This window comes from Mytilus galloprovincialis, chromosome 10 (genome assembly GCF_965363235.1).
Source record: "Mytilus galloprovincialis chromosome 10, xbMytGall1.hap1.1, whole genome shotgun sequence".
NCBI lineage: Eukaryota > Metazoa > Mollusca > Bivalvia > Mytilida > Mytilidae > Mytilus > Mytilus galloprovincialis.
The window spans coordinates 10,968,925-11,041,013 of NC_134847.1; the positions used below are offsets into that span (position 1 = coordinate 10,968,925).

Genomic DNA, 72,089 nt, shown 5'->3' on the forward strand with positions numbered 1-72,089 from the left:
TCTTTCCATGGTAACCTGGTCGACAGACACACGTGTAACCATTCACTTCATTCATACATGATGCTCCGTGTTTACAAGGGTTTGGTTTACATTCGTTAATATCTGAAATGAAAACAGAATATTTGTCTTAGTAAACGTATTGATAAGTAATTAATTTTATAAGGAAAAACAGTAACATTCAGTATGGGACGAGTATCTTAATGGGACGAGTTGACATGATGTTTTATCACAACTATTTATTGGTTTCTCTCCCCAGACTACAAAATGCCCCTGTCATCAATAGCAGACGCTATCAGAATTGATTGCTTTGGCAGTCTTTTACTATCTAAGTACTATCTTTGTGTTAATGTAGATTATCTATTAACATAAGCTTGTAGAAATTTACCCCAAGGAACTTACTTTAAATAAATCAAATTTATTCGGTAATAACTGTCCTTTCCTGGATTTAGAAATTTAGGTTTTAAACGGGAAACTCCACACTAAAATTTACGACAAAAGAGACGACTTCTCGTTCCCTATTGTTAATTTCCATTTTTAGATGGTGACGTTCCTTTGGCACCATATTACGGTGTTTATATTTCACAACTTGTTCGCTATGCCCGTGTCTGTTGTGACGTTTTTGATTTTAACGAACGCAACCTATGTATTACTGGTAAATTATTAAACCAGGGATATCGTTACCATAAATTACTTAAAGATTTGGTTTTGAAGTTTGGTTGTACCTGTAGAAAACTTATTTCAAACGGGATAGCGCATCCTCATTTTTACGGAAATGTTGTTAACCGTGCCCGGAAATTTAGAAATGATCCTTGTAAACTTGTCGCTCCTTTAAATAAACTTGTTCTAAAAGGTTACCTATTCAACACTGTAATAAGATCATTGAATATTGTTTTTTATTGGTATAAATATTGATTTTGTTATCAGTAAATTAAAAGCTAACTAAATATTACTAGTATGTTATATGCATATACATATTCATGCATCTACAATCTGTCGATACCTGTAACTTGGCATTGCACAAGGTCATGTTTTTCTCTGGCTGTTTATGACGTCTTTACACTAAATCCATTGGATATTGGATGTGTACGGATTGATACTTTAGTCTTAGTTACATGATTTTTTTATTAGTTGTTAGTGGCTTTGAACTAGCTGTCAGATAACTGCGAGTACTCTCAGATCTGTTCATTGTGTCTTTTTGTGTCGGGATGTATAAGTACCGGGCCACGTCCACTTGTATTTTTGTCCTTCTGATGAGTTAAGCCTTTTTCAACTGATTTTTATAGTTCGTTCTTTGTTGTACTGTTATACCACTGTCCCAGGTTAGGGGGACGGTTGGGATCCCGCTAACATGTTTAACCCCGCCACATTATTTATGTAGGTGCCTGTCCCAAGTCAGGAGCCTGTATTTCAGTGGTTGTCGTTTGTTTATGTGTTACATATTTGTTTTTCGTTCATTTTTTACATAAATAAGGCCGTTAGTTTTCTCGTTTGAATAGTTTTACATTGTCCTATCGGGGCCTTTTATAGCTGACTATGCGGTATGGGCTTTGCTCATTGTTGAAGGCCGTACGGTGACCTATAGTTGTTAATTTCTGTGTCATTTTGATCTTTTGTGGATAGTTGTCTCATTGGCAATCATACCACATCTTCTTTTTTATATAGTACTAGGATTGATGTTTAGATCATATCTTCTAGATTATAGCCTTTTATATAGAAAAAACCCACAAACAGTAAGTACAAACTCTGCATCAATGACTTAGCAATAAAACTATATTACTTCATTATTTAATTCATATGTTCAAATCGAATTTCTTAAAACTTCCAAGATTTTTTTGCTATAATGATGCAACAGGGTCCTTTAGTCAGTAAAGTTGCTCCAGAACTCATCAGACTCAGTTCATTGGTGTTTTTTTAAGCATTTCATGTATGAATGGAAATTTTCTACCTTTTTATCCACATTATTAAAAAAAAGTTCGTTAGTTTAATGTTTGGTGGTGTCAAGCATGAACAGCTTACTAGATCTGTCTGCATCATTCTCACAGCTAAATGTAAACAACATAAATGCTTGATCATTGTTTAATTTACTGCTATGTTAAAACGCACTAATAACTTTCAATACATTTGTAAGAGTTGTCTCCCATATACCAAATCTACCCCCTTAAGGATGTCTGCTGGTCATGGTTTGAAACTTTTGTCAGATTTACGGAATCCTCTGGTTTTATCCATTTGAATGTCTTAAAAAAATCCCCATGAACCCCCATTTTTCTTTTTATAATTCTTTTACAAGTATAATTATAAGTAATTTGTGAAAGTCTAATAAAATTTTATTTATTTTTAATAGTATTTGAGAACTTTAATTGGTCAATGATCAAGCTATGAAAAGTTAAGAGAGAAAATTTTCCCGCAAAAATTACAATGGCTAATATTTAGAAAACAAGCACATTGACCCCTATATTTTTTTTTGCTTTTTTTATACCTCAATTTATTCCCTATCAATATATACTAGTTTTAAGAAAAGTTATTTATTTTGAAACTGAGCAGCGAACATCCTTAATATGTCCTTACACATAACACTATCAAAACAATAACTCCTTAAACACGTTTAACACATAGTTGGCAATTAGGATGATCAATATCATAAAATTCATAATTCAATTTTCTACAAATAAATCAAATAAAAAGACATGGCACAAATTTCTGGATCTTTTATTATTGTTCATTAAAAAAACTTTTTTTTTCTCTGATGAACCGATTATGTACCAGTGAATGTTTGTGTAACAGGAAAATACTATTAATTGCAATATTGATGCTTATCTAAAGCATATGATATACTGATTGTTACAAAACACAATGTTTATAATAATATTACCTATTTCGCAGTTCTTGCCGTTGTAACCTGGTTTGCAGACACACGTGTAACCATTCACTTCATTCTTACATGATGCTCCGTGTTTACAAGGGTTTGGTTTACATTCGTTGATATCTTATAAAAAGAGAATATTTGCCTTAGTAAATGTAATAATGATTATTTTTAAATACATAATTATAGATACCAGCTTAAAGAACTGTTAGTCAGACGATAGTTAAGCCTACAAAAGACTCATAAGTTACGATCGAGTATCACAAATTAAAAAGTCAAATATGGTTTAAAAGCATTGAAGAACCTCAATTCCAAATAATAATTCTATATGCAACTAAAGTAATATATTCTTAAGATGCATATTCATTATTTTTTTTCAAAAAATTACAAAGTTTTGTAAACAGTTGATTAAAAAATCATATAAATGATAACTCATGTCAACACCTAATTAGTGACTACTGGGCATTCCTCAAACCAATAGCAAGGTTTTCAAAAAGAAGCCATTTTATATATAGAATGGAAATTACAGACCCGTCTGTTCCCTACATGTATCAATTCAAAACAGCTGACTGAATTTATTTCATTGTGTGATAGACTGTCAAGATAACAGAAAAAATAGAATCATGCATAGTTTGCAATTAGGAAGATCAATATCATAAAAGTTGTAATCCAATTTTCTACAAATATATCAAATAGAAAAAAAAACCAATAATATGACATATTATTTTAGATCTTTTATTTTTCTCTCTATATTTTGGATTATGTGTTTCTCTCTAAATAACGGATTATGTACCAGTGATTTTGGTGTATTAGAAAATTCTATAAATTGGAAGATTGATAGATTATCGTTGACAATCACGAAGAGATTGCATTTTAAGCCTGAGTCGGTACAGCAAAAACAAGAAAAGCAATCAAGTTGAGATAACCAATGATAATATGTTTATCACTATTTTACCTATGACGACATTGGTAATTTCATAACAGCAAGCTTATGCGTCTTTAGTTTCTATAGATAATTTTCATATCATTCGCCTCCGCTCAGAAAGAAAATCACCAGTCAGCAAGATAAAAGGAAAATTTCGTATAATAGCGATATTGATGCTTATCTAATCCACATGATATACTGATTGTTAGAAAAGCCAATCTTGATAATGATATTACCTATTTCACAGTTCTTTCCTATGTAACCTGGTCGGCAGACACACGTGTAACTATTCACTTCATTGATACATGATGCTCCGTGTTTACAAGGATTTGGTTTACATTCGTTGATATCTGTTATCAAAAGAGAATATTTGTCTTAGTAAATGTTATAATGATTATTTAGATAATAGATAATCATAGTTACTAGCTTAACATATTGTAAGTCAGACGATAGTTCCGCCTACAAAAGACTCATGAGTGACGATCGAGTAACACAAATTAAAAGGTCAAATGTTGTTTAAAATAAAATTCAGAATGGAAATGGGGAATGTGCCAAAGAGACAACAACCCGACCATAGAGCAGACAACAGCAGAAGGTCACCAACAGGTCTTCAATGCAACGTGAAATTCCCGCACCTGGAGGCGTCCTTCAGCTAGCCCCTAAACAAATATATACGAGTTGAGTGATAATGAACGCCATACTAACCTCCAAATTGTACACAAGAAACTAAAAGTTAAAATAGTACAAGACTAACAAAGGCCAGAGGCTCCTGACTTGGGACATGCGCAAAAATGCGGCGGGGATAAACATGTTTGTGAAATCTCAACCCTCCCCCTATACAAGACAGAAAAGTAAACGCATAAAAATACGCACATTAAAATTCAGTTCAAGATAAGTCCGAGTCTGATGTCAGAAGATTTGACCAAACAAAATAAACAAAATGACAAATTCAATAATACATAAATAACATCAGACTGCTAGCAGTTGACTTACTTGCAAGCTCCAGACTTCAATTAAAATGATTGAAAAATATATGTCTTCATCATATGAATATCAGGCACAATCCTCCCCGTGAGGGATTTGGTATCATACCATCATAATATATATAAGTATACATAACCCGTGTCATGCCGACAACTGGTTTTTAAATAAATGTGTTTAGTTCCGATGCAAAGACCCTATAGATGAATCAATAGTAACGCCGAAATATGCAATCTTGAATGACCTGACAACAGTATCGTAACTATATCCCTTCTTAATAAGTCTATTTAAAGTTTTGTATTATTATGGATTATGTGTTTTTCTCTATATATAACGGATTGTGTACCAGTTTCATAACAACAGGCTTGTGCGTCCTTAGCTTCTAGAGACAATTTTCAAATCATTCGCCTCCGCTCAGAAAGAAAATTACCATTCAGCAAGATAAAAGGAAAATTTTATATAATAGCGACAATGTTGCTTATCTAATGCACATGATATTCAGATTGTTAGAAAAGCCAATCTTGATAATGACATTACCTATTTCACAGTTCTTTCCTGTGTAACCTGGTTGGCAGACACACGTGTGACCATTCAATTTATCTATACACAATGCTCCATTTTGACAAGGGTTTAGTTTACATTCGTTGATATCTGTAATGAAACGAGAATATTTGTCTTATTAAAAGTAAAAATTATTATTTTGATAATAGATAATTATATATACCGGCTTAAAATATTGTAAGTCAGACGATCATTTCGCCTACAAAAGACTCATTAGTGACGATCGAGTAAAACAAATTAAAAGGTCAATTTTATTTTAACGCATTGAGAACATACAATACCAAACAGTTTTGCTAAATGCAACAAATATAATCTATTCCTGAGATAAAAATTCATTGGTATTTTTTTTAAATGTCAAAGTTTTATAAACAATTGATTTATTATGAAGACCATATAAATTATTAATGTAATTAAGCCATTTTTGTGTTATAGAAAATATTATTAATTGCCTGACTCTTGCTTATCTGAATCACATAATATACCGATTGTTGGAAAATCTAATCTTGATAATAATATTACCTATTTCACAGTTCTTTCCTTGGTAACCTAGTTGGCAGACACACGTGTAACTATTCACTTCATTTATACACAATGCTCCATGTTGACAAGGATTTGGTTTACATTCGTTGATATCTGTAATGGAAAGAGAATATATGTCTTAGTAAATGTATTAAAGGGGCACTAGCTACAAGATATATAAAAAAATCTAATATATTATTTGTTTTACTCAATCATTAAGGAAATGCAAATAGCAAAATAATAATTAGCTTTTTGCAGTCAGTATGGTTCAATTTTGTCAAAATAAGCTAAAACAAACAATGATTATGAATTATCCACTTGCAATGAATAATTCGACCTCATTGAATCCGTATTCATGTGAACTTTAATTTAACCCCTTACCATGAGATGGATAACACTTTAATTGCATGTGTTAAGTTATTTGACGTAAAAGAATGCAACATTGAAAGTGAAACAAAGAAAAGTCATTTGGTTGACGGATTCGATCCACAAACAACCCTTTTTATACAGGTAAAAACATTTATTTTTCATCTATAATATAAAATTGAATGGACCTAGAAGAATCTAACAGCACGAGTTTGCATAATCTAATTATATCTATATTCATGTTTACATCGCTATATGTATATGGTCATTGGTGACTTTAGAGGTCAACTCGCTAATTAGTTAGATGGCGTCTAGACTAAAATACACATGAAACGAAGCTACGTATGTCATGCCCGTGACCTGCTAAATCTTTATTTTAGACTTTTAATAGTTTGGATAAATGTTTAACATTGTTATCAATCAAATATGAAAAGGAGTAGGTCTGGTAAGGACCGATTTTGGCCTCCAATTTCAAGTTCATCTGACGAAAGATTTAAGACTTTTTTTAAACATTTAAGTGTCTATTACAGTTGATTCAATTAGTTTATGTGAAAGATTCTAACTGATTTACTGATAAAAAAAAAGCTCCAAATCTAGCTTAAATTTGAAAAATCTATCAAATATGCCAACAAATGTCACTTTTCAGATGGTTTTTGTCAAAAATAAAAGTAGCCGTATCCATGTTCATCCTCGCCCTTTATATATGTCATGTTTTATCATCAAATACAACTTATAATTCAATATTAAAAATGAACACAAATGCGGCCACTTTCATTTAAGACGGAAACCGTATAAAAGTTAACTAAAATGCTGAAATTGTTAAATTTCAGTAATTTAGCACGAGTTAATGATGCTAGTACCCGATATATGGGCATTGTATTCTAAAAAACAGCTCATATTTATGTAGCAGAATCATTCTACTTTTCAAAAATAACTCAAAATTTACATTTTAATAATGGGGCCAAAAAGGGTCTCACTGAACCTACTCCTTTGATTTAAATCGTTAAACATGAATTTGGACAAATAGTGCCCCTTTAATGTTTTTGAAAATAAATAATTATAGATACAAGCGACGATCGTTTCGCCTAAAAGAAAGACGACCGAATTTTTTAATCATTATGGTTCGTTAAAAAACTAGTTTTTTTTCTCTGAATAACGGATTATGTGCCAGTCATTTTTCTGTTATAGAAAATACTATTAATTCCAAGATTGTTGCTTATCTTAGGTACATGATATACCAATTGTTAGAAAAGCCAATCTTGATATTAATATTACCTATTTCACAGTTCTTCCCTTCGTAACCCGGTTTGCAGACACACGTGTAACCATTCACTTCATTCATACATGATGCTCCGTGTTTACAAGGGTTTGGTTTACATTCGTTGATATCTGTAATGAAAAGAGAATATTTGTCTTAGTAAATGTCTGATGTTTTTCATGATAAATAATAATAGATATCAGCTTAAAAAATTGTAAGTCAGACGTTTGTTTCGTCTAAAAAAAAGACTGATAATTGACAACCGAATTTTTAATTCATTATGGTTCGTTAAAAAACTTATTTTTTCTCTGAATGACGGATTATGTGCCAGTCAATTTTCTGTCATAGATTCATACTATTAATTGCAAGATTATTGCTTATCAAAGACACATGATATACCAATTGTTAGAAAAGTCAATCTTGATAATGATATTACCTATTTCACAGTTCTTTCCTTCGTAACCCGGTTTGCAGACACACGTGTAACGATTCACTTTATTCATACATAATGCTCCGTGTTTACAAGGGTTTGGTTTACATTCGTTGATATCTGTAATGAATTATCAATGATTTTGCTAATAAATAATTATATATAACAGCTTATAAAATTGTAAGCCAAACGATCGTTTCGCTTAAATAAAGACTGATGATTGACGACCGAATTTTTTATTCATTATGGTTCGTTAAAAAACTTTTTTTTTTTCTCTGAATAACAGATTATCTACCAGTGATTTTTCTGTTATAGAAACATACTATTAATTGCAAGATTGTTGATTATCAAATGCACATGATATACCGATTGTTGGAAAAGTCAATCTTGATAATGATATTACCTATTTCACAGTTCTTTCCTTCGTAACCCGGTTTGCAGACACACTTGTAACTATTCACTTCATTCATACATGATGCTCCGTGTTTACAAGGGTTTGGTTTACATTCGTTGATATCTGTAATGAAAAGAGAATATTTGTCTAAGTAAATGTATGATATCAGCTTAAAAAATTGTAAGTCAAACGTTTGTTTCGTCAAAAAAAAAGACTGATAATTGACAACCGAACTTTTTATTCATTATGCTTCGTTAAAAAACTTTTTTCTCTGAATGACGGATTATGTGCCAGTCATTTTTCTGTCATAGATTCATACTATCAATTGCAAGATTATTGCTTATCTAAGACACATGATATACCAATTGTTAGAAAAGTCAATCTTGATAATGATATTACCTATTTCACAGTTCTTTCCTTCGTAACCCGGTTTGCAGACACACTTGTAACCATTTACTTCATTCATACATAATGCTCCGTGTTTACAAGGGTTTGGTTTACATTCGTTGATATCTTTAATGAATTATTAATGATTTTCATAATAAATAATTATAGATACCAGCTTATAAAATTGTAAGCCAAACGATCGTTTCGCCTAAATAAAGACTGCTCTTGAATTTTTACTAGATAACATTTTTGTTCGCTTTGGAGATTCCGTATATCGTCAGGTTATCGGAATTCCAATGGGGACTAACTGTGCACCACTTATTGCAGACCTGTTTTTGTATTGCTATGAGTAACAATTTATGACAAAAATCAGCAAAAACCCATCGAAACAACATCTGATACACAAATTTAATAATACTTTTAGATATTTGGATGATATTTTAGCTCTCAATTATGACAACTTCAGTATGTATACTAAAGAAATTAACCCTGTTGAACTTACTTTAAATAAAGCTAATACTAACAATGACCACTGCCCTTTCCTCGATCTTGATATATAAATCATTAACGGAAAGCTTAATACTAAAATTGATGATAAAAGAGATGATTTCTCATTTCCTATCGTTAATTATCCATTTTTAGATGGTGAGGTTCCCATGTCACCATCTTACTGTGCCATCTCAACTTGTACGATTCGCTGGCGTATGTAACGATGTTTTAGATTTTAACGAGAGAAATTTATGAATTACTGAAAAATTATTACACCAGGGTTTTCGATATCACAAACTAGTCAAAACTTTTACTAAATTTTATCATTGGTATAAGGACATCATTCGTCAATATAGCTCAACATGCAGACTTCTTATACGTTCAGGTATTTCACATCCAATATTTTATAGAAATATTCTTTATAAAGCACAAAAATGTCAGTATTCACCACAGAAGCTAACAAAACCTTTAAATAGACTTATTAAGAAGGGATATAGTTACGATACTGTTGTCAGGTCATTAAAGATTGGATATTTTGGCGTTAATATTGATTAACTTATAGGGTCTTTGCATCGGAACTAAACACATTTATTATTAATAAACCAGTTGTTGGCATGAAACGGGTTATGTTCTTCTCATATTTGTTATGATGGTATGATACTAAACCCATCAGGTGGAGGATTGTGCTGATATTTATATGATGAAGACATAATTTTTCAATCAGTTTAATTGAAGTCCGGATCTGGCATGTCAGTTAACTGCTAGTAGTCTGATGTTATTTATGTATTATTGTCATTTTGTTTATTTTCTTTGGTTGCATCTTCTGACATCAGACTCGGACTTGAACTCAATTTTAATGTGCTTATTGTTATGCATTTACTTTTCTGCATCGGCTAGAGGTATAGGGGGAGGGTTGAGATCTCACAAAAATGTTTAACCCCACCGCATTTTTGCGCCTCTCCCAAATCAGGAGCCTCTGGCCTTTGTTAGTCTTGTATTAATTTAACTTTTAGTTTCTTGTGTACAATTTGGAGTTTAGTATGGGGTTCATTATCACTGAACCAGTAGTTCTTTCTTAAGGGGCCAGCTGAAGGACGCCTCCGGGTGCGAGAATTTCTCGTTGCATTGAAGACCTGTTGGTCACCTTCTGCTGTTGTCTGCTCTATGGTTGGGATGTTGTCTCTTCGGCACATTCCTCATTTCCATTCTCAATTTTACTGATGAGTGACGACCGAATTTTTTATTCATTATGGTTCGTTAAAAAACTTTATTTTTTCTCTAAATAACGGATTATGTACCAGTGATTTTTCTGTTATAGATTCATACTATTAATTGCAAGATTATTGCTTATCTAAGACACATGATATACCAATTGTTAGAAAAGTCAATCTTGATAATGATATTACCTATTTCACAGTTCTTTCCTTCGTAACCCGGTTTGCAGACACACGTGTAACGATTCACTTTATTCATACATAATGCTCCGTGTTTACAAGGGTTTGGTTTACATTCGTTGATATCTGTAATGAAAAGAGAATATTTGTCTAAGTTAATGTATTAATGTTTTTCATGATAAATAATTATAGATAACAGCTTAAAAAATTGTAAGGCAGACGTTTGTTTTGTCAAAAAAAAAAGACTGATAATTGACAACCGAATTTGTTATTCATTAAGCTTCGTTAAAAAACTTATTTTTTCTCTGAATGACGGATTATGTGCCAGTCAATTTTCTGTCATAGATTCATACTATTAATTGCAAGATTATTGCTTATCTAAGACACATGATATGCCAATTGTTAGAAAAGTCAATTTTGATAATGATATTACCTATTTCACAGTTCTTTCCTTCGTAACCCGGTTTGCAGACACACGTGTAACGATTCACTTTATTCATACATAATGCTCCGTGTTTACAAGGTTCATACTATTAATTGCAAGATTATTGCTTATCTAAGACACATGATATACCAATTGTTAGAAAAGTCAATCTTGATAATGATATTACCTATTTCACAGTTCTTTCCTTCGTAACCCGGTTTGCAGACACACGTGTAACGATTCACTTTATTCATACATAATGCTCCGTGTTTACAAGGGTTTGGTTTACATTCGTTGATATCTGTAATGAATTATCAATGATTTTCATAATAAATAATTATAGATACCAGCTTATAAAATTGTAAGCCAAACGATCGTTTCGCCTAAATAAAGACTGATGAGTGACGACCGAATTTTTTATTCATTATGGTTCGTTAAAAAAAGTTTTTTTTCTGAATAAAGGATCATGTTCCAGTCATTTTTCTGTTATAGAAACATACTATTAATTGAAAGATTGTTGCTTATGTAATGCACATGATAAACCGATTGTTGGAAAGGCGATAGTGATAATGATATTACCTATTTCACAATTCTTCCCTTCGTAACCTGGTTTGCAGACACACTTGTAACTATTCACTTCATTTATACATGATGCTCCGTGTTTACAAGGGTTTGGTTTACATTCGTTGATATCTGTAATGAAAAGAGAATATTTGTCTAAGTAAATGTATTGATGTTTTTCATGATAAATAATTATATGTAACAGCTTAAAAAAGTTGTAAGTCAGACGTTTGTTTCGTCAAAAAAAAAACGACTGATAATTGACAACCGAATTTTTTATTCATTATGGTTCGTTAAAAAACGTTTTTTTTCTTTGAATGACGGATTATGTGCCAGTCAATTTTCTGTCATAGATTCATACTACTAATTGCAAGATTATTGCTTATCTAAGACACATGATATACCAATTGTTAGAAAAGTCAATCTTGATAATGATATTACCTATTTCACAGTTCTTTCCTTCGTAACCTGGTTTGCAGACACAGGTGTAACTATTCACTTTATTCATACATAATGCTCCGTGTTTACAAGGTTCATACTATTAATTGCAAGATTATTGCTTATCTAAGACACATGATATACCAATTGTTAGAAAAGTCAATTTTGATAATGATATTACCTATTTCACAGTTCTTTCCTTCGTAACCCGGTTTGCAGACACACGTGTAACGATTCACTTTATTCATACATAATGCTCCGTGTTTACAAGGGTTTGGTTCACATTCGTTGATATCTGTAATGAATTATCAATGATTTTCATAATAAATAATTATATATACCAGCTTATGAAATTGTAAGCCAAACGATCGTTTCGCCTAAATAAAGACTGATGAGTGACGACCGAATTTTTTATTCATTATGGTTTGTTAAAAAACTTTATTTTCTGAATAACGGATTATGTGCCAGTCAATTTTCTGTTATAGAAATATACTATTAATTGAAAGATTGTTGCTTATCTAATGCACATGATAAACCGATTGTTGGAAAGGCAATAGTGATAATGATATTACCCTTTTCACAGTTCTTCCCTTCGTAACCTGGTTTGCAGACACACTTGTAATTATTCACTTCATTTATACATGATGCTCCGTGTTTACAAGGGTTTGGTTTACATTCGTTGATATCTGTAATGAAAAGAGAATATTTGTCTTAGTAAATGTATAGATGTTTTTCATGACAAATAATAATAGATATCAGCTTAAAAAATTGTACGTCAGACGTTTGTTTCGTCAAAAAAAGGACTGATAATTGACAACCGAATTTTTTATTCATTATGGTTCGTTAAAAAACTTTTTTTCTCTGAATGACGGATTATGTGCCAGTCATTTTTCTGTTATAGATTCATACTATCAATTGCAAGATTATTGCTCATCTAAGACACATGATACACCAATTGTTAGAAAAGTCAATCTTGATAATGATATTACCTATTTCACAGTTCTTCCCTTCGTAACCTGGTTTGCAGACACACTTGTAATTATTCACTTCATTTATACATGATGCTTCGTGTTTACAAGGGTTTGGTTTACATTCGTTGATATCTGTAATGAAAAGAGAATATTTGTCTTAGTAAATGTCTTGATGGTTTTCATGATAAATAATAATAGATATCAGCTTAAAAAATTGTAAGTCAGACGTACGTTTCGTCTAAAAAAAAAAGACTGATAATTGACAACCGAATTTTTTATTCATTATGGTTCGATAAAAAAAGTTTTTTTCTCTGAATGACGGATTATGTGCCAGTCGATTTTCTGTCATAGATTCATACTATCAATTGCAAGATTATTGCTCATCTAAGACACATGATACACCAATTGTTAGAAAAGTCAATCTTGATAATGATATTACCTATTTCACAGTTCTTCTCTTCGTAACTTGTTTTTTTTTCTCTGAATAACGGATTATGTACCAGTATTTTTTCTGTTATAGAAAATACTATTGATTGCCAGATTGTTGATTATCAAATGCACATGATATACCGATTGTTGGAAAAGCCAATCTTGATAATGATATTACCTATTTCACAGTTCTTTCCTTCGTAACCCGGTTTGCAGACACACTTGTAACTATTCACTTCATTCATACATGATGCTCCGTGTTTACAAGGATTTGGTTTACATTCGTTGATATCTGTAATGAAAAGAGAATATTTGTCTAAGTAAATGTATTGATGTTTTTCATGATAAATAATTATAGATATCAGCTTAAAAAAAATGTAAGTAAGACGTACGTTTCGTAAAAAAAAAAGACTGATAATTGACAACCGAATTTTTTATTCATTATGGTTCGTTAAAAAACTTTTTTTTCTGAATAACGGATTATGTGCCAGTCAATTTTCTGTCATAGATTCATATTATTAATTGCAAGATTATTGCTTATCTAAGACACATGATATACCAATTGTTAGAAAAGTCAATTTTGATAATGATATTACCTATTTCACAGTTCTTTCCTTCGTAACCCGGTTTGCAGACACACGTGTAACGATTCACTTGATTCATACATAATGCTCCGTGTTTACAAGGGTTTGGTTCACATTCGTTGATATCTGTAATGAATTATCAATGATTTTCATAATAAATAATTATATATACCAGCTTATGAAATTGTAAGCCAAACGATTGTTTCGCCTAAATAAAGACTGATGAGTGACGACCGAATTTTTTATTCATCATGGTTCGTTAAAAAACTTTATTTTCTGAATAACGGATTATGTGCCAGTCAATTTTCTGTTATAGAAATATACTATTAATTGAAAGATTGTTGCTTATCTAATGCACATGATCAACCGATTGTTGGAAAGGCAATAGTGATAATGATATTACCTTTTTCACAGTTCTTTCCTTCGTAACCTGGTTTGCAGACACACTTGTAATTATTCACTTCATTTATACATGATGCTCCGTGTTTACAAGGGTTTGGTTTACATTCGTTGATATCTGTAATGAAAAGAGAATATTTGTCTTAGTAAATGTATAGATGTTTTTTATGACAAATAATAATAGATATCAGCTTAAAAAATTGTACGTCAGACGTTTGTTTCGTCAAAAAAAGGACTGATAATTGACAACCGAATTTTTTATTCATTATGGTTTGTTAAAAAACTTTTTTTCTCTGAATGACGGATTATGTGCCAGTCATTTTTCTGTTATAGAAACATACTATTAATTGAAAGATTGTTGCTTATCTAATGCACATGATAAACCGATTGTTGGAAAGGCGATAGTGATAATGATATTACCTATTTCACAGTTCTTCCCTTCGTAACCTGGTTTGCAGACACACTTGTAATTATTCACTTCATTTATACATGATGCTCCGTGTTTACAAGGGTTTGGTTTACATTCGTTGATATCTGTAATGAAAAGAGAATTTTTGTCTTAGTAAATGTCTTGATGGTTTTCATGATAAATAATAATAGATATCAGCTTAAAAAATTGTAAGTCAGACGTTTGTTTCGTCAAAAAAAAAAGACTGATAATTGACAACCGAATTTTTAATTCATTATGGTTCGTTAAAAAACTTTTTTTCTCTGAATGACGGATTATGTGCCAGTCAATTTTCTGTTATAGAAAATACTATTAATTGCAAGATTATTGCTTATCTAAGACACATGATCTACCAATTGTTAGAAAAGTCAATCTTGATAATGATATTACCTATTTCACAGTTCTTTCCTTCGTAACCCGGTTTGCAGACACACGTGTAACGATTCACTTTATTCATACATAATGCTCCGTGTTTACAAGGGTTTGGTTTACATTCGTTGATATCTGTAATGAATTATCAATGGTTTTCATAATAAATAATTATATATACCAGCTTATAAAATTGTAAGCCAAACGATCGTTTCGCCTAAATAAAGACTGATGAGTGACGACCGAATTTTTTATTCATTGTGGTTCGTTAAAAAACTTTATTGTTTGCTCCTAATAACGGATTATGTGCCAGTCATTTTTTTGTTATAGAAACATACTTTTTATTGGCAATCTTGATATTGACATTACCTATTTCACAGTTTTTTCCTTCGTAACCTGGTATGCAGACACACGTATAACCATTCACTTCATTCATACATGATGCTCCGTATTTACAAGGGTTTGGTTTACATTCGTTGATATCTGTAATGAATTATTAATGATTTTCATAATACATAATTATAGACATTAGATTATAAAAATTGTAAGCCAGACGATCGTTTCGCATAAAAAAACTAGAGGTTATAAAGAGCCTGTGTCGCTCACCTTGGTCTACGTGAATATTAAACAAAGGAAGCAGATGCATTCATGACAAAATTGTGTTTTGGTGATGGTGATGGTGATGTGTTTGTACATCTTACTTTACTGAACATTCTTGCTGCTTACAATTATCTCTATCTATAATGAACTTGGCCCAGTAGTCTCAGTGGAAAATGTTAGTTAAAATTTACAATTTTTATGAAAATTGTTAAAAAATTACTATTAAGGACAATAACTCCTTAGGGGTCAATTGACCATTTCTGTCATGTTGACTTATTTGTAAATCTTACTTTGCTTAACATTATTGATGTTTACAGTTCATCTCTATTTATAATAATATTCAAGATAATAACCAAAAACAACAAAATTTCCTTAAAATTACCAATTCAGGGGCAGCAACCGAACAACCGGTTGTCAGATATATCTGAAAATTTCATGGCAGATAGATCTTGACCTGATAAACAATTTTACCCCCGTCAGAATTGCTGTTAAGGCTGCGGTTTCAGAGTTATAAGCCAAAATTTACATTTCACCATATGTTCTATTTTAGCCATGGCATCATCTTGGTTGGTTGGTCGGGTCACCGGACACAATTTTTAAACTAAATACCCCAATGATAATTGTGGCCATGTTTGGTTTAATTTGGTCTAGTAGTTTCCGAGGATAAGACTTTTGTAAAAGGTGACTAAGATTTACGAAAAATGGTTAAAAATTGACTATAAAGGGCAATAACTCCTAAAGGGGTCAACAGACCATTTTGGTCCTGTTGACTTATTTGTAGATCTGACTTTACTGAACATTTATGCTGTGTACAGTTTATCTCTATCTATGATAATATTCAAGATAATAACCAAAAACAGCAAAATTTCCTTAAAATTACCAATTGAGGGGCAGCAACCTATCAACAAGTTGTCCGATTCATCTCAAAATTTAAAGGCAGTGACCTGATTAACAATTTTACGCTGTAAGATTTGCTCTCTGGTTTTTGAGTTATAAGCCAAAAACTGCATTTTACCCCTATGTTCTATTTTTAGCCATGGCGGCCATCTTGGTTGGTTGGCAGGGTCACCGGACACAATTTTTAAATTAAATACCCTAACAATGATTTCGGCCATGTTTGGTTAAAATTGGCGCAGCAGTTTCAGAGAAGAAGATTTTTGTAAAAATTAACGACGACGGACGACGACGGACGACGAACGACGGACGACGACGGACGACGACGGACGACGAACGACGGACGACAGACGATCACGGACGCCGGACGCCAAGTGATGAGAAAAGCTCACTGCGAAGGGCCAGGTGAGCTAAAATGACTGATGAGTGACGATCGAATTTGTAAATCATTATGGTTCGTTAAAAAACTTGTTTTTTTTCTCTGAATAACGGATTATGTGCCAGCGATTTTTCTGTTTTAGAAAATACTATTAATTGCAAGATTGTTGATTATCAAATGCACATGATAAACCGATTGTTGGAAAAGCCAATCTTGATAATAATATTACCTATTTCACAGTTCTTTCCTTCGTAACCCGGTTTACAGACACACTTGTAACTATTCACTTCATTCATACATGATGCCCCGTGTTTACAAGGGTTTGGTTTACATTCGTTGATATCTGTAATTAAAAGAGAAGATTTGTCTTAGTAAATGTATTGATGTTTTTCATAATAAATAATTATAAATATCAGCTTAAAAAAATTGTAAGTCAGACGTTTGTTTCGTCTAAAAAAAAAGACTGAGAATTGAAAACCGAATTTTTTATTCATTATGGTTCGTTAAAAAACTTTTTTTTCTCTGAATAACGGATTATGTGCCAGTCAATTTTCTGTCATAGATTCATACTATTAAGTGCAAGATTATTGCTTATCTAAGACACATGATCTACCAATTGTTAGAAAGTCAATCTTGATAATAATATTACCTATTTCACAGTTCTTTCCTTCGTAACCCGGTTTGCAGACACACTTGTAACCATTTACTTCATTCATACATGATGCTCCGTGTTTACAAGGGTTTGGTTTACATTCGTTGATATCTGTAATGAATTATTAATGATTTTCATGATAAATAATTATAGATACCAGCTTATAAAATTGTTAGTCAAACGATCGTTTCGCCTAAATAAAGACTGCTTTTTACTAGATAACATTTTTGTTCGCTCTGGAGATTCCGTATATCGTCAGGTTATCGGAATTCAAATGGGAACTAACTGTGCACCACTTATTGCAGACCTGTTTTTGTATTGATATGAGTTACAATTGATGACAAAAATCAGCAAAGACCCATCAAAACAACATCTGATACACAAATTTAATAATACTTTTAGATATTTGGATGATATTTTAGCTCTCCATTATGACGACTTCAGTATGTATACTAAAGAAATTAATCCTGTTGAACTTACTTCAAATAAAGCTAATACTAACAATGACCATTGCCCTTTCCTCGATCTTGATATATATATCATTAACATAAAGCTTAATACTAAAATTGATGATAAAAGAGATGATTTCTCATTTCCTATCGTTAATTATCCATTTTTAGATGGTGACGTTCCCTTGTCACCATCTTACGGTGTTTATATATCTCAACTTGTACGATTCGCTCGTGTATGTAACAATGTTTTAGATTTTAACGAGAGAAATTTATGAACTACTGAAAAAATATTACACCAGTGTTTTCGATATCACAAACTAGTCAAAACTTTTACTAAATTTTATCATTGGTATAAGGACATCGTTCGTAAATATAGCTCAACATGCAGACTTCTTATACGTTCAGGTATTTCACATCCAATATTTTATGGAAATATTCTTTATAAAGCACAAAAATGTCAGTATTCACCACAGAAGCTAACAAAACCTTTAAATAGACTTATTAAGAAGGAAAATAGTTACGATACTGTTGTCAGGTCATTAAAGATTGCATATTTTGGCGTAAATATTGATTCACTTATAGGGTTTTTGCATCGGAACTAAACACATTTATTATTAATAAACCAGTTGTTGGCATGACACGCGTTATGTTCTTCTCATAACTGTTATGATGGTATGATACTAAACCAATCAGGGAAAGATTGTGCCTGATATTCATATGATGAAGACATAATTTTTCAATCAGTTTAATTGAAGTCCGGAGCTAGCATGTCAGTTAACTGCTAGTAGTCTGATGTTATTTATGTATTATTGTCATTTTGTTTATTTTCTTTGGTTACATATTCTGACATCTGACTCGGACTTCTCTCGAACTTAATTTTAATGTGCTTATTGTTATGCGTTTACTTTTCTGCATTGGCTAGAGGTATAGGGGGAGGGTTGAGATCTCACAAACATGTTTAACCCCGCCGCATTTTTGCACCTGTCCCAAGTCATGAGCCTCTGGCCTTTGTTAGTATTATTTTAACTTTCAGTTTCTTGTGTACAATTTGGAGTTTAGTATGGGGTTCATTATCACTGAACCAGTATTTATTTGTTTAGGGCCAGCTGAAGGACGCCTCCGGGTGTGAGAATTTCTCGTTGCATTGAAGACCTGTTGGCGACCTTCTGCTGTTGTCTGCTCTATGGTCGGGTTGTTGTCTCTTTGGCACATTCCTCCTTTCCATTCTCATTTTTACTGATGAGTGACGACCGAATTTTTTATTCATTATGGTTCGTTAAAAAACTTTATTTTTTTCTCTAAATAACGGATGATGTACCAGTGATTTTTCTGTTATAGAAAATACTATTAATTGCAAGATTGTTGATTATCAAATGCACATGATATACCAATTGTTGGAAAAGCCAATCTTGATAATAATATTACCTATTTCACAGTTCTTTCCTTCGTAACCCGGTTTACAGACACACTTGTAACTATTCACTTCATTCATACATGATGCTCCGTGTTTACAAGGGTTTGGTTTACATTCGTTGATATCTGTAATGAAAAGAGAATATTTGTCTAAGTAAATGTATTGATGTTTTTAATGATAAATAATTATATGTAACAGCTTAAAAAATTGTAAGTCAGACGTACGTTTCGTCAAAAAAAAAAGACTGATAATTGACAACCGAATTTTTTATTCATTATGGTTCGTTAAAAAACTTTTTTTTCTGAATAACGGATTATGTGCCAGTCAATTTTCTGTCATAGATTCATACTATTAATTGCAAGATTATTGCTTATCTAAGACACATGATATACCAATTGTTAGAAAAGTCAATTTTGATAATGATATTACCTATTTCACAGTTCTTTCCTTCGTAACCCGGTTTGCAGACACACGTGTAACGATTCACTTTATTCATACATAATGCTCCGTGTTTACAAGGGTTTGGTTTACATTCGTTGATATCTGTAATGAATTATCAATGAATTTCATAATAAATAATTATATATACCAACTTATAAAATTGTAAGCCAAACGATCGTTTCGCCTAAATATAGACTGATGAGTGACGACCGAATTTTTTATTCATCATGGTTCGTTAAAAAACTTTATTTTCTGAATAACGGATTATGTGCCAGTCAATTTTCTGTTATAGAAATATACTATTAATTGAAAGATTGTTGCTTATCTAATGCACATGATCAACCGATTGTTGGAAAGGCAATAGTGATAATGATATTACCCTTTTCACAGTTCTTCCCTTCGTAACCTGGTTTGCAGACACACTTGTAATTATTCACTTCATTTATACATGATGCTCCGTGTTTACAAGGGTTTGGTTTACATTCGTTGATATCTGTAATGAAAAGAGAATATTTGTCTTAGTAAATGTATAGATGTTTTTCATGACAAATAATAATAGATATCAGCTTAAAAAATTGTACGTCAGACGTTTGTTTCGTCAAAAAAGGACTGATAATTGACAACCGAATTTTTTATTCATTATGGTTCGTTAAAAAACTTTTTTTCTCTGATTGACGGATTGTGTGCCAGTCATTTTCTGTTATAGAAACATACTATTAATTGAAAGATTGTTGCTTATCTAATGCACATGATAAACCGATTGTTGGAAAGGCGATAGTGATAATGATATTACCTATTTCACAGTTCTTCCCTTCGTAACCTGGTTTGCAGACACACTTGTAATTATTCACTTCATTTATACATGATGCTCCGTGTTTACAAGGGTTTGGTTTACATTCGTTGATATCTGTAATGAAAAGAGAATATTTGTCTTAGTAAATGTCTTGATGGTTTTCATGATAAATAATAATAGATATCAGCTTAAAAAATTGTAAGTCAGACGTTTGTTTCGTCTAAAAAAAAAGACTGATAATTGACAACCGAATTTTTAATTCATTATGGTTCGTTAAAAAACTTTTTTTCTCTGAATGACGGATTATGTGCCAGTCAATTTTCTGTCATAGATTCATACTATTAATTGCAAGATTGTTGCTTATCTAAGACACATGATATACCAATTGTTAGAAAAGTCAATCTTAGTAATGATATTACCTATTTCACAGTTCTTTCCTTCGTAACCCGGTTTGCAGACACACTTGTAACCATTTACTTCATTCATACATGATGCTCCGTGTTTACAAGGGTTTGGATTACATTCGTTGATATCTGTAATGAATTATTAATGATTTTCATAATAATTATTATAGATACCAGCTTATAAAATTGTTAGTCAAACGATCGTTTCGCCTAAATAAAGACAGCTTTTTACTATATAACATTTTTGTTCGCTTTGGAGATTCCGTATATCGTCAGGTTATCGGAATTCAAATGGGAACTAACTGTGCACCACTTATTGCGGACCTGTTTTTGTATTGATATGAGTTACAATTGATGACAAAAATCAGCAAAGACCCATCAAAACAACATCTGATACACAAATTTAATAATACTTTTAGATATTTGGATGATATTTTAGCTCTCCATTATGACGACTTCAGTATGTATACTAAAGAAATTAATCCTGTTGAACTTACTTCAAATCAAGCTAATACTAACAATGACCATTGCCCTTTCCTCGATCTTGATATATATATCATTAACGGAAAGCTTAATACTAAAATTGATGATAAAAGAGATGATTTCTCATTTCCTATCGTTAATTATCCATTTTTAGATGGTGACGTTCCCTTGTCACCATCTTACGGTGTTTATATATCTCAACTTGTACGATTCGCTCGTGTATGTAAAAATGTGTTAGATTTTAACGAGAGAAATTGATGAACTACTGAAAAAATATTACACCAGGGTTTTCGATATCACAAACTAGTCAAAACTTTTACTAAATTTTATAATTGGTATAAGGACATCGTTCGTAAATATAGCCCAATATGCAGACTTCTTATACGTTCAGGAATTTCACATCCAATATTTTATGGAAATATTCTTTATAATGCACAAAAATGTCAGTATTCACCACAGAAGCTAACAAAACCTTTTAATAGACTTATCAAGAAGGGAAATAGTTACGATACTGTTGTCAGGTCATTAAAGATTGCATATTTTGGCGTAAATATTGATTCACTTATAGGGTTTTTGCATCGGAACTAAACACATTTATTATTAATAAACCAGTTGTTGGCATGACACGCGTTATGTTCTTCTCATAACTGTTATGATGGTATGATACTAAACCAATCAGGGAAGGATTGTGCCTGATATTCATATGATGAAGACATAATTTTCCAATCAGTTTAATTGAAGTCCGGAGCTAGCATGTCAGTTAACTGCTAGTAGTCTGATGTTATTTATGTATTATTGTGATTTTGTTTATTTTCTTTGGTTACATATTCTGACATCTGACTCGGACTTCTCTCGAACTTAATTTTAATGTGCTTATTGTTATGCGTTTACTTTTCTGCATTGGCTAGAGGTATAGGGGGAGGGTTGAGATCTCAAAAACATGTTTATCCCCGCCGCATTTTTGCACCTTCCCAAGTCATGAGTCTCTGGCCTTTGTTAGTATTATTTTAACTTTCAGTTTCTTGTGTACAATTTGGAGTTTAGTATGGGGTTCATTATCACTGAACCAGTATTTATTTGTTTAGGGCCAGCTGAATGACGCCTCCGGGTGCGAGAATTTCTCGTTGCATTGAAGACCTGTTGGCGACCTTCTGCTGTTGTCTGCTCTATGGTCGGGTTGTTGTCTCTTTGGCACATTCCTCCTTTCCATTCTCATTTTTACTGATGAGTGACGACCGAATTTTTTATTCATTATGGTTCGTTAAAAAACTTTATTTTTTTCTATAAATAACGGATGATGTACCAGTGATTTTTCTGTTATAGAAAATACTATTAATTGCAAGATTATTGCTTATCAAAGACACATGATATACCAATTGTTAGAAAAGTCAATCTTGATAATGATATTACCTATTTCACAGTTCTTTCCTTCGTAACCCGGTTTGCAGACACAATTGTAACTATTTACTTCATTCATACATGATGCTCCGTGTTTACAAGGGTTTGGTTTACATTCGTTGATATCTGTCATGAAAAGAGAATATTTGTCTAAGTAAATGTATTGATGTTTTTCATGATAAATAATTATATGTAACAGCTTAAAAAAGTTGTAAGTCAGACGTTTGTTTCGTCAAAAAAAAAACGACTGATCATTGACAACCGAATTTTTTATTCATTATGGTTCGTTAAAAAACGTTTTTTTTCTCTGAATGACGGATTATGTGCCAGTCAATTTTCTGTCATAGATTCATACTATTAATTGCAAGATTATTGCTCATCTAAGACACATGATATACCAATTGTTAGAAAAGTCAATCTTGATAATGATATTACCTATTTCACAGTTTTTTCCTTCGTAACCCGGTTTGCAGACACACGTGTAACGATTCACTTTATTCATACATAATGCTCCGTGTTTACAAGGGTTTGGTTTACATTCGTTGATATCTGTAATGAATTATCAATCATTTTCATAATAAATAATTATATATACCAGCTTATAAAATTGTAAGCCAAACGATCGTTTCGCCAAATAAAGACTGATGAGTTACGACCGAATTTTTTATCCATTTTGGTTCGTAAAAAAACTTTATTTTTTTCTCTGAATAACGGAATATGTGCCAGTCATTTTTCTGTCATAGATTCATACTTTTTATTGCCAATCTTGATAATGATATTACCTATTTCACAGTTCTTTCCTTCGTAACCCGGTTTGCAGACACACGTGTAACCATTCACTTCATTCATACATGATGCTCCGTGTTTACAAGGGTTTGGTTCACATTCGTTGATATCTGTAATGAATTATCAATGATTTTCATAATAAATAATTATATATACCAGCTTATGAAATTGTAAGCCAAACGATCGTTTCGCCTAAATAAAGACTGATGAGTGACACCGAATTTTTTATTCATTATGGTTCGTTAAAAAACTTTATTTTTTTTTCTTCTGAATAACGGATTACGTGCCAGTCATTTTTCTGTTATAGAAACATACTATTAATTGAAAGATTGTTGCTTATCTAATGCACATGATAAACCGCTTGTTGGAAAGGCAATAGTGATAATGATATTACCTATTTCACAGTTCTTTCCTTCGTAACCTGGTTTGCAGACACACGTGTAACCATTCACTTCATTCATACATGATGCTCCGTATTTACAGGGGTTTGGTTTACATTCGTTGATATCTGTAATGAACAGAGAATATTTGTCTTAGTTAATGTAATAATAATTATTTTCAAAGAAAACAGTTTTCCAAGACTAAAAGTAAAATATTGACATTAAAACATTTTGAACTTGATCTGACATCATACCTATTCCACAGTTATTTCCCTTGTAACCTGGGGACACGAGCAGCTGTAATCGCTCACTTTATCCTTACATGTAGCGCCGTGCTTGAATTCTCGAATACTTAAAAGCGACCTGTACGTCATTGAAAAAAAAACTTTTTCACCGAGCAATCATCTGAGAGGCATAATCTTGCACAATACTAGTATATCAAGGGAGTTTGAAGTTTCAATAGTAGTCAATTGATATACAATTTTAAAGTTCGTTAAAACTTTTGCGCAAGGTATTCCACATTCAGATTTTATTGTCCCCTTAGTCTATTTTCTTTTGTAGTTCATTATTTTTAGAAGAAAACATATTTCAAAGTCTGAAAGTAAAGTATTGACCTTTAAGACATTTTGAGTTTAATCTGAAATCATACCTATTTCACAGTTCTTTCCTTTGTAACCTGGGGCACACGTGCATCTGTAATCGTTCACTTTATCATTACATGTAGCGCCGTGCTTGCATGGATTTGGCAGACATTCATTTATATCTGAAATATATATACCACATGAACAAACTATCAGAAATTACAGTTTATATATCCAACAAATCCCACAAAACTTATTTTGAAATCAACTTTTTTTAAAACACAGCTTGTCTTGAATTGTCGAATACTTTAAATCCACCTGTACGTCATTTAAAAGAAACTTTTCACCAAACAATCATCTGAGAGGCATAATTTGCACAATACTAGTATATTAAGGGAGTTCAAAGTTTCAATAGTAATTAATTGATATACAATTTAAAAAATTCGTTTAAACTTTTGCACATCGTAAAGAAAATGTATTCCAAATACAGGTTTTATTGTTCCCAAGTCTATTTTCTTTTGTATTTCATTCTTTTTCGAAGAAAACAGATTTCAAAGAATAAGCGTAAAATATTGACATTAGGACAGTTTCAGTTTAATCTGACATCATACCTATTTCACAGTTCTTTCCCTTGTAACCTGGTGCACACGTGCATCTGTAATCATTCACGTTATCCTTACATGTAGCGCCGTGCTTGCATGGATTTGGCAGACATTCATTTATATCTGAAATTGGTATTCCACGTGAACAAACTATCAGAAATCACAGTTTATAATAATTCAACAAAGCCAAATACTTATTGTTTTAAACTTTTCTTTAAAACAAGGCACGTTTTCAATTCTCGAATACTTAAAATCGACCTGTACGTCATTTAAAAAAACTTTTCACCGAGCAATCATCTGAGAGGCATTATCTTGCACAATACTAGTATATAAAGGGAGTTTGAATTTTCAATAGTAGTCAATTGATATTCAATTTTAAAATTCGTTTAAACTTTTGCAAGAGGTATTCGAAATACGAATTTTATTGTCCCCTTAGTCTATTATCTTTCATTTTTCATTCTTTATCGAAGAAAACAGATTTCAAAGAATAAAAGTATAATATTGACATTTAAATAGATATTTTGAGTTTAATCTGACATCATACCTATTTCACAGTTCTTTCCTTTGTAACCTGGGGCACACGTGCATCTGTAATCGTTCACTTTATCATTACATGTAGCCCCGTGCTTGCATGGATTTGGCAGACATTCATTTATATCTGAAATATGTATACCACATGACCAAACCATCAGAAATTACAGTTTACATATCCAACAAAGCCAAATAATTATTTTGAAATCAACTTTTTTTAAAACACAGCTTGTCTTGAATTGTCAAATACTTCAAATCCACCTGTAGGTCATTTAAAAGAAACTTTTCACCGAACAATCATCTGAGAGGCATAATCTTGCACAATACTAGTATATTAAGGCAGTTTGAAGTTTCAATAATAGTCAATTGATATACAATTTAAAAAATTGTTTAAACCTTTTCACATGGTAAAAAAAAGAATTCCAAATACAGTTTTTTTGGGCCCCTAAGTCTATTTTCTTTTGTTTTTCATTCTTTTTCGAAGAAAACCGGTTTCAAAGACTAAGCGTAAAATATTGACATTAAGACATTGTGAGTTTAATCTGACATCATACCTATTTCACAGTTCTTTCCTTTGTAACCTTGGGCACACATGCAGCTGTAATCGTTCACTTTATCAATACATGTAGCGCCGTGCTTGCATGGATTTGGCAGACATTCATTTATATCTGAAATATGTATACCACATGAACAAACTATCAGAAATCACAGTTTATATTAATTCCACAAAGCCAAATACTTATTTTGAAATCAACTTTTTTTTAAACATGTTCAACAAGGCACGTCTTAAATTCTCAAATACTTAAAATCGGCTTGTATTATTAATTTACGTTTTTTGATTGAGTAAAACCTGCCAATTAATATTTTATTTTATGTTTTTCTATGTTGTGATGTTATGCTATTGTTTCAGAAAAAGGGAGAAGGTTTGGTACCATTAAAACGTTTTATCCCGCTGCAAATGTTTGCACCTGTCCTAAGTCAGGAATCTGATGTACAGTAGTTGTCGTTTGTTTATTTAATTCATACGTGTTTCTCGTTTCTCGTTTTTTTTATATTGATTAGACCTTTGGTTTTCCCGTTTGAATGGTTTTACACTAGTAATTTTGGGGCCCTTTATACCTTGTTGTTCGGTGTGAGCCAAGGCTCCGAGTTGAGGGCCGTACATTGACCTATAATGGTTCACTTATTTTAAATTGTTATTTGGATGGAGAGTTGTCTCATTGGCACTCACACCACATCTTCCTATATCTATGTACGTCATTTACAAGAAACGAACGTTTGTAGTGAACGACCACCGGCTTTTAACGACCACTTTCCAAGCCCCCCTTCCCCAAATTGATTTTCATATATATTTCAACTGTAAAAAGTGACCACCTGCTACACGCAAAACACTCGGCGATCCTCGAGTGAATCCGCTAGAACGGACTCGACCACGTTTAGATGATTGATTACCACACGGTTCAACAATCGGGACGTCTATTATCAAGCTAAAGATCACTTATCAATAAATATTTTAAAATTCAAGTCCTGGTTGGAGTAAAAATGGTTATTCAAACGGAGCTATTAGCAGTTACATGATAGTGACAAAAATGACGATAGAGAGAAAAACAAACTTTGTTGATAGTTATAAGGAACAAACGATAAAACTATATTTTTAGTCAAACAAAAAAACGCATCCTAAATCTGTGATGGAGTCCTTTCTCAAGCTGAGAAGCAAAACTGTTGCCCGAGTAACATAGTAATGAATTTATAAATAATATACGAAATTGCATAATCATGATAACATGGATAATGAGACAATTTATGTAAATCTTAAAGATCATGTGAGGGCTCTAGCTGCACCCTGTGGTATTTTCATATGACTCAAGTTGAACATAATGTAACAAGAATCCTGTATTGTGATGTATAAAGTCAGAACATTTTAAAAGAAAATACAAAGAGGCAAGGAATAAATTTAATTACATAATGAAAGTTCTCATAATTAGTCATAGCGGATATACATACAATACCAATACATTATTGTTTACTTGCACTAGTACGTTCAAACGTTATAATACTAATAAATGTGTTAAATTGGGGAACCTTTTTTCAAAGACCACATGTATTAAGAGACCACTTTTGCCTTCTCCCTTGAGTGGTCTCTTAATACAGGTTTGACTGAATATTTTAAAATTATAGTTTTAAACATATAAAGCTGAGTGCTGGTTCATAGTCTATTTTTCAGAACAACTAATGTTCGAAATTCTTAAATAATTAGAATCGACCTGAAGTTCATATATTGTGATTCCTGATAAAAAGGTCATCAGGAATAAAAATGTCTCACAAGATACTGAAACTTTTGGAGGTTCAATAATATACCATGTACTGTCCACTAAACACAAACAAAAGTATTTAAACTTTTATAACATAGTTTCAAAGAGGTCTATTTATTTCATGGTAATAATGTTTACATTTACATTATTCTTAGGAAGGTAACATATCTCCGTCTTGAACGACCCGACTCATCGTTAAAATTTGGTTATATTGGACGTCATTTTGGTTTTGATACACTCTAATACCATTAATTATTTTAAAGATTTTTCGAATATGTCGATCTCGAATAAAAAGTATTTGTCAAAATTGGAAAAATATTAACGTCCCAAATGTTTAGATTATGTAGCAATTATAGCAAAACAAACACCATACATATACCTGTATCGCAGTGCTGTCCTGTGTAACCAATTTGACAGATACACACGTAGTCATTAACTTTATCTTTACATGTGGCTCCGTTCTTGCATTGATGTAGAAGACAATTATCTATATCTGAAACGAAAAAGATCACAAATCAATATCGCTTGCCTGAAGCAATAACTCTTTTTGAAAGTATAAAAGTCAAAAGCGTTTACCTTCATCTTTAGAATATTCCGTTTGCATCCCTTAAGTATCTTCACATTTAAATTCATTATGGTTGTTTAGTAAAATAAATTTACTACAGTTGGATAATATATTTTCATTAAGACATTATCGTTTTTATCTGACATCATACCTATTTCACAATTCTTTCCTTTGTAACCTGGGGGACACGTGCAGCTGTAATCGTTCACTTTATCCTTACATGTAGCGCCATGCTTGCATGGATTTGGCAGACATTCATTTATATCTGAAATTTGTATTCCACATGAACAAACTATCAGAAATCACAGTTTATAATAATTCAACAAAGTCAAATACTTATTGTTTTAAACTTTTCTTTAAAACAAGGCACGTTTTCAATTCTCGAATACTTAAAATCGACCTGTACGTCATTCAAAAAATCTTTTCACCGAGCAATCATCTGAGAGGCATTATCTTGCACAATACTAGTATATAAAGGGAGTTTGAAGTTTCAATAGTAGTCAATTGATATTCAATTTTAAAATTCGTTTAAACTTTTGCAAGAGGTATTCGAAATACGAATTTTATTGTCCCCTTAGTCTATTATCTTTCATTTTCATTCTTTATCGAAGAAAATAGATTTCAAAGAATAAAAGTATAATATTGACATTTAAATAGATATTTTGAGTTTAATCTGACATCATACCTATTTCACAGTTCTTTCCTTTGTAACCTGGTGCACATGTGCATCTGTAATCGTTCACTTTATCATTACATGTAGCCTCGTGCTTGCATGGATTTGGCAGACATTCATTTATATCTGAAATATGTATACCACATGACCAAACCATCAGAAATTACAGTTTACATATCCAACAAAGCCAAATAATTATTTTGAAATCAACTTTTTTTAAAACACAGCTTGTCTTGAATTTCAAATACTTCAAATCCACCTGTAGGTCATTTAAAAGAAACTTTTCACCGAACAATCATCTGAGAGGCATAATCTTGCACAATACTAGTATATTAAGGCAGTTTGAAGTTTCAATAATAGTCAATTGATATACAATTTAAAAAATTGTTTAAACCTTTTCACATGGTAAAAAAAAGAATTCCAAATACAGTTTTTTTGGGCCCCTAAGTCTATTTTCTTTTGTTTTTCATTCTTTTTCGAAGAAAACCGGTTTCAAAGACTAAAAATAAAATATTGACATTAAGACATTTTGAGTTTAATCTGACACAATACCTATTTCACAGTTCTTTCCTTTGTAACCTTGGGCACACATGCAGCTGTAATCGTTCACTTTATCAATACATGTAGCGCCGTGCTTGCATGGATTTGGCAGACATTCATTTATATCTGAAATATGTATATAACATGAACAAACTATCAGAAATCACAGTTGATATTAATTCCACAAAGCCAAATACTTATTTTGAAATCAACTTTTTCTTTAAACATGTTCAACAAGGCACGTCTTAAATTCTCAAATACTTAAAATCGGCTTGTATTATTAATTTACGTTTTTTGATTGAGTAAAACCTGCCAATTAATATTTTATTTTATGTTTTTCTATGTTGTGATGTTATGCTATTGTTTCAGAAAAAGGGAGAAGGTTTGGTACCATTAAAACGTTTAATCCCGCTGCAAATGTTTGCACCTGTCCTAAGTCAGGAATCTGATGTACAGTAGTTGTCGTTTGTTTATTTAATTCATACGTGTTTCTCGTTTCTCGTTTTTTTATATTGATTAGACCTTTGGTTTTCCCGTTTGAATGGTTTTACACTAGTAATTTTGGGGCCCTTTATACCTTGTTGTTCGGTGTGAGCCAAGGCTCCGAGTTGAGGGCCGTACATTGACCTATAATGGTTCACTTATTTTAAATTGTTATTTGGATGGAGAGTTGTCTCATTGGCACTCACACCACATCTTCCTATATCTATGTACGTCATTTACAAGAAACGAACGTTTGTAGTGAACGACCACCGGCTTTTAACGACCACTTTCCAAGCCCCCCTTCCCCAAATTGATTTTCATATATATTTCAACTGTAAAAAGTGACCACCTGCTACACGCAAAACACTCGGCGATCCTCGAGTGAATCCGCTAGAACGGACTCGACCACGTTTAGATGATTGATTACCACACGGTTCAACAATCGGGACGTCTATTATCAAGCTAAAGATCACTTATCAATAAATATTTTAAAATTCAAGTCCTGGTTGGAGTAAAAATGGTTATTCAAACGGAGCTATTAGCAGTTACATGATAGTGACAAAAATGACGATAGAGAGAAAAACAAACTTTGTTGATAGTTATAAGGAACAAACGATAAAACTATATTTTTAGTCAAACAAAAAAACGCATCCTAAATCTGTGATGGAGTCCTTTCTCAAGCTGAGAAGCAAAACTGTTGCCCGAGTAACATAGTAATGAATTTATAAATAATATACGAAATTGCATAATCATGATAACATGGATAATGAGACAATTTATGTAAATCTTAAAGATCATGTGAGGGCTCTAGCTGCACCCTGTGGTATTTTCATATGACTCAAGTTGAACATAATGTAACAAGAATCCTGTATTGTGATGTATAAAGTCAGAACATTTTAAAAGAAAATACAAAGAGGCAAGGAATAAATTTAATTACATAATGAAAGTTCTCATAATTAGTCATAGCGGATATACATACAATACCAATACATTATTGTTTACTTGCACTAGTACGTTCAAACGTTATAATACTAATAAATGTGTTAAATTGGGGAACCTTTTTTCAAAGACCACATGTATTAAGAGACCACTTTTGCCTTCTCCCTTGAGTGGTCTCTTAATACAGGTTTGACTGAATATTTTAAAATTATAGTTTTAAACATATAAAGCTGAGTGCTGGTTCATAGTCTATTTTTCAGAACAACTAATGTTCGAAATTCTTAAATAATTAGAATCGACCTGAAGTTCATATATTGTGATTCCTGATAAAAAGGTCATCAGGAATAAAAATGTCTCACAAGATACTGAAACTTTTGGAGGTTCAATAATATACCATGTACTGTCCACTAAACACAAACAAAAGTATTTAAACTTTTATAACATAGTTTCAAAGAGGTCTATTTATTTCATGGTAATAATGTTTACATTTACATTATTCTTAGGAAGGTAACATATCTCCGTCTTGAACGACCCGACTCATCGTTAAAATTTGGTTATATTGGACGTCATTTTGGTTTTGATACACTCTAATACCATTAATTATTTTAAAGATTTTTCGAATATGTCGATCTCGAATAAAAAGTATTTGTCAAAATTGGAAAAATATTAACGTCCCAAATGTTTAGATTATGTAGCAATTATAGCAAAACAAACACCATACATATACCTGTATCGCAGTGCTGTCCTGTGTAACCAATTTGACAGATACACACGTAGTCATTAACTTTATCTTTACATGTGGCTCCGTTCTTGCATTGATGTAGAAGACAATTATCTATATCTGAAACGAAAAAGATAACAAATCAATATCGCTTGCCTGAAGCAATAACTCTTTTTGAAAGTATAAAAGTCAAAAGCGTTTACCTTCATCTTTAGAATATTCCGTTTGCATCCCTTAAGTATCTTCACATTTAAATTCATTATGGTTGTTTAGTAAAATAAATTTACTACAGTTGGATAATATATTTTCATTAAGACATTATCGTTTTTATCTGACATCATACCTATTTCACAATTCTTTCCTTTGTAACCTGGGGGACACGTGCAGCTGTAATCGTTCACTTTATCCTTACATGTAGCGCCATGCTTGCATGGATTTGGCAGACATTCATTTATATCTGAAATTTGTATTCCACATGAACAAACTATCAGAAATCACAGTTTATAATAATTCAACAAAGTCAAATACTTATTGTTTTAAACTTTTCTTTAAAACAAGGCACGTTTTCAATTCTCGAATACTTAAAATCGACCTGTACGTCATTCAAAAAATCTTTTCACCGAGCAATCATCTGAGAGGCATTATCTTGCACAATACTAGTATATAAAGGGAGTTTGAAGTTTCAATAGTAGTCAATTGATATTCAATTTTAAAATTCGTTTAAACTTTTGCAAGAGGTATTCGAAATACGAATTTTATTGTCCCCTTAGTCTATTATCTTTCATTTTCATTCTTTATCGAAGAAAATAGATTTCAAAGAATAAAAGTATAATATTGACATTTAAATAGATATTTTGAGTTTAATCTGACATCATACCTATTTCACAGTTCTTTCCTTTGTAACCTGGTGCACATGTGCATCTGTAATCGTTCACTTTATCATTACATGTAGCCTCGTGCTTGCATGGATTTGGCAGACATTCATTTATATCTGAAATATGTATACCACATGACCAAACCATCAGAAATTACAGTTTACATATCCAACAAAGCCAAATAATTATTTTGAAATCAACTTTTTTTAAAACACAGCTTGTCTTGAATTTCAAATACTTCAAATCCACCTGTAGGTCATTTAAAAGAAACTTTTCACCGAACAATCATCTGAGAGGCATAATCTTGCACAATACTAGTATATTAAGGCAGTTTGAAGTTTCAATAATAGTCAATTGATATACAATTTAAAAAATTGTTTAAACCTTTTCACATGGTAAAAAAAAGAATTCCAAATACAGTTTTTTTGGGCCCCTAAGTCTATTTTCTTTTGTTTTTCATTCTTTTTCGAAGAAAACCGGTTTCAAAGACTAAAAATAAAATATTGACATTAAGACATTTTGAGTTTAATCTGACACAATACCTATTTCACAGTTCTTTCCTTTGTAACCTTGGGCACACATGCAGCTGTAATCGTTCACTTTATCAATACATGTAGCGCCGTGCTTGCATGGATTTGGCAGACATTCATTTATATCTGAAATATGTATATAACATGAACAAACTATCAGAAATCACAGTTGATATTAATTCCACAAAGCCAAATACTTATTTTGAAATCAACTTTTTCTTTAAACATGTTCAACAAGGCACGTCTTAAATTCTCAAATACTTAAAATCGGCTTGTATTATTAATTTACGTTTTTTGATTGAGTAAAACCTGCCAATTAATATTTTATTTTATGTTTTTCTATGTTGTGATGTTATGCTATTGTTTCAGAAAAAGGGAGAAGGTTTGGTACCATTAAAACGTTTAATCCCGCTGCAAATGTTTGCACCTGTCCTAAGTCAGGAATCTGATGTACAGTAGTTGTCGTTTGTTTATTTAATTCATACGTGTTTCTCGTTTCTCGTTTTTTTATATTGATTAGACCTTTGGTTTTCCCGTTTGAATGGTTTTACACTAGTAATTTTGGGGCCCTTTATACCTTGTTGTTCGGTGTGAGCCAAGGCTCCGAGTTGAGGGCCGTACATTGACCTATAATGGTTCACTTTTTTTAAATTGTTATTTGGATGGAGAGTTGTCTCATTGGCACTCACACCACATCTTCTGATATCTATGTACGTCATTTACAAGAAACGAACGTTTGTAGTGAACGACCACCGGCTTTTAACGACCACTTTCCAAGCCCCCTTCCCCAAATTGATTTTCATATATATTTCAACTGTAAAAAGTGACCACCTGCTACACGCAAAACACTCGGCGATCCTCGAGTGAATCCGCTAGAACGGACTCGACCACGTTTACATGATTGATTACCACACGGTTCAACAATCGGGACGTCTATTATCAAGCTAAAGATCACTTATCAATAAATATTTTAAAATTCAAGTCCTGTTTGGAGTAAAAATGGTTATTCAAACGGAGCTATTAGCAGTTACATGATAGTGACAAAAATGACGATAGAGAGAAAAACAAACTTTGTTGATAGTTATAAGGAACAAACGATAAAACTATATTTTTAGTCAAACAAAAAAACGCATCATAAATCTGTGATGGAGTCCTTTCTCAAGCTGAGAAGCAAAACTGTTGCCCGGGTAACATAGTCATGAATTTATAAATAATATACGAAATTGCATAATCATGATAATGAGACAATTTATGTAAATCTTAAAGATCATGTGAGGGCTCTAGCTGCACCCTGTGGTATTTTCATATGACTCAAGTTGAACATAATGTAACAAGAATCCTGTATTGTGATGTATAAAGTCAGAACAATTTAAAAGAAAATACAAAGAGGCAAGGAATAAATTTAATTACATAATGAAAGTTCTCATAATTAGTCATAGCGGATATACATACAATACCAATACATTATTGTTTACTTGCACTAGTACGTTCAAACGTTATAATGCAAATAAATGTGTTAAATTGGGGAACCTTTTTTCAAAGACCACATGTATTAAGAGACCACTTTTGCCTTCTCCCTTGAGTGGTCTCTTAATACAGGTTTGACTGAATATTTTAAAATTATAGTTTTAAACATATAAAGCTGAGTACTGGTTCATAGTTTATTTTTCAGAACAACTAATGTTCGAAATTCTTAAATAATTAAAATCGACCTGAAGTTCATATATTGTGATTCCTGATAAAAAGGTCATCAGGAATAAAAATGTCTCACAAGATACTGAAACTTTTGGTTGTTCAATAATATACCATGTACTGTCCACTAAACACAAACAAAAGTATTTAAACTTTTATAACATAGTTTCAAAGAGGTCTATTTATTTCATGGTAATAATGTTTACATTTACATTATTCTTAGGAAGGTAACATATCTCCGTCTTGAACGATCCGACTCATCGTTAAAATTTGGTTATATTGGACGTCATTTTGGTTTTGATACACTCTAATACCATTAATTATTTTAAAGATTTTTCGAATATGTCGATCTCGAATAAAAAGTATTTGTCAAAATTGGAAAAATATTAACGTCCCAAATGTTTAGATTATGTAGCAATTATAGCAAAACAAACACCATACATATACCTGTATCGCAGTGCTGTCCTGTGTAACCAATTTGACAGATACACACGTAGCCATTAACTTTATCTTTACATGTGGCTCCGTTCTTGCATTGATGTAGAAGACAATTGTCTATATCTGAAACGAAAAGGATAACAAATCAATATCGTTTGCCTGAAGAAATAACTCTTTTTGAAAGTATAAAAGTCAAAAGCGATTACCTTTGTCTTTAAAATATTCCGTTTGTATCCCCTTAAGTATCTTCTCATTTAAATTCATTATGGTTGTTTAGGAAAATAAATTTACTACAGTTGGATAATATATTTTCATTAAGACATTAACGTTTTTATCTGACATCATACCTATTTCACAATTCTTTCCTTTATAACCTGGGGAACACGTGCAGCTGTATTCGTTTACTTTATCCTTACATGTAGCGCCATGCTTGCATGGATTTGGCAGACATTCATTTATATCTGAAATATGTATTCCACATGAAGAAACTATCAGAAATCACAGTTTATAATAATTCAACAAAGCCAAATACTTATTGTTTTAAACTTTTCTTTAAAACAAGGCACGTTTTCAATTCTCGAATACTTAAAATCGACCTGTACGTCATTTAAGAAAAAACTTTTCACCGAGCAATCATCTGAGAGGCATTATCTTGCACAATACTAGTATATAAAGGGAGTTTGAAGTTTCAAAAGTAGTCAATTGATATTCAATTTTAAAATTCGTTTAAACTTTTGCAAGAGGTATTCGAAATACGAATTTGATTGTCCCCTTAGTATATTATCTTTTATTTTTCATTCTTTATCGAAGAAAACAGATTTCAAAGAATAAAAGTATAATATTGACATTTAAATAGACATTTTGAGTTTAATCTGACATCATACCTATTTCACAGTTCTTTCCTTTGTAACCTGGGACACACGTGCATCTGTAATCGTTCACTTTATCATTACATGTAGCGCCGTGTTTGCATGGATTTGGCAGACATTCATTTATATCTGAAATATGTATACCACATGACCAAACTATCAGAAATTACAGTTTACATATCCAACAAAGCCAAATAATTATTTTGAAATCAACTTTTTTTTAAAACACAGCTTGTCTTGAATTGTCAAATACTTCAAATCCACCTGTAGGTCATTTAAAAGAAACTTTTCACCGAACAATCATCTGAGAGGCATAATCTTGTACAATACTAGTATATTAAGGAAGTTTGAAGTTTCAATAGTAGTCAACTGATATACAATTTTAAAAAAATTGTTTAAACCTTTTCACATGGTAAAAAGAAGAATTCCAAATACAGTTTTTTGTTTGTCCCCTAAGTCTATTTTCTTTTTTATTTCATTCTTTTTCGAAGAAAAACAATTTCAAAGACTTAGCGTAAAATATTGACATTAGGACAGTTTCAGTTTAATCTGACATCATACCTAATTCACAGTTCTTTCCTTTGTAACCTGGGGCACACATGCATCTGTAATCATTCACCTTATCCTTACATGTAGCGCCGTGCTTGCATGGATTTGGCAGACATTCATTTATATCTGAAATTTGTATTCCACGTGAACAAACTATCAGAAATCACAGTTTATAATAATTCAACAAAGCCAAATACTTATTGTTTTAAACTATTTTTAAAACAAATCACGTCTTAAATTCTTGAATGCTTTAAATCCACCTGTATATCATTTAAAAGAAACTTTTCACCGAACAATCATCTGAGAGGCATAACTTGCACAATTCTAGTATATTAAGGGAGTTCAAAGTTTCAATAGTAATCAATTGATATACAATTTTAAAAATCGTTTAATTTTTTGCACATGGTAAAAAGATGTATTTCAAATACAGGTTTTATTGTCCCCCAAGTCTATTTTCTTTTGTATTTCATTCTTTTTCGAAGAAAACCAATTCCAAAGACTAAGTGTAAAATATTGACATAAGAACAGTTTCAGTTTAATCTGACATCATACCTATTTCACAGTTCTTGCCGTTGTAACCTGGTGCACACGTGCAACTGTAATCATTCACTTTATCCTTACATGTAGCGCCGTGCTTGCATGGATTTGGCAGACATTCATCTATATCTGAAATTGGTATTCCACGTGAACAAACTATCAGAAATCACAGTTTATAATAATTCAACAAAGCCAAATACTTATTGTTTTTAACTATTTTTAAAACAAGGCACGTCTTAAATTCTTGAATACTTAAAATCCACCTGTACGTCATTTAAAAAAAAACTTTTCACCGAGCAATCATCCGAGAGGCATAATCTTGCACAATACTAGTATATCAAGGGAGTTTGAAGTTTCGATAGTAGTCAATTGATGTACAATTTTAAAAATCGTTTAAACTTTTGCACATGTAAAAACAAATGTATTCCAAATATATGTTTTATTGTCCACCAAGTCTTTTATCTTTTGTAGTTCATTCTGTTTCGAAGAAAACCAATTTCAAAGACTAAAAGTAAAATATTGACATTGAGACATTTTGAGTTTAATCTGACAGCATACCTATTTCACAGTTCTTTCCCTTGTAACCTGGGGGACACGTGCAGCTGTAATCGTTCACTTTATCATTACATGTAGCGCCGTGCTTGCATGGATTTGGTAGACATTCATTTATATCTGAAATATATATACCACATGTCTAAAAGTTCAAAAAATACAGTTTATAATGATACAACAAAGCTAAACGTTTATTTTGTGATCAAACTTTGAAAAAAAAATAATGCTTGTTTCTTTTCTGGAATCTTTAACAATCGACCTGTTCGTCATATCAAAGACACTCATGACAGAAATATCAGTCGGGAGGTCTGATATTGCACATATTTTAAAGTAGTTTGAAGTTCCAATAGTTGTCAATTGATCTGCAGTTTAGAAAATTACATTTTTAGTTGAACAAAAAAACGCATTCATGAATTTATAAATAATATATGTCATTGCATAATCATTACAATGAGGCAATTTATGTAAAATCTTAAAGATCATGTGAGGGCTCTAGCTGCACCCTGGGGTATTTTCGCACGACTCATGTTGAACATAATGTAACAAGAATCCTGTATTGTGATGTATAAAGTCAGAACAATTTAAAAGAAAATACAAAAAGGCAAGGAATAAATTGAATTATATAATGAAAGTTCTCATAATTAGTCATAGTGGATATACATACGATACCAATACATTATTGTTTACTTGCACTAGTACGTTCAAACGTTATAATGCAAATAAATGCATTAAATTGGGGAACCTTTTTTCAAAGACTACATATATTAAGAGACCACTTTTGCCTTCTCCCTTGAGTGATCTCTTAATACAGGGTTGACTGAATATTTTAAATATTATAGTTTTAAACATATAAAGCTGAGTGCTAGTTCATAGTCTATTTTTCAGAACAACACAAGTTCGAAATTCTTAAATTATTAAAATCAACCTGAAGTTCATATATTGTGATTCCTGATAAAAAGGCCATCAGGAATAAAAATGTCTCACAAGATACTGAAACTTTTGGAGGTTCAATAATATACCATGTACTGTCCACTAAATACAAACAAAAGTATTGAAACTTTTATAACATAGTTTCAAAGATGTCTATTTATTTCATGGTAATAATAATTACATTTACATTATTCTTAGGAAGGTAACATATCTCCGTCTTGAACGATCCGACTCATCGTTAAAATTTGGTTATATTGGAGGTCATTTTGGTTTTGATACACTCTAATACCATTAATTATTTTAAAGATTTTTCGAATATGTCGATCTCGAATAAAAAGTATTTGTCAAAATAGGAAAAATATTAACGTCCCAAATGTTTAGATTATGTAGCGATTATAGCAAAACAAACACCATACATATACCTGTATCGCAGTGCTGTCCTGTGTAACCAATTTGACAGATACACACGTAGCCATTAACTTTATCTTTACATGTGGCTCCGTTCTTGCATTGATGTAGAAGACAATTGTCTATATCTGAAACGAAAAGGATAACAAATCAATATCGTTTGCCTGAAGAAATAACTCTTTTTGAAAGTATAAAAGTCAAAAGCGTTTACCTTTGTCTTTAAAATATTCCGTTTGTATCCCCTTAAGTATCTTCTCATTTAAATTCATTATGGTTGTTTAGGAAAATAAATTTACTACAGTTGGATAATATATTTTCATAAAGACATTATCGTTTTTATCTGACATCATACCTATTTCACAATTCTTTCCTTTATAACCTTTGGGACACGTGCAGCTGTAATCGTTCACTTTATCCTTACATGTAGCGCCATGCTTGCATGGATTTGGCAGACATTCATTTATATCTGAAATATGTATTCCACATGAACAAACTATCAGAAATCACAGTTTATAATAATTCAACAAAGCCAAATACTTATTGTTTTAAACTTTTCTTTAAAACAAGGCACGTTTTCAATTCTCGAATACTTAAAATCGACCTGTACGTCATTTAAAAAAAAACTTTTCACCGAGCAATCATCTGAGAGGCATAATCTTGCACAATACTAGTATATAAAGGGAGTTTGAAGTTTAAATAGTAGTCAATTGATATTCAATTTTAAAATGCGTTTAAAGTTTTGCAAGAGGTATTCGAAATACGGATTTTATTGTCCCCATTTCGAGTTTAATCTGACATCATACCTGTTTCACAGTTCTTTCCTTTGTAACCTGGGGCACACGTGCATCTGTAATCGTTCACTTTATCATTACATGTAGCGCCGTGTTTGCATGGATTTTGCAGACATTCATTTATATCTGAAATATGTATACCACATGACCAAACTATCAGAAATTACAGTTTACATATCCAACAAAGCCGAATAATTATTTTGAAATCAACTTTTTTTAAAACACAGCTTGTCTTGAATTGTCAAATACTTCAAATCCACCTGTAGGTCATTTAAAAGAAACTTTTCACCGAACAATCATCTGAGAGGCATAATCTTGCACAATACTAGTATGTTAAGGCAGTTTGAAGTTTTAATAGTAGTCAATTGATATACAATTTAAAAAATTGTTTAAACCTTTTCACATGCTAAAAAAAAGAATTCCAAATACAGTTTTTTTTTTGTCCCCTAAGTCTATTTTCTTTTTTATTTCATTCTTTTTCTAATAAAACAGTTTTCCAAGACTAAAAATAAAATATTGACATTAAGACATTTTGATTTTAATTTGACATTATACCTATTTCACAGTTCATTCCTTTGTAACCTGGGGGACACGTGCAGCTGTAACCGTTCACTTGATCATTACATGTAGCGCCGTGCTTACATGGATTAGGCAGACATTCATTTACATCTGAAATATGTGTACCACATGTCCAAACATTCAGAAATTACAGCTTATAATTATACAACATAGCTGAACACTTATTTTGTGATTAAACTTTAAAAAAAGCAAAGCATGTTCGAATTCTGCAATCTTTAAAAATCGACATGTTCGTCATATAAAGGCTAATATTTTGGTCCTCATTGCTCTTCAACTTCGTACTTTATTTGGCCTTTTTAACTTTTTTGGATTCGAGCGTCACTGATGAGTCTTTAGTAGACGAAACGCGCGTATGGCGTATATACTATATTTGGTCCTGATATCTATGATGAGTTTATCTAATACTAACAATGACCACTGCCCTTCCCTCGATCTTGATATCTATATCATAACGGGAAGCTTAATACAAAAAATTATGATAAAAGAGATGATTTTTCATTTCCTATCATTAATTATCCATTTTTAGATGGTGACGTTCCCTTGTCACCATCTTATTCTGTTTATATATCTCAACTTGTACGATTTGCTCTTGTATGTAACAACGTATTAGATATTAGCGAGAGAAATTTATGTATTACAGAAAAATTATAACACCAGGGTTTTCGATATCACAAACTAGTCAAAACATTTACTAAATTTCATCATCGGTATAAGGAAATAATTCGTAAATATAACTCAACATGCAGACATCTTATACGTTCAGCTATTTCACATCCAATCTTTTATGGTAATATTCTTTACAAAGCACAAACATGTCAGTATTCACCTCAACAGCTTACAAAACCTTTAAACAGACTTATTAAGAAGGGATATAGTTACGATACTGTTGTCAGGCCATTAAAGATTGCATATTTTGGCGTTAGGTTTTGCATCGGGAAAAAACACATTTATTTGAAAAACAGTTGTTGGCATGACACGGGTTATGTTCTTCTCATATATTTTATGATAGTATGATACTAAACCCCTAACGGGAGGTATTGTACCTGATATTCAAATGGTGAAGACATAATCTTTCAATCAGTTTATTTGAGGTCTGGAGCTGGCATGTCAGTTAACTGTTAGTAGTCTGTTGTTATTTATGTATTATTGTCATTTTATTTATTTTCTTTTGTTACATCTTCTGACATCGGACTCGGACTTCTCTTGAACTGAATTTTAATGTGCGTATTGTTATGCGTTTACTTTTATACATTGGCTAGAGGTATAGGGGGAGAGTTGAGATCTCATAAACATGTTTAACCCCACCACAATTTTGCGCCTGTCCCATGTCAGGAGCCTCTGGCCTTTATTGTCTTGTATGCTTTTTAATTTTAGTTTCTTGTGTATAATTCGGAGTTTAGTATGACGTCCATTATCCCTGTGTATACATATTTTTTTAAGGAGCCAGCTGAAGGACACCTACGGGTGCGGGAGTTTCTCGCTACATTGAAGACCCATTGGTGGCCTGCGGCTGATGTCTGCTCTATGGTCGGGTTGTTGTCGCTTTGACACATTACCCATTTCCTTTCTCAATTTTACTCTTGACTGAAGTTAGAAGTTTCAATAGTTGTTAATTGATAAAGTTTAGATAAATCATTTAAACTTTTTCACATGGTATTAAAAAGTTTGCAAGTCCTTTTTCAGTCAACATTTATCACGTAAGACAGTCATAATTTGAGGAAAATATCTCCCCCATGTAAAACTCGGAATACTTCATCGGATCTTGTAAGACTTAGACCCTTTTTGAATTGATTATAAAAAAATAATGGCTCGCTTTAGAAGTCTTAAAGTTAAAAAGCAATGACAGTTTGTATTCCAAATACGGATTTTATAATCCCCTTCGTCTATTCGCTATTGTATTTCATTCTTTTTCGAAGAAAACAGATATCATAGACTAAAAGTAAATAAAAAATTGACATTAAGACATTTTGAGTTATATCTGACATCATACCTATTTCACAGTTCTTTCCCTTGTAACCTGGGGGACACGTGCAGCTGTAATCGTTCACTTTATCATTACATGTAGCGCCGTGCTTACATGGATTTGGCAGACATTCATTTATATCTGAAATATGTATACCACATGTCCACAAATTCAATTCATTTACAATTCATAATAATGCAACAAAGCCAAGTACTTATTTCATGATCAAAGTTTTTCAAAATCAAAGCATATTCGAATTCTGGAATCCTCAAAATTGATCAATTTGTCATATAAAAGACACTCTGGACGTAACGATCAGTCGGGAGGTATAATATTGCACAATATTTTAAAGGGGTTTCAAGTTTCAAAAGTTGTCAATTGATCTACAGTTTAGAAAACTCGTTTTATCTTTTTTACAAGAACTTTTGGATTCAACAATTATCTCATAAGATATTCATAAACTAAGGAATATATCTCCCTCATACAAAACTCGTAATACTTGATCGGATTTCGTAAACTCAAGCTCCTTCTTGAACTGATTATATAAAAAAAACTCGATTTGAAAGTTTTAAAGTTAAAAAATATTAACTGTATGTCTTCCAAATACGGATTTTATTGTCTCCTTAGTTTATTTTCTCTTTTGTATTTCATTCATTTTCTTAGAAAACAGATTTCAACGACTTAAAGTAAAATACAATAATTAAGACATTTTGAGTTAAATCTGACATCATACCTATTTCACAGTTCTTTCCTTTGTAACCTATAAGACACGTGCAGCTGTAATCGTTCACTTTATCATTACATGTAGCGCCGTGCTTGCATGGATTTGGCAGACAGTCATTTATATCTAAAATATGTATATCACATGAACAAATTATCAAACTTCAATTCTCGATACTTAAAATTGACCTGTACGTCATTTAAAAGAAACATTTTTCCAAACAATCATCGGCGATGAATAATCTTGCATAACCTTACTAGTATATTGAGGGAGTTTGAAGTTTCAATAGTAGTCAATTGATATTCAATTTTAAAATTCGTTTAAAATTTTGCGAATGGTATTCCAAATAAAGGTTTTGTTGTCCCCTGATAAGGTTTCCATTTAGATTATTCTTAGGAAGTTTTATAACATGGTTTCAAAGATGTCTATTCATTTCATGATAATAAGGTTATTATTTAAATTATTGAGAGGAAGTTAATATATCTCCGTCTTAAACGATCCGACTCATCATTAAAATTTGGTTATATTGGAGGTCATTTTGGCTTTGATACACTCTACTACCATTAATTAATATGTTAAAGATTTTTCAAATATGTCTATCTAGAATACAAAGTATGTGTTACAATTTGAAACATACAAACGTCCTATTTGTTTTAATTATGTATCGACTATAGTAAAACAAACACCCTACATATACCTGTATCGCAAAGCTGTCCTGTGTAACCAGTTTGACAGATACACATGTAGCCATTAACTCTATCTTTACATGTTGCTCCGTTCTTGCATTGGTGTAGAAGACAATTATCTATATCTGAAATAAAAAGGATAATAAATTAATATAGTTCGCCTTACAAAATAACTCTCTTTGAAGGTATAAAAGTCAAAAGCGTTAACCGTTGTCTTCAAAATGTTCATTCTGTATCCCCTTACAAATCTTCTCCTTTTATTCATTTGCTTAGGAAAATAGATTTACTACACTTGGATAATATATTTTCATAAAGACATTTACGCTTTAATCAGACATTATACCTATTTCACAGTTCTTTCCTTTGTAACCTGGAGGACACGTGCAGCTGTAATCGTTCACTTTATCATTACATGTAGCGCCGTGCTTGCATGGATTGGGCAGACATTCATTTATATCTGAAATATGTATGCCACATGTCCAAAAATTCAGAAATTATTATTTATAATTATTCAACAACGCTGAACACTTATTTTGTGATCACACGTTTTAAAAAACGAGGCATGCTTGAATTCTGGAATCCTTACAATCGACCTTTTAGTCATATAAAAGACACTCTTGACTGAAAGATAAGACGGAAGGTATAATATTGCACAATATTTTAAAGGAGTTTGGAGTTTCAATAGTAGTCAATTGATCTAACAGTTAAGAAAAATCATTTAAAATTTTTCACATAGTATTAAAGAGTTTGCAAGAACATTTTGTTTCAACAATTATCACCTAAGATATTTATAAATTAAGGAATATATCTCCCTCATACAAAATTCGGAATAAATGATCGGATCTGTTTAAACTTAAACTCCTTTTTGAATTTATTATAAACAGGAATGTGACCCTAGTAATCAGAGGCCCCATCCGCACTGTCATTTTCTATGTTCAATGGACCGTAAAAATGGGATAAAATTTCTAATGTGTCATCAAATTGTACAACAAAGTTAGATATATCATATCATAGGGAACATGTTTACTAAGTTTCATAGTTCGTTTCTGTGTGTGTAACATTTATACGTTGTGTTTCAGTTGTGTCCTTTGTTTCCTCCTATTTTTGAGTGTGAATTCACATTACTATAAGACGTGTCACGGTACTTTTCTATCCCAAATTCATGTATTTGGTTTTGATGTTATATTGGTTATTCTCATCGGATTTTGTCTAATGCTTAGTCCGTTGCTGTGTGTGTTACATTTTTATGTTGTGTCGTTGTTCTCGTTTAATATTTAATGCGTTTCCCTCAGTTTTAGTTTGTTACCCCGATTTTGTTTTTTGTCCATAGATTTATGAGTTTTGAAAAGCGGTATACTACTGTTGCCTTTATTCATGTTCATTAGACTTCAACTTCATCAAAAACTACCTCGACCAAAAACTTTAACCTGAATTGGTACGAACAAACGGACGAACGGACGAACAGATGAACGAACGCACGGACGAAGGGACGCATAGACCAGAAAATATAATGTCCATAAATGGGGCATAAAAACTTAACTAGCTTTTAAAGCAATAAAGTTTAAAAAAGTATTGACTGTTTGTCTACCAAAGACGGATTTTATTGTACTCTTTGTTTATTCGCTTTTGTATTTATTTTTTTTCTAAGAGAATAGATGTCAAACACTAAAAGTAAAATATTAACATTAAGACATTTTGAGTTTAATCTGACATCATACCTATTTCACAGTCCTTTCCTTTGTAACCTTGGGCACACGTGCAGCTGTAATCGTTCACTATATCATTACATGTAGCGCCGTGCTTGCATGGATTTGGCAGACATTCATTTATATCTGAAATATGTATACCACATGAACAAACTATCAGAAATCACAGTTGATGGTCTATATCTTATCTATGTCTTAAATAAAAAGGATAACTTATCAATATAGTTCACCTTAATAAAACCCTCTCTTTGAAAGTAAAAATGTCAAAAGCTTTTATTGTTGTCTTAAAAATGTTCCTTTTGTATTCCCTCAAGTATCTTCTCCTTTTTATTCATTATGTGTGTTTAGGAAAATTGATTTACTATACATGGATAATATATTGTCATAAAGACATTTACGTTTTCATCTGACATCATACCTATTTCACAATTCTTTCCTTTGTAACCTGGGGGACAATTGCAGCTGTAATCGTTGACCTTATCATTACATGTAGCGCCATGCTTGCATGGATTTGGCAGACATTCATTTATATCTGAAATATGTAGACCACATGTCCAAAAGTTCAGAAATTACAGTTTACACGTATGCAATAAAGCAGAACACTTATTTTGTTATCAAACTTTTAAAAACACAAGGCACGTTCGAATACTGAAATCTTTAAAATCGACCTATTCGTCATATAAAAGACATTATCGCTATTTTGTGCATTTTTCCTTTGATCTTCTTTTGTGATTATTTCTCATATCAAGCTACTCGCTTGAGATGGAAAATTATCGCTATAAACTAAGGGGACACATGACTTTGCTAATGAAATTGACAACATCGTCATAGGTAAAATAGCGATAAACAGATTATTATTGGTCATCTCAACTCGATTGCTTTTCTCGCTTTTGACGTACCGGCTCAAGCGAGAAAATCAATTTTGTTGAGATGATTAGTAATAATCTTTAACCCTTAAATAAAAGATCAGTCGGGAGGTATAATATCGCACCATATTTTAGAGGAGTTTGTAGATGCAATAACTGTCATTTGATCTACATTTCAGAAAAAAACGTTTTAAGTTAAGTTCTTTACATAGTTATCAAAGGTACCAGGGTTATAATTTAGTACGCCAGACGTGCGTGTCATCTACATAAGACTCATCAGTGTCGCTCATATCAAAATATTTATAACACCAAATAAGTACAAAGTTGAAGAGCATTGAGGATCCAAAATTCCAAAAAGTTGTGCCAAATACGGCTAAGGTAATCTATGCCTGAGATAAAAAAAATCCTTAGTTTTTCCAAAAATTCAGTTTTGTAAGCAGGAAATTTACAAAAATGACACTATTGACATTGATACCAAAGTGTTGACTACTGGGCTGGTGATACCCTCGGGGACGAAACTTCCACCAGCAGTGACATCGACCCAGTGGTGTAAATACATGGTATTAAAGAATGTGCATATACTTTTTGTTTCAAAATTTATCACATAAGACATTCATAATTTAAGGAATATATTTCCCTTATGCAAAACTCAGAATATCAGATTAGATTGGTAAAAACTTTAGCTCCTTATTGATTATAAAAAAATAACACGCTTTGAAAGTCTTAAAGTTAAAAAGTGCTGTTCTACGAAAACATATTGCAAAGACTAAAAGTAAAATACTAACATTAAGACATTTAAAGTTTAATCTGACATCATACCTATTGCACAGTTCTTGCCTTCGTAACCTTTGGGACACATGCAGCTGTAATCGTTCACTTTATCATTACATGTAGCGCCGTGTTTGCATGGATTTGGCAGACATTCATTAATATCTGAAATATGTATACCACATGAACTATCCGAAATCACAGTTTATAATAATCCAACAAAGCAAAATACTTATATTGAAATTAGCTTCTTTTCAAAACATGCCACGTCTACAACGTTCTAATACTTAAAATCTACCTGTACGTCATTTTAAAAGAAAATTTTCACATAACAATCATCTGAAAGGCATAATGGTTTTAACTTTCGCACGTTGTATTCCAAATATGGGGTTCATTACTCCTTTAGTCTATTCTCTTTTGTATTTCATTCTTTTGCGAAGAAAATAGATTTCAAAGACTAAAAGTAAAATTTTGACATTGAGACGTTGTCAGTTTAATCTGACATCATACCTATTTCACAGGTCTTGCCTTTGTAACCCAGGGAACATGTGCAACTGAAATCGTTCACTTTATCATTACATGGAGCGCCGTGCTTGCATGGATTTGGCAGACATTCATTAATATCTGAAATATGTGTACAACATATCCAAAACTTCAGAAATTACAGTCTACAGTTAATTATAGGTAAACAAAGCTGAACAATTATTTTGTGATCAAAAGTTAAAAAAAAAGGCATGTTCGAATTCTTGAATCCTTAAAATCGAACTGTTCGTCGTAAAAAAGAGGGACGAAAGATACCAGAGGAACAGTCAAACTCCTAAATCGAAAATAAACTGACAACGCCTGTCTAAAAATGAAAGAAGACAAACAGACACACAAAAGAACACATGACACAACATAGAAAAATAAAGAATAAGCAACACGAACCCCACAAAAACTAGGACTGATCTCAGATGCTCCGGAAGGGTAAGCAGATCCTGCTCCACATGCGGCACCTGTCGTGTTGCTTATGTTATAAAAAATTCGGTAAATAGTCTTAAAAGGTAGGTCACATTCATCAAGGGGAAGGGGATTGAAGTTACGACGTAAGGAACATATCCGATATCATTTGTGAAACGGTTATTCCATAACGGTCAACCAACTCGTGAAGGCGTCTGTAAAATTTACGGAGGGATGATTTCAACTTCACCATTTAGAACTCTTAGTTTAATAGTTTCCTTGTGAGCAGCAACCCTCTAGAAATCATGATAGGAAATGCAAGCATTGGAATATCGTGTTAATTGGGAGATATTTACCTTGTATGGAGGTGCTGCTGGAATGCTGCTACTTAGCAATGGGAAGTTCACAATTGGAAGGCTGAAATTATCTCTCTTGTCGTAAAATTGTGTTTCGAACCGACCCCCCTTGTCAATTTCTAGACGACCCTCATTGTCAATTTCTAGATGTAAGCCAAGATACAATAAAAGACGCTCTTGACCGAAAGCCCAGTCGAAAGGCATTATATTGCACAATCTTTCAAATCAGTTTGAAATTTCAATAGTTGTCAGTTGATCTAAAGTGGGGAAAAACCGTTAAAACATATTCATATCGTTTTAAAGAGTTTGCAATTACTTTTTCCAACATTTATGACCCAAGATATTCATAATTAAAGGAATATATCTCTCTTATGTAAAACTCAAATAACTTGATCCTATTTTGTAAAACTTTAGCTCCTTTTTGAATTGATTACCTCTTCTATGTTGCATTAAATTTCTGATTTTTTTTTTTGCTTTAATTTAAACATTGCAATTACTAGCATCACTGAAAGACATTAATTGTGGAAATTAGACATATGAGAATACACTTAACTGGCATCTCGGAAATTGCAAAACACACCATACACGTACCTATTTTGCAATGCTTTCCTTTGAAACCAGGAGGACAAATGCACATGTAGCCATTAACTCTATCTTTACATGTGGCTCCGTTCTTGCATTCATGTTGAAGACAATTGTCAATATCTGAAAGAAAACGAATAACAAAAAAAGACAGTTGATCTTGAGACATAACTCGCTTTGAAAGTCTGAAAGATATAAAGGGTTGAAGGTTTGTCCTCCAAATACGGATTTTATTGTCCCCTAAGTCTATTCTCATTTGCATTTCAATGATTTTCTGAGAAAACAATTTTCACAGAATCAAATTATAATTTTGAGATCAAGACATTTTGATTTTTATCTGACATCATACCTATTTCACAGTTCGTTCCTTCGTAACCTGGGGGACACGTGCAACTGTAATCATTCACTTTATTGTTACACTGAGCGCCGTGCTTACATGGATTTGGCAGACATTCATTTATATCTAAAATATGTATACAACATATTCACAAATCAGAAATTAAAGTTAACAATAAAACATCATGCACAATACATAAAAGGAGATTGGAGTTTCAATAGTAGTCGATTGATATATAAGTTAAAAAAATGTTTATATTTTTTCATGTTGTAGTACAAATTTAATCTATAATATATATATATATATATATTGATATTGACATAGATTTACGACTTCAAATTAGGTTGTAAGACAAACGTGTTGATTGCAACTTACCAATTATCAAGTATTACATTTATTTGCTACATAGTATGGTATACATGTATATTGTACATAGATTAACTACAGTACTGTTGTTTATTTTACTGACCTTCACATGCTGGTAGAGGTGTATTCCATTCACCCCCTAATCTACATTCCCTTTGTCCTGCATCTCCGTTTGGTAACTTGTACCCAGGTAAACATGTAAATGAAACTTGTGTGGTAGGTGAAACATCACTAGTCGTTGACGGAATTGTGTAGTCATTTAATCCTGTAATCTTGCATTTGATAACTAAAAAATGAATTTGTTTTAAATTAACGTTGGCTGGATACTTTCAACCTGAAATGAATGGCTGGTGACTTCATCTTTGTCAAATATGTGGTAAAAAGTAAAATCACAAAAATATTGAACTCCGAGGAAAATTCAAAACGGAAAGTCCCTTATCAGATGGCAAAATCAAATGATAAAACACATCAAACAAACGGACAACAACGGTATCTATCAAATTTTGGTTGATCATTCATTTATCACACAATATCATACATGTCATACAAGTACGGAATATATTCATTCGAGTCTGTTTTCAGTAGACAACACTTCGGTGTTGACAGGAATATCAATAATGTGGTCATTTTTATAAATTTCCTGTTTACAAAACTTTGAATTTTTTTAAAAACTAAGGATTTTCTTATCCCAGGCATAGATTACCTTAGCCGTATTTGGCACAACTTTTTGGAATTTTGGATCCTTTATGCTCTTCAACTAGTACTTGTTTGGCTTTATAAGTATTTTGATATGAGCGTCAATGATGAGTCCTATGTTGACGAAACGCGCGTCTGGCGTACTAAATTATAATCCTGGTACCTTTAATAACTATATATTCTTTGTTTCAGGTTAATACTTTTAGATACCTTCAACTATGTGTAACTCTCTTGATTTTTGATATTCTTTTAACTTTAAGTGATGCATGGCATTTATAATTCTTTTCCGAATTTGGTTATGTGTTAGGTTTCTCTTTTGTTGTACAAGCTTTTTAAATATAGTATAATTGTTTGGATTTTGCAAATACTTTTGAATGGAGCATCACTGAAAAAATAGTATTTCTAGAAATGTATATTTGTTGCAGTAAAATTAGCACCGTTACTGATCCCTGGTATTAAACTTCCTAGTACTACTAACGATAGGGTCATAGGCGAGGGTCTGGATTTTGATCCTTCATTTCTGCATTTTCTTATAAATTTTAGCAATTTTTCTCGATTCTTTATATAATTTTCCAATTTTTCTCTAATTTTTTATTTTAGCATCACATTATACTGTTTCAATTTTTTTATGGCATATTTTTCTCCATTCTCTAGTTTTTAGCCATGAATACCGCACGTTTTACTCAGTAATGTCTGTTACTCCCATCAATACCCTCATAATTGTGAAAACCAAAAGGTTATTGCTGCGCATAATCAAAAGTCAAGAATCAAAACCCTATCAGGTTTAAGGGCCCTACAATAATTTTTAAAGCGGGTCAAAAGATATCAGAGGGACATTCAAACTCATAAATCAAAAATAAAGTGACATTGGCATGGCTAAAAGGACAAAGTTAAACACAAGTACAAAAAAACACAACACAGAAAATAAAGAGTAAGCAAAAGAACGTACCCCACTTAAATCTGTGAATGATCTCAGGTGCTCTGGAAGTGTACACAGATCCTGCATCACATTGGGCACCTATCGTGTTGCTCGTGTTAGTACAAAAACAAAAATAAGCCTAATTCGGAAGGTCACATCCGTGGAAATGGAACGGAAGTGCAGTTACGACATTAATTGATAACCCTGATTTGTTTTTTACTCAATCGCTTTATGAAATTTGAACAGTGGTTTACTACTGTTGCCTTTATATACCATTTGAATACGACTGTTACTTACCTGAACATGTCGGTAAGGTTCCCATCCAAAAAGGTCCTATTTTACATGTTAGAATAGCATCTCCACTTAACATTGAATAACCAAAGTCACAAACATACGTTACAATACCACCAACTTTAAGTGTATCAACAGTTTTTGTTGCATCCATTACACTGTCTGGTTCTTGGCATGGAATTTCTGGAAACGGAGTATTTATCCAATTATAGCAATATTTTTTAATAACATTGATTTTGATTCATTGAATATCTAAGAGCTAACAATTTGAACACATAAGAAGATTAAAAACTGTATCGGTGGTTTCGTGTTCCCCTCGAGGTCATAAGGAAGACTCCTTAATGCAGCAAAGACTTTAAAACAGGTATTTAAAGCTTCTTTGCAGCATTAAGGAGTAAGACCACATACTTATCGGATCGGAGTCAGAACAATGCTTCTGACTGATTTAGGTGACATGTCTTCCTGAGAACTGATACTTGTGATTAAGCACGCTTAAGATCTGACTCAAAGTGTAGGGCTAGTATAAATAATGGTTCATATTCATGCTACATTTAATTGTTCTTGTCCTGAATACACATATTAGTTTGCCGCTGGACATTAAGCAGCCATTCATAATCAATGCATTTATCAACTGGAATATTTAAGAGATCTTTGAAATGCGCATCTCGTGCAGTAAAATTGGTACCGTTAATGTTATTATAGACGATATGAAAACATGAGTTTATATTAAAAAAAAGACGTGGTTTGATTGCTAATGAGACAACTCTTCACAAAGACCAAATGATACAAATAAACAACTATATGTCACCTTTACAATAAGCAAAGCCCATTACAAATAGTCAACTATAACAGGCCCTGAAATGAGATTAGTTATTGTATTTTTCTAGAAAACTAGCATGGTATATACATGTATGTAGCACAAAGTTTGAACTTCCCCTAAATTAAGTTAGTTTCCAATTATCATAAGGTGATTGTTAATGGATTTAATGATGCATGAGATGATTGTTTATATTGGTCTAATGTTGGAAATATAAAATAAAAGATGTGGTATTATTGACAATGAGACAACTCTCTACAAGAGACCAAAATGGCACAGATATTACCAACTTTAGGTCACCGTAAAAGTTTTTTTTATATAGTAATTGATGGAACCAATAGATTTTATAAATTGTCTTTGACTTACTTGCCCGACAACTCTTGCCGTAAAATCCTGTTGCACATGAACATGAGTATCCGTTAACCTCGTCAATACAAGTGCCTCCATTTTTACAAGGATTAATGTAGCCACAATCATCAATATCTAAAGCATATATTAGTAAGACATATTAGTAAGCCATATAAATTTGAAACATTGATAACTTAAATACATTTATGTATTTAAAATATTGATTTTATATAAAGCAGTTATTTAACTTTTGAAATATGATAAAACATTGAGGTGTTTTATGTAAAAATGCTAATCAAATTATTTGCAAGAAGCAAGTTTTTCTCGGACTGTTTTTGAGGTATTTTATACTTAACTTAGTGAATGGGTACGGGTGAGAATTAGAGGCTGGACAATCTTGATGTATTTAATAGTTGAAGTTGGCTTAGAATTATCATTAGGTAACTTAAAGCACCATTAAGTGTTTTTATATTTTCATTGCAATAAATTTTAGCTTTGAAAGAATAATAAGTTTGTTCTTTTAGAAGGTTAATCAAATATGAAAACAACGTATAATCCATCGACATTTGAATTGTTTTCAAAATATGAAATTGCAGATTTCGTATTTGTAAAATTATGGATATTGTTCATGTATTCATTTTGCTTAGAATGATGTCTATTACAGCTCTGTGTTGTTGGTTATTCTGAAATTTCAAAGATTAAACATTTGTGCATAAAGCCCAATAGATATGAAAAATATTTGTTTATTGTTTACTTATTTGACAGTGTTTTCCCGCAAATCCTTTTAGACATGAACAGAAATACCCATTGGCGGTATCTCTACAGGTGCCTCCATTTGTACAAGGATTTTCGTAGCCACAGCCATGAATTTCTGGAAGAAAATATAACTAATTAAACAGAAAATCATATCTAAGTGCGAAATGAATATTGAGTCTACTAGACGAAAGTGAGAAAATGTGTTTAATTGTTGAGTTTGAATCATGCATAATTTCTGTGTCGAAAAAATGAAAATCTCGCTTACCATTCTCACAGTTGGTACCAGTATACCCATCAGGGCAGGTACACAAATATCCATTTATTTCATCCTTACATGTGCCACTATTCTTACATGGATTAGGTTCACATTCGTCAATATCTGAAAAATAAATGTCCATCTAATAAGTATTATACCAAAATAAACAAAAACGTCCCTTATTGCGGCGTCTGTATTGCACAAATTGTACTCTTTTCCTGTCTACAGTCTTGTTTAAATCTCAATAAACGTAACTTATGTATAACTGGTAAATTATTCAGACGGATGTTTTTACTTCAAGTTAATCAAACCTTTGATTTTACCATTTAATTAAAAACTTTCCGATTTGTATTTTCCTCGGAATTCAGTATTTTTGTGATTTTACTCTTTAACCCATTCTTTCAAAGATACAGGTATAACAATTTGGTGAGAAAGTTTGCGTATAAAAAACGGGATATCCCATTTTAAATATTGTTTATAAAGCCTGTAAACTTAAACTAAGATCCATGATATACGGGTTTTAATCATTGTTGACGGGCGTATGATGGCCTATAATTGCTTACATCTACTTCATATAAATTTAGGTAGCATTTTCAGTAACTAACGATTTCTGCATATATCCCAATAACTATCTGTTTGTTGCTTACTTATTTCGCAGTTTTTCCCAGTAAATCCTGTTGGACATGAACATGAATACCCATTATCAGAATTTTTACAAGTGCCTCCATTTTTACAAGGATTATCGTACCCACAGATATCTGTGTCTGAAAGCAAATATAATTGTTTGAACTAAATATTGAAAACAATTGCTTTGTCGATAATAAGAAGGCCAAGTGCATTTGTTACATGGTCAAGTTGCGTTTTATTGGATTTTTAGGTGTGTCGAACTAACGAAAAGAGTAAGATCTACTAAAAATGTATTATACATGTATCTAGTATAAATGTTATCTTGACTTTAGGATTTGGCTTCACGTATTTTAAAATACGCTCATCGTTTCATATATTTCATAGATCCCTATGTCAGTCTAGTATAAAGTGTTCGTTTTTGGATTTTTCTTGTTAGGGGGAGAGGGAATCATTAATGCATCTACCTTTTAAACGATCTAGTAATACAGGTATTAACTTACGACTCTCACAGTTGGTACCAGTATACCCAGCAGGACAGGTACATTTATATCCATTTATTTCGTCCTTACATGTGCCACTATTCATACAGGGATTAGTTTCACATTCATCAACGTCTGAAAAATAAACGTCCGTCTTATTAGTATACTAATATAAAACATAAATTATTAGTTCATATTATACAAAACATGTGTACTAAATTGCAAGTTGATGTGACCAGAATTTTATGGTTAACTAAATTATTGTGTTGCAGGATTTGTTTAGAGGAATATCAAAATGTTGATCTCGTAATTTGATTTTACTGCAAAAGGTAATAGTTCAACAAATGTCTGAAATATAATATCTTCAGTTTGTTCGCTGGGAATGAAACCAGATTGATGGTAGGCTAATGTTATAGGATGCATGTTTCAACAATTGTAAAAGAGGGGCGAAAAATACCAGAGGAACAGTCCAACTCATAAATCGAAAATTAACTGACAATGCCATGGCTAAAAATGAAAAAGACAAACAGACAACTAATAGTACACAAGAAACAACATAGAAAACTAAAGACTGAGCAACACGAACCCGAACAAAATAAACAGCTGCGCCATGAGCGCATGATACGCCCGACGTCTTGTGTGGAATTTTCATGCAATAATCAGAAATAGTTTCTAAGAAAGTTTTAAGCAATAACCATATATTGTTTTTGAGACACGGCGGGACATGTGAAAGCCCCCACCTTTTTTTTTTTTTTACAAAATACTTAATATCACTAAGATAAAATTTTGAATCAAAACCAAAAAGTATACAGATCTTTAGATTAATATAACAAAGAAGTGTGTAAATTTTTAAGCAATAATCATAAATTATTTTTGAGATACGGCGCGACATGTAAAAAAAACCTCCCCTGTTTAACAAAGTACTCAATAACTCAAAAATAAAATTTTGAATCATCACCAAAAAGTATACACTACAGATCTTTAGATTAATACAACATAGAAGTGTGTAACGTTTTAAGCAATAATCATAAATTGTTTTTGAGATACGACACAACATGTAAAAAAACCTCCCCCTTTTTTACAAACTACTCAATAACTCAAAAATGAAATTTTTAATCATCACCAAAAAGTATACAGATCTTTAGATTAATATAACAAAGACATGTGTAAAGTTTTAAGCAATAATCATAAATCGTTTTTGAGATATGGCGCGACATGTAAAAAAAACCTCCCCCTTTTTTACAAAATACTCAATAACTCAAAAGTGAAATTTTGAATCATCACCAAAAAATATACAGATATTAAGGTTAATATAACTAAGAAGTGTGTAAAGTTTTAAGCCATGATGAAGAATCGTTTTTGAGATACAGTGCGACATGTGAAAAAAACACACCCCTGTTTTAGTTACAAAGTGCCGTAACTCAAAAAGTTTAAATCTTATTTTCACCAAAAAGTATACAGATCATTTGACCATCATAAGAAACAACTATATTAAGTTTCATGAAATTTGGATAAGTCGTTCTCAAGTTACGGTGCGACATGTTTACACCGGACAGACAGACGGACAGACGGACGGACAGACAGAAGAACGGACACCGGACATTTGTATACCATAATACGTCCCGTCAAAATTTTGACGGGCGTATAAAAACTAGGAATGATCTCCGGTGCTCAGAAAGGGTAGGCAGATCCTGCTCATCATGTGGCACCCGTCGGGTTGCTCATGTTATTACAAACCCCGTAAATAGTCTTATTTCGGTAGGTCACATTCAAGAAAAGGGAAGGGAATTGTAGTTACGACGTAAGAAACATATCCGATATCATCTGTAAGACGGTTATTCCATAACGGTCAACTAACTCGTGATGGCGTTCGTAAAATTTACAAAGGGAGGATTTCAACTTAACTATTTGGATCTCTTGGTTTTACAGCTTCCTTGTGAGCAGCAACATTCTATCGAGGATATCATAATAGGAAAACCAAGCAAGGGAATGTCGTATCAATTGGGAAATATATACTACGTATGCAGGCGCTGCTGGAATGTTGCTACATAGAAATGGAAAGTTCACAATTGGGAAGCTGAAATCCTCTCGTTTGTTGTAAATTATGGTTTTCAACCGACCCTCATTGTCAAATTCTAGATGTAAGTAAAGATATGAGGCAGACTTAACATTATCTGTTGTATCCTTTATCTCTAATCGATTGTAAATTGTATAGTTGATATAACGTTAACCATATGGAAAACAATGAAAGTACCAGACATATTTAGCTTGTATCTGTATTAAACTCAAGCTGTATATGTTACTCAATTACAAAGTCCTCTCAAATAATTCCTATTTTCGACTGTCCAACCTTTTGGTCTTTGTTGTAACGTATTTAAAATATTTTTTTAATGCATATGTAGCTAGGTGTCAAATTAAAATGTATAAAGATGATTTTTTGTTTATTGATATATTATTGAGAAATTCTGCGTCTAATTTTCTTCAATGTATAAAGCAATTATTTATTACGATCTTTAATCATGTTTTGGAGCACTGTCCTTGGGTAATGTTTTCAAAACAACGTATGGTATGCGAACAATTTCTTTGGCTTCTGTTTAAATTGATATTGCGAAAATATTCTTAAATTATCTTTCAAATATACGTCAATTTTCCTTTGGTATGTTATTAATTTTCAAGGGATCTTTGAATTGATAAGTGTAATGTTTGTTTCGGACAATGTTTATTAACTACTTACCGGTAGAGCAATATTCATCGGTAAACCCAGGAGGACATATGCAGTTATATCCATTCGCTTTGTCTTTGCAAGTTGCTCCATTCTTACAGGGACCAGATGCACAGGTCGATATTGCTAAATGTTTTAAGGAAGAATATATATCACGTGATATAGATACGTCATCATTTCAAGATGCAATATATTCTAAATAATGATATTCAAATTGCACGAAAAAAGTATTAACAAATATACATATCTCCAATGTAAATTTATAAAGTGAGGTCCATAAAAAAAAGGGGGAGCATGTTATTTTATCTGATCAAAACGGGGTCAAGTTTAGTTAGTTTTCCAACGCTATCAATCAAATTATTTTTTTTTTCAATATTTAAGACTATGTGGTATGAAGAAAATCTGGAAACAATATCTTTTATAAAAATTAAAAAAAATATCAAATTGGGATCAGCATATCTTTTTGGGGGAACAAAACTTGTTTTTAAGTTAAATGGTCGTACCATAATGTTTTGATCACCAGATACCCAACTGTGTATGTCTTAGATTAATTTTTACTTAAATGAATATGTAACTAAAATATTTTTACTCACATGATACTTGTTTTGCTACAAGAGAAATAATAACATTTCTAAAGTTTAATCGATATCGATCGTCGGGTTTTTTGTTTTGTTTTTGTATGCACGTGTAGTGATTTGTTGTCATGAATATATACATCCTACATGTATGAGGGGTTTACAGAACAAAAAATATTTGGCAAATTGCTGAATAAAAAGCCAAAAGTATGAAAATAAGGAATTATACATAATAATAAGTAGCTGAAATTGAAAAATCGAGAATAAGTGTCAAAATGAATAAAGAAGAAAAGAGAAAAAATCTTTAAAAAGTTAAAGAAAAAAGCAATGAAGGACCATACTCCACTGATAAAACAACATTTAGCTATCGTCTGTATATAAGTTTTTTCATAATCTTGATATTTTTTCTTATTTCGGTTCTGATTTTGTTCAACTGTTTTCTATTGATGACCTTTCTATTGATGACCTTTTATGGCGCCTTACATTCGTCGTATTCTGTTGTCAAAGTGGAGTCAATAATATTTTGGACGCCATTGCGTGATTTCCTTTTTACATTTTACGAAAAAAAAAAGTTGCTTACAATACACTATGTTCCTCCATCTCCCACCACAGCTTTGTCTCCTATTTCCACCACAAGCAAAATTACATTCTCGTCTAGGTCTTCTTCTGTAAACTCTCTTATTACCGCGGGCATTTCCACAAAAACACTGTCTAGAAAACTTAAATGATAAAATACATAAAAATCAATCACTAAAAAACCTAAAACTTCGTGTAAGGTCACTGCAATTTAATATGCTCGGAACTTTCGGGAACGGGTACTTCCGTTCTAAGAAACAGACAAAATATGCAATCCTCTTTAATTTTTGTTTCATGCTTTTATTATTTAAAATTGATTGTCAAAAGGATTCTTTAGTGATCACCAGTCTTTCAACTTTCATATAAAAAAAAAAAGCTTTTTAATTTCAATTTCTACGGTTTATTTCTTTATGATGATGATCCAAGATCTTTCCAACCTGTAGATCGAATCTGAGCTATACTGTACACTTAATCTACACTAACCTGTACACCGAAGAAGCTATATTCGGAACATAATTTTGCACATTTTTGTAGCGTCATTTTTCTATCTACATGTTTCACATCTAACATCCGGGCTCTATTGTCAACAAGACATCCAATAAATTTGTAACCTATAAAGATCAAATTAAAATTATTAATTTTCAAATTGTTAATTGCATCTGTGGCAAGGTCACAACAAGTCATTATCCAGTTATTGTTTCTTTTTTTTTCAAAATGTATTTGGAATTTTTATCGTAATTGCACCAACAACAGAAACATGTATTTACAGCTATAAAGACGATTTTCTTTTTACGTTCAATTTCGAAGTAAGTATAGATATGTTTGATATGTTTATTTGAGTCTGAGTTTTTTGTTTTACATTTGCCTTCATAAGTGTCCATATACTATACAACAACTGAACAAAAAAAAAAGATTGAGATTCAAGCAAAACATGTTGTACATATATCAAAACATTCGGGGGAAATAGAATGAATCCTTCATTGAAAAAAGTCCTTTTCGTACTATAATAATAATCATTATCTTAAACATTGGGATTAGTTGTGTTACAATTCAAACAAGTTTACCTAGGAGTCGTTGTGGTATATTAAGACGCACTCTATTTTGTTTGCCCCCTGAGTGTGAACCTTCATCCACGCCTGGACGTCTGTTACGATTTCTTCGTGAAAAAACATTGTCAATGTTTACCACTGAAAGTAGAAAAGTATAACACCATATAAAAACCAATTGTACATAATTGCTTGTTACAAGACTATCGCAAATTAAGGATGTTCAATTCTAGCTTTTTCTGCTTTTAAGGTTCATTTATTTGTATTTTATCAACAGTCTTCTAAAAAGCTTTTTTTTTTTTTTGAAGAAGATAAGCAAAATTAATATCCTCAACTTTCGTTTTAGACGAAATGTTTTGATTACAAACCAACCGCTTTCAGATAATTCAATAAGAGTTTGCTTTATATAAATTGTGTGCCTGAAATAAGCATATTGTGACAAGAACACTTCAGTATCCACGAACTCATAAGGAAATATAATATTGATAATTTAAAAAAAACTTCTAATATTGATGAGCATGTACCAAATAAGGAGTTCGTCAGAGGATTTTTTTTAATTCATTCACATATTAGATAGAATAATATAGACTCGGAACGATGTTCAACGAGGATCATAATCACCCTAGAAGTTGATTAAACAGACAATTGTGTTGTAAAAACTGATAAAATCGTTAATCAAATATAAAAACAAACATACTTCTTAACAGTAATGATGTAGCATTTTTTATACCTGCAAAACATTCGAACAAGTTATAAATAGTTTTTATAAGTACAGAATTACAACTTCACACCGTTAAAAATATTTGATTATTACATGACAGTTTTTATATCAGAATGTGTTATTAGCCTTAGGTAATGTCATCCGAACAAGACATTCGGCAATTCTCGGTAGAATCCGCTACTCTCATGAGGGTACGGAATCGGCCGAGTTGAGACGAATGCAGTACAAGAGTTAAAGGCTCGATAGTTGATATTGCCAAGGGACTTATATGTTTTCCTGTTTCCTGATATTTGCCTTTCATTCTACTTTGATTTCATTGAAATCGTAACAATATTTTCTGATAATGAAAGTAATCCGAATATTGTAATGTTCTTCGGGGAACACAGTCATTGTGAAAAATACCGTCATTCAGTGATTTATTGTAATCTTGGGAACATAATAAATGTGAAGCATTAGTAAAATCTCCCCTCAGGAATATTGCAATGTTTTTTTTTTTATTCTGAAGAACACATAAACTAAATACAATTTAGTAAAATGTTCCAGTTGGGAATATTGAAATGTTCATTTGGAGAACACATAATACAAGTTACACTTTACTGACATGTTCCCCTGAAAAATATTTTATTGTGCATCTAGAGAACACATATTAAAAGTTATAATTTAAAGTGAAATGTTTCCCTTAGGATTATTAAAATGTTAATCTTTGAAACACATGATACAAGTTACCATTTAGTAAAATGTTCCCCTATAGAACCTTGTAATAAATGTTCCTCAGGAGGGCACATAATAAAAGTTGCCCTTAGTGAAATGTTCACCTAGTTTAAAGGCATATTGTAATGATCATCTTGAGAGCATAGACGAAAGCTACCATTTAGCTCTTTTTCGAAATCTACAAGGGTGTCTTTTACGTGCAAGAGATATGGCTCTCTCTTTACACGGGTCAACCATTCATCGTCCCCTTCCGACGAACTATCATTGTTTCCTCAAGACTATACACTCTAATGGTGTCAGGGGAGAGTCGAAAATTCAGTCCCTGAAATTTTCATCTTTAGTGAAGTGTTCATCTGGTGAACACATAATACAAGTTACACTATACCACTTAGTGACATGTCTCCAATAGAGCCTTGTAATGTTCCTCTTGAGGACACATAATAAAAGTTACACTTTAGTGAAATTGTTTCCATGGGAAAAATTGTCAACTTCCTCTGGAGAACAAGTGATGAAAATTACAAATTAAGTTAACTGTTTTTCTAGGCAACACATATTAAAAATTATGATTTAGTGAAATGTTTCCCTTAGGATTATTAAAATGTTAATCTTTGAAACACATGATACAAGTTACCATTTAGTAAAATGTTTCCCTATAGAAACTTGTAATAAATGTTCCTCAGGAGGGCACATAATAAAAGTTGCCCTTAGTGAAATGTTCACCTAGTTTAAGGGCATATTGTAATGATCATCTGGAGAGCATAGACGAAATCTACGGTAACCATTTAGCTCTTTTTCGAATTCTGCAAGGGTGTCTTTTACGTGCAAGAGATATGGCTCTCTCTTTACACTGGTCAACCATTCATCGTCCCCTTCCGACGAACTATCATTGTTTCCTCAAGACTATACACGCTAATGGTGACAGGGGAGAGCCGAAAATTCAGTCCCTGAAATTTTCATCTTTAGTGAAGTGTTCATCTGGTGAACACATAATACAAGTTACACTATACCACTTAGTGACATGTCTCCAATAGAGCCTTGTAATGTTCCTCTTGAGGACACATAATAAAAGTTACACTTTAGTGAAATTGTTTCCATGGGAAAAATTGTCAACTTCCTCTGGAGAACAAGTGATGAAAATTACAAATTAAGTTAAATGGTTTTTTTTTAGGGAACACATAACAAACGTTACACTTTAGTGAAATGTTTCTCTAAGGAATACTGTAATGTTCATTTTGGGAACACATAATGAATGTTGCTGTTCCTCTGGGGAACACAATTAAAAAAAAATAGTATGGCCATTTACAATCATACAATCATGATGAATAGTATCATACATTCACAAATGATTTGAACGCTTTCAAGAATTTTAGCAAAACAAAAAAAAGCGGCATCGATGGGCCCAATGTAAAAAAAATATATATACGATTTACTAAAGTTGAAAATATGGAAAGTTTTGTTATTACATTGGGGTCAATAAATGGGGGTCCATATCGCAAATAGAACAAGCATTAGCCTTTCAAAAAGGGCTTTAGTCGACTCTTAGCTGAGGAAAATGGAAAGTGCCCTCGCTTTGTAGATTAATTCATTCACTAGAATAGCCACGTGCATCAATCAACAAATTTTACCACACACGTGAGGTCACACGTTTTGAAGTAGTATATATCGTTTACGAAACTCCAGAAGATTCGGCTATTTATAGATAAAAGTTACCTGTGTATCAATATATTATAACCAGGCAAAATCTAATTGCTAAAATAGAGAGGACAAATCCGATACTCTACGGGATTGAAGGACATTTACTAGGTTTGGATTGTCCTAACCAATCAATAAACTTTGATTATTCACGTCTCGTAATATCTTCCAATCAGGTAGCAAGAAAAATTCACGCACTAACTGTCCATCGTTCAATTCTTAATCTCGACTCCTAGAGTCGATAATAAAAGTATACATAGTCACCGTAACTATGATTTGTTCTTTCAAAATTCCTTTTTTTTTTCTCGATTTACCAAAAAGACAGCCGTGTACATGTTCAGGTAAATAAGATAAAGTTATAATTTTATATTATCAATAGGAATTTAAACAACATAAACTATAAAATTAGTGAAGTATTACGACCCATGTGTTACAACTGTCACAATAAATGTAATAAATTGACCTTGTTATTATAAAACTTCAATTTGTGAAATAAAAAATGTGAGAAAAATTAATCCTGTATTACATCTTTGTATATAAACAAAATAAAGAACTATCACAATTAATGGATCATAAAACTGCAATAAAGAATCAGAGGTGTCATATAAAGAAGATATTCCAACTAGACAAAAACCCAAAGAAATGTCATTTTATTTTAATACGTTCCCGGTGTTAATTTCTTTGCATTGTATGATTTTTTTTGTCAAAGAGCATTGACAGTGAAGTAGCTACGACTAGAAAACAGTTTGGCTCATTGAATTCGAAAACCAAAAAAGATTATTTACCTGATGCGTAATGGATCCGAGCATGGCTGTAATGGTGTGCTTTAGGATCGAGTTGAGGGGTAAGGTTTTGGTTTTCTTTTCTATTTTGAATGTGTTTGTTTTACCAATAAAATAACGTATAGGATATTCAGTGTCGGTTAAAGAACGTGTTTTGATAAGGTTTGGCAAATATCTACTAAAAAGTAAAATCACAAAAATACTGAACTCAGAGGAAAATCAATTCGGAAAGTCCACAACCACATGGCAAAATAAAATAACAAAACGCATCAAAAACGATGAAACATCAAAAAAGAACTGTCATATTCCTGACTTGGTACAGGCATTTTCAAATGTAGAAAATGGTGGATTGAACCTGGTTTTATAGCTAGCTAAACCTCTCACTTGTATGACAGTCGTATCACATTCCATTATATTGTCACCGATGCTTGAACAAAACAAACAGACACAATAACTTTATTCAAAATCCATATATGCAAATTGTCATTTTGGGTAAAAGGACATCATAAAGTTTCCTTTTTGCATTACAGTTTTCACGTTATACCATTTAAGCAGTTCATTTATCCTTAAATCATTGTAATTTTAAAAGGTTTAAACAGTTATTATATCTGAGCAATTTGAGAGACCAAATAGTACATATTAAATATAGAATGTAATATATAAATGTATTATTCTAAGATATATACCATCTCCTAGTAGTTACATTAATATACATGTATAATATATAAAAAGGGAGATCTAGATGCGGCATTATTGCAAATGAGACAATTCTTCACAAGTGACGTAATGGAACAGAATTAAACATCTATTGGCCACCGTACGGTCTTTAACCATGAGCAAGGCCAATGCAGCATAATCATCTATAAAAGACCTCGAAAAATCTAACAGCAAAATAATGTACAAAAATAATGAAAGGAAAACAAATATGTAACACAGCAACAAACGACAACCACTGAATTACAAACTCCTGACTTGGGACAGACACTTATTAGGGAATATCGTGTCATCATGAATGTAACATTTCATTTAAGAATTGAATGCTTCTTTTTGTAATTCAGGGCCGTAAATTGTCTTCCCTATAAGGGGAGGCAGTTGAGGTTTGCCGAGCGGAGCGAGGTGAAAAATTTTGTGGACTTTTTTATGCAGAAAATGCAATGTACTTCCCCAGAATTCACCTCTTGTTAAATTTATGTAATATTTCAATAAATAAGCGCCTGGAATATATTAAAAATATTTATAATCCAAAGTTAGATAACGTGTGCGGGTAAAGTAAGATTTTGTTATCCTTTGTCCTGCTTTATGACTCTTAATAAGCTATTATTGCTAAGTTTTAGGGAACCAATTTGCGTACTTAAAATGAAATGCCCACTGAAGTTGAGTTTTTTCTTTTATGGTTTATCAGGATTTTTGACTGTTCAAATGGAGCTATTTTACTTCATTTCAGAGACACAATTTTCTAACCTTAAAATGAAAATGCATACATGTACTTAACAAAACTTTAATTATCAAATTCAAATTAATGCAGCGTAACACAGTTTGTTTAGATTGAAAGTTTTATTCGGTTAGGCTTTGTCAAATGCTAAATGGATTTTTCTGTGCCTGGTCGAATCGAATCTCTTTAGCACAACCTCCTTAATAGACGTAAGAGTAACAACCAGTACTATTAAGATAAAGCATAATTTTAACCTTTTGTTGATTTTTTGTAAGTGTTTTTTCTTCATTTTTTCTCTTTTTTTCTCGGTTTACAATAGGTTTACAATAGGAGGCAACTGCCTACATGCCTCTATATAATTTACGGCCCTGAAATTCATTGGGGTGTAAAAGCATTGAGCAAAGTACATTTTGTATGAAGCATGAAGCATGGAGGCGCTTCATTCTGAAAATGTGAACACGGTCAATACTTTTACAACCCTATTAAATTACCTAAAGAAGCATTCAAACTTATAACTAGTCTACATATCTTACTATGATCATAAAGATACGTTTTCTATAAAAAAAAATTCTTTCTTTTACTTACCCGTGCACTTTATTCTGCAACTAGTTGTGTTTATTTCCTAATTACAGTAACACAGTTATCCTTTGTACAATGTCAATTTCATCGTGGAACACTTTCTCCATAATCAGAGGTTCATGAAGGGTTAAATAACTTTGACATGTGTGTAACAATTTGAAAAGCTATCAATGTTTTAATTTAAGTTGCGGTATAAAAGCAATATTAGGTCAATGTGAAAAAAAAACACTTTTTTAGTATTCGGCACAAAACTGGGGGAGGGCGAGGTTACGACAACGTCAAAACAATGCATCTTATATATTTTCAATAATTCATGATTTCAGGGCATACGATACAGTTTTGATCCCGTATTTACATGATAAAAATTTCAAATAGGCTATTCTTTACCTGATTTAATCAAATATGTAATAAACCTAATAGAATATACCTTCATGTGCTACTTTTTGAGTAAAATGAGATCAAAATTTTGTATATTTACTCAGTTTGAAAATAAATAACTTTTCATAAAACTAGTATGTATTAATAGGGAATAAAATGAGGAATCAAAAAAGCAAATCAAATATAGGGGTCAATGTGCTTGATTTCGAGATATTAGCCATTGGAATTTTCGCGGGAAAATGTTCTCTCTTGACTTTTCATAGCTTTATCATTGACCAGTTAAAGTTCTAAAATACTTTTAAGAAATATATAAAATTATATAAGACTTTTGCAAATGACTTATAATTATACATGTAAAAGATTAATAAAAAGAAAAATGGAGGTTCATGGGGAATTTTTTTAAGGTCTTCAAATGGATAAAACCAGAGGATTCCGAAAATCGGACAAAAATTCCTTCGCGTCTATTAAAATCGATTTTTTTTTCTTAATATTGGATTTCGCTATATTGTTCTATTGATTGATTGATTGTTGGTTGCTTAACGTCCAGTGGCAAATATTTCATGCATATTCAGGACGAGAACAAGTTCACAATAAATACAATAGGTAGGTCATGTCACAATTGAGGCCATCTGGGATGATGGTCGGGTGAATATGGCTGTCACGGAAAAATGAGGGTATGTTGGATAGGGACAGAAATTTTGCCTTGCAACAGGCCACCTACGGACCCCTCAATGAGTTGTTACAAGGGTTCTTAATGTGCAAAGAGTGTGGCACTCTCTCTACACGAGACATCGGATTTAACGTCCCCTTTCTGACCGGACGTGACTGCGAACTTGATACATCCCGCACAGCCAAACGGACGCACCACTTCAGCAAGTGTTTTACTGCCGGTCGGGAGAAGACCCAGTGACCATATTTCTATTCCCCAGTCATTGGGGTTTATATTGTACTGTAAATGAACTTTATCTTATACTTTTAAAAAAAAGAAGAAGAAAATAAAAAATGGAGTCAACGTTTCTTTTACGCTCACAATCTGCCTTCGAAAGACTCATACATTTTTGTAAAGGTACTTTTTTCTGTTGAATTAATAGGTTAAATAGAGGTACAAAAATGTAATATCGAAATAAAAAAGAACTAAATTACAGAAATCGCCTAAATTTTACAATAGTTTAGTATAAGTACAGCTTATTTGAAAATAATAATAAAAAATATAGACATCGATGAGCTTAAAAAAGATATTTCAATTTTAATCCCAAGAAATGGCATTTTTGCACCAAAGGGAGATAATTTGGAGCTTTTTAATGATATTTACATTTTAAAAGTCATCTGGAGCCAAAACGAATTGATTTTTTTGAATGAGCTTTGTACTATATAATAAAGTAACAATTAACTAATAAAATAAAAAAAAAATTGAAAGGAAAAAAACAAATTATTTTTTTTCTGAATTTTTTATACCCTCGAGCCTCCGTAATGGTTTAGCACAAATATGTAATTATGTGAAATGGGAACGGATTCCAATTAAACAGTCAAAAAATATGCGATATTATCCGCTTTTTCAAGTTCTTTTCCTTATGATTCAGTGCCTTCGATGCGCTTCAATGCAAATAACATTAAATTCCATGGTTAACATTTATTATCTAATGATCTCAAAGTTTCGCTGTTTTCATTATTCAATTTAAAAATAAGAAGATGTGGAATGATAGCCAATGAAACATCCCTCGACCAGAGACGAAAATTACACAGAAATTAACAACTATTTGTCACCTTGCGGCCTTCAAGTATAAGCAAAGCCAATACCACATTGTCAGTTATTATCAATGTTTTATACATTTATATGATTTCAAACACCTTTTCTTGTTGTTTTTGTACTAAAAAATATTTTAAGTGTTAAAATCCTTGCCTAAGGTTAAAAGGATTTTCATATTCCATTGAATAACCTATTAATATTTTTTTTTGTAATCTATGACAAGTAATTTGTCATACAATTATGTAAATATAAACAAGTGAATATAATATTAATGAAATTATAACGTATTTTACAAAGTTTTTAAATATAGGTCAAATATTTTTCTCTCAGGTTTTTACCGTCTAAAATTAATATTTCAATCTCTAAAAGGGGGTTGGCGTATGACAGCTTTTTCTCTCAGGTTTTTAGCGTCTAAAATTAATATTTCAATCTCTATTAAAAGGGGATTGGTGTATGACAGCTTTTCCCCAGGAAAACAATACAGACATATTTGAGTTATATTCATATTGTATTTGGAACAATATAAATATATTTTAGAACGGAAAGCAGGAAGGTGGATGATTTTCATGTCTTCCATATATGTTTAAGTCTTTTAATTAATAAAAACGTAAACTACTTTATTTTTTAAAACTAACATTACTAGAATTAATAGATAGAATAAGATGAGGTATGAGTCCCAATGTGAAAACTCTCCATCCAAGTCATAAAAATAAACCATTATAGGTCAAAGCACGATCTTCAACACAGAGTCTTCACTCACACCAAACAGCAAGCTATAAAGGGACCCAAAAATTACAATTGTAACATTCAAACTGAAAAACCAACTGTCTAATCAATATTTAAAACGAGAAACGACAAACATTGATGAACCACATCAACAAACGACAACTACTGAACATCAGATTCCTGACTTAGGACAGGTGCACACAATTGCAGCAGCCGGATTAAACGTTTTAAGGGTACCAAAACCTTCACCCTTATCGGAAGCAATAGACTAGTATAAAGCCACTTTGCACTTGAAAATAGAACGTGATTTTATTTTATATGATTAATAAATTAAATATTTCAGAATGTTTTACCCTAAATGACTTTGAATGTAGTTCTAGCTTCAATTCTTATGGCAGCGTAATTGCACAAAACTGAATTTATTGATATTTTACAAACCAGAAAGAAGCAAGCAAACTTTTATAAGAATTTAAGCTAAACAAATATGTATTGTCTACTGAAAAAGGGTAAATACCTCTACGACCCCACTCCTTGAATTCGCAACTCACTGTACAAGCACAGAATGTTACACAACTTTTCTCAACAGCAACATACGTATAAAATAAAGTACATTCACGGGTTAGGACGTTTCATTCTAAAACTTTAAGACATTTTATAACAAATCTTGCACAGTGGAAGAGAAGAGATGAGGGAGCGACGAATGAGAATTTGGTTGAATCGGCGAAGGAATGTATCGTTGCGAGGGACCAGTGCATAAGAAGGGATGAGGGAATAATTTCCGAAAACCCCCCACTGGAAGGATTGAGTGAAAATCAAAGTTATCTTAGTTAAATTTGTCTGTAATTTCTTTTCACACATCGGTTAAAAAGGTTTAAAACCTATTATGGAAGTTTATCAAAAATTCCACTTATGTACATGTGAAGCCTTAATTTTAGAACAATGAAATTTCATTTTTTTTCAAATTTGTTTGACAAGAATTAAAGCATTTTCTTGCTTGCACTTTTTCTTCCACAACAACTCTCAAAACCCATTTCAAAGGCCCCCCCCCTTTTATAATTGTAACAAAATAAATAAAAACTTACCAAGGAAAGCGAAGGAAATAAGAATCAGTTGGCTATGCATCCTCTGTCTAAATGCAACCTGAATTGATACAGCCTCTACATGGGCCTTTTAAATATTTACAACACATGCAACCAGAGAAAAATTTGCAATGTGTTACCAGCATTCGTGGTTAACGATAGGGACAATTTTTACATTTGAATAAAAAAACATAACAATTACCGACGATTTATCAAAAGACAAAACAAAAAAAGACATAAAATCAGGTGTCAATGTATTACCTGAAATCACATTAAAGCATAATTATGATGAATTTGTTGCTATTTTGTGCATGAATCTGGTACCACACATATATGATTAGTGCAGTTTCTCAGACTAGTCTAGTCTGCTGAATATATAATATATACTAATCGAAACTTTATATAAATATTGTTTATCAATTACAGTATGCAAAAAGTAGGGATGAACAATAATTAAAAATAAAACAATTATTCATCTAGTACAAACTATTTATAACTAAACAATGACAAAATACACGACACAACAGTGCGTATCGGTCACTGCTATTAGACAAGCAATGCAATACAATGAATTCATTAATTATTGAAATACTTCAGAGAATAAGGCTCACGGTCTAAGAGATATTTTATAAAGAAGGACACTAGGGCCATTTTAGAGCGTTTTTTTTTTTCTTTTTTTGAGTTGGTAAAAATGTACAATATCTACAGTTGGCATGCACATATGATACATGTATGTGGCAGAGGATCAATATAAGATGATATAAATGGCTTCCTGGAATTTGCTGCTATTTTGTGCATGAATCTGGTATCACACATATGTAATTAGTGCAGTTTCTCAGACTATTCTAGTCTGCTGCATATATAATATATATTAACGGAAACTTTATCTAAATACATATGTATTGTAAATCAATTATAATGCAAAAAGTAGGTATTAACAATAATTGAAAATAAAACAATAAGTTACTTAGTACAAACTATTTATAACCAAACAATGGCAAAATACACGACACAGCAGTGCGTATCGGTCACTGAAATTAGACAAACAATACAATGCATTCATTGATAATCAAAATACTTCAGAGAAGAAGACACACGGTTATGACTTGGTACAATCTGCACAGTTGGGACATACGATATGGCGGAAAACCCTAGGTTAATACATGTATGTGGGGCTGTCTCGAAAGTTTTTTAATAGCGAGACTTCAATCTTCACTAACATGTAGGAATGATTCGGAAGTTGCGTAATAGCGAGGCTTCAATCTTCACTATCATGTAGGACTGTCTCGGAAGTTTTGTAATAGCGATGTTTCAATCTTCACTAACATGAAGGGCTCTCTCGGAAGGTTTGTAATAGCAAGGCTTCAATCTTCACCTACATGTAGGGCTGTCTCGAAAGTCTTGCAACAGCGATGCTTCAATCTTCCCAATTATGCAGGGGTGTCTTGGAAGATTGTAATATCGAGGATTCAATCTTCGCAAATGTGTAGGACAGTCTTGGAAGACTTATAATATCGAGGGTCCAATTTCCGCAAACATGTAGGGCTGTATCGAATGTTTTGTAATATCGAGGCATCAATCTTCACAAATATGTAGGGCAGTCTTGGAAGTTTATAATAGCAAGGCTTCAATCTTCACAAACATGTAGGGCTGTCTCGGACGTTTTGTAATATCGAGGCTTTAATCTTCGCAAATATGTAGGGCAGTCCTGGAAGATTTCTAATAGCAACTGCCGTTTCAGCTTAGGAGGTCGTAGGTTGGTTCCGTTGCTTGGCCAAAGACAAACATTAATTTAGCTATACATTTGCTCCTACTATGACAAACCCTCGGCATCTAAAGCAATGTTGAAGCCAGATTGAATGGAACAGGCATAAATATTGAAGC

At 32.0% G+C, this 72,089-nt stretch overlaps 2 protein-coding genes and 1 long non-coding RNA gene across 3 annotated transcripts; all 3 read right to left on the minus strand.

Annotated features, from left to right (window-relative positions):
- Window positions 1-4,028: 4,028 nt before the first annotated feature.
- LOC143049826 (uncharacterized) lies at window positions 4,029-5,934 on the minus strand. The gene is made up of 3 exons (XR_012970329.1): window positions 5,847-5,934; window positions 5,304-5,417; window positions 4,029-4,135 (listed from the first exon to the last, which is right to left on the minus strand). It is a non-coding gene; the product is annotated as an uncharacterized LOC143049826 (long non-coding RNA).
- Window positions 5,935-35,890: 29,956 nt separating this feature from the next.
- On the minus strand, window positions 35,891-39,859 carry LOC143048775 (uncharacterized). Its single transcript, XM_076222649.1, has 5 exons — window positions 39,802-39,859; window positions 38,259-38,372; window positions 37,716-37,829; window positions 36,093-36,206; window positions 35,891-35,904 (listed from the first exon to the last, which is right to left on the minus strand). The coding sequence occupies exons 1-5, from the start codon at window positions 39,857-39,859 to the stop codon at window positions 35,891-35,893; spliced, it is 414 nt and encodes a 137-aa protein (XP_076078764.1).
- Window positions 39,860-40,770: 911 nt separating this feature from the next.
- Window positions 40,771-55,545, minus strand: LOC143048776 (uncharacterized). Its single transcript, XM_076222650.1, has 12 exons — window positions 55,461-55,545; window positions 54,981-55,097; window positions 54,343-54,456; window positions 54,076-54,192; window positions 53,340-53,456; window positions 52,163-52,339; window positions 50,354-50,536; window positions 49,897-50,010; window positions 49,557-49,670; window positions 43,657-43,770; window positions 42,951-43,064; window positions 40,771-40,787 (listed from the first exon to the last, which is right to left on the minus strand). The coding sequence occupies exons 1-12, from the start codon at window positions 55,543-55,545 to the stop codon at window positions 40,771-40,773; spliced, it is 1,383 nt and encodes a 460-aa protein (XP_076078765.1).
- Window positions 55,546-72,089: the final 16,544 nt, after the last annotated feature.

Excerpts from the sequence above, each read along its gene's own strand:
- LOC143048775 (XM_076222649.1), bottom strand. The coding sequence starts at position 39,859 with ATGAATTTAAATGAGAAGATACTTAAGGGGATACAAACGGAATATTTT. Across the intron at positions 37,830-38,258 it reads GGGAAAGAACTGTGAAATAG|ATATAGATGAATGTCTGCCA; the intron begins GTATGCTGTCAG and ends TACCAATTTCAG. Across the intron at positions 36,207-37,715 it reads CGGCAAGAACTGTGAAATAG|ATATAAATGAATGTCTGCCA; the intron begins GTATGATGTCAG and ends TACATATTTCAG.
- LOC143048776 (XM_076222650.1), bottom strand. The coding sequence starts at position 55,545 with ATGAATAGTGGCACATGTAAGGACGAAATAAATGGATATAAATGTACC. Across the intron at positions 53,457-54,075 it reads GGGAAAACACTGTCAAATAA|ATATTGATGATTGTGGCTAC; the intron begins GTAAACAATAAA and ends TATATGCTTTAG. Across the intron at positions 49,671-49,896 it reads AGGAACGAACTGTGAAATAG|ATATTGACAATTGTCTTCAA; the intron begins GTATGATGTCAG and ends GTTTTCTTTCAG.